The sequence below is a fragment of the Dipteris shenzhenensis genome, chromosome 11 (assembly GCF_047967505.1).
Source record: "Dipteris shenzhenensis isolate YYH24624 ecotype China chromosome 11, Dip_SZ_1.0, whole genome shotgun sequence".
Taxonomy (NCBI): Eukaryota; Viridiplantae; Streptophyta; class Polypodiopsida; order Gleicheniales; family Dipteridaceae; genus Dipteris; species Dipteris shenzhenensis.
The window spans coordinates 5,378,435-5,450,523 of record NC_141606.1 but is presented as its reverse complement, the minus strand read 5'-3'; the positions used below and the strand labels follow the sequence as shown (position 1 = coordinate 5,450,523).

The following is a 72,089-nucleotide window of genomic DNA, read 5'->3' as shown; positions in this document are numbered from 1 at the left end:
GAGAAATCATCCAAAAATACCTTCATGAAGGATGTGAGGTACTCTGCAAATACCTCTTGTATAAAAAGTAGGTGGGGCATTCTTCAGTCCAAAAGTCATCACATTTGATGCAAACACACCCCATTCTATGACAAAAGCAGTTTTATCTCTATCTTCTGGAGCCCTTCTGATTTGGTTGTACCCATTGAAACCATCCAAAAAGCTGTAAATTTCATGTCCAGCTACAGCATCAAGTAATGAATCACAAAATGGTAGTGGGAATGGATCAGTGATAGTTGCTGCATTTTAACTTTCAATAGTCTACATAGATTCTCAGTTTCCCATTTTTCTTTGAAATAATGACAATAGGAGATAACCATGTGAAATGTGTCAAAGGATATATGAAACCAACTCTTAATAGCTTGTCAATCTCCTCTTTGACCAGCTTGGCATAATTTGGATTCATCCTATATTTGCTTTGTATGATTGGTACTGCATCAGTCTTCAGATTGATTCTATGTTGACAGAATTGAGAACCCACCCCTTTCATATCAGTGTAGTGCCATGCAAAAATATCTTTGTACTGCATCAATAATTATTTGAGTGCCATTTTAAAAGGTGGAGAGAGACTTGAACTTACCATGATTGTTTGTGGGTTGTCATTGTTTCCCAAGTTCATTTCCTCTAAGTCATCCTGCCTGTGACCCTGGCACTTTTTTGCATATATGTTCTTCAAACTGTATTTCTGCCTCCATGATTGCTTGCTCTGTTGACTTAGAAGTGATGTCCTCTGGTGTATCATGTTTGTTTGCATCAGTGTCTTCTGTTGTATTTTTTTTGGTGAAAATTTGATCCGACTGGTTTTCGACTTTGTTATGTTCTGCAGCAATTGGATCTGTGTCAGAATGTGGTATCTGCTAATTTGAACCTGTATATCAATCAATAATTTTAATAACATCAATCTCAAAAATAGGGTAAATAGTGGGGTTCCTTTTGAGGAAAATTTCTTCTTCATCTTCATCAAAATATGGAATCATATTGATTCCCTTTGCTTGTAGTGGCTGTGTTTTTCTTGGAAAACACCTTCTAGAGGATAGGTTGATTTTAACTTTCTTTTTCCCTTTCCTGATAGTGATTCTCTCTGAGCCCCAGTCTTGCTACCTTGGCAGCTCTGGCCTACCCAATAGCATTGAGTAAACAGAATCTTTTTCCTCCATTTGGAGTACTACAAATGTGAATGTGAATGTGAGTCCCATGATTGTAATCTCTTGCCCTCTCAATATTCTAAGAGGTTAAATTATCCTTGGTCAGCCATCCTCACCTGGAATGGTGCTAGAACCAATTCATTGCAGCAAAATCTTCTGAGAGGATATTGACACCTGAGCCTCCATCAACCAATACTTATGGGATTCTCTGCCTTTTGTAGTCTACATTAATGAGTGGTACTTGGTAGTCGACATCTTCAACTGTTGATGAGTAAATATCGAGAATTTCCTCTTCATCATTACTTGGTTGTTGAGCTTGTGTTGGATGTGACTCTTCTAGATGCAATTTCTTGCAAATTTGATGTTTGAAAGCTGAAACCAAGTTCAAGAGTTGATCAAGATTAATTTGTACCTTGGAGTCCATTAACTCTTGGAAAAAGAGTGTGTTGTCCTCGTTTTCATGCTAGTGTCTTGCTGCATCTCTTGGGCTTTTATAGTAGTAGCCTTACTTGATTGGGCCTAGATCTTAGTCTGTGGTTCTATCTGTTCAGTTGTTAATTCTGGGAACTTCGGCGCTGTTCTGACTGGAAAGTTCAAGTTGGAACCAAGTTCAAGAGTTGATCAAGAGTAATTTGAAACTTAGAGTCCATTAACTCTTGGAAAAAGAGTGTGTTGTCCTCGTTTTGCATGCTAGTGTCTTGCTACATCTCTTGGGCTTTTGTAGTAGTAGCCTTACTTGATTTGGCCTAGATCTTAGTCCGTGGTTCTATCTGTTCAGTTGTATTCTTTAATTCTGGGAACTTCGGCGCTGTTCTAACTGGAAAGTTTGTTTTTTGTTGTGGAGTGGCATTTTGACTTGAGTAAGTATTTTGTGGATGTGGGATCTTCTCGGGAAACTGTCCTAATGGATTGCCACTGCATTGTAAATTTGTAGCATGATTGTTGCATTGTTGTTGGTGTGTAGGCGGACTGTTGTCAAATCTCTTGATACTGCATTATCACTTTGTTTTTGTTATTTCATTGTTCTTTTCTGATATCCTGTGATGCATTGTTATGTAGTACTTGTTGCAATGCTTTGTTTCTTGTCTTAGTTTGATTTGGCCAGTTCATTGGCTTGGTTGTTTCCCTTGGGGCATCTCCTAGCTTGGGTAGTAGCTTTGTATTCTTCAATCTTGTAACTGCCAAAGCCTGAACGTTTCTTTGATTGCATTGATTGTTGTGGTTGTACTCCGGATGGATGGGCTCTAGATAGACCATATGTACTCCTGGAGGAGGCTGTTGCTGATGATTTTGATTGTTTCTTCCGTTGTATTGAATAATGAGTATACGTCTCTCTTCCCTATGCTTGAACCAAAGCTCACATGGTGGGCCTTGCCTACGGCCATCCATACCATAGTAGGTGCAAGCTTGGTCTTGCATTTGCCTTTGCATGCTGCTGGTTCCCCCATGGTTGTTGATTTGGCCTTCTTGGAGCTGCATTTTGATATCTTTGTTGTGGTGGTCTTGCCACTGCTATTTGACTAGCAAGTATTGCTAGTGCTCGATTCTGTTGTTGTTGAATGTAAGGTGGTACTCTGCCTCTGTAATTGGGGTTGTACTAGCATCTTTCTTTGTTGTGATTGTCGTTTTTGCAAAATTTGCATGGAACTTTTTGTTGTTGCATCTTTGTAGCTGGTCTTTAATCATATTCTCCAACTTAGAGATTTTCTCTGTTGCCTTTTTTGATGTGGATTTTTCTTCCAACTTTTGCTTTTTTTCTTTCTTCTTTTTCTTTGAGTATTCCTCATCATCCTCACATGATCAACAATTACAGGTAGTGACCCTTCACAACAAACATCCCCTCCATGGCAAATTAGGGGTGGGTACTATCTCAATAGTGGTGTGGCCATCCCACTAGCTGGATGCATATTGTGGTGACTGAGATGCACATGCTCAATAGCCATAGTGGCCCAAATGACCTACAGGATAACATAGCTACACGTGGGAAAAAAAATCAAGACCCTAGATTAGTATGTCTTTCTAGTGATGAAGAACTTGACATGAGTCAAAGCAGATAGGCAAGAAAAATAATACACACCTACCGAATGGGAGAAAACAATGATAGAGAATTAGATCAAGACTCTAGAAAAAAATGAAAGAGAATTAGATCAAGACACTTGAAAAGTAACTAACTAATGTTTTTAGATTTATATAATACAAAGAAGAAGTGAGCAACAGAGAAGAGCAAGCACGCGACAAATTCCAAGGAAAAAGGTAAGCAATCTTTCTCTTTTTCTGTTTCTCTCTCTCTTTTATATATGAGGAGGGGGAGCTCCAAAAGACAAGGGAAGAGGAGATTTGAGGTAAGCAAGGTCCCTCTATCTCCAACTCTACCTTTCTCTCTTACATTCTCTTCTCCATCTTCTTTTTTCAGTTTTGCATGAGAAAATAAGAGTAGATAAGCATGAAAAGAGAAAGGAGAGGACTTGTTTGACTAGTTGCATGAAAAGCGAAAGGAAAGGGCTTGTAGTTGCATGAAAAGAGAAAGGAGAGGACTTGTTTGACTAGTTGCACGAAAATAGAAAAAGTGAGGAGATTGGAGAGGTAGGGGGCATGAAGAATTAGACATAACCTTCTCTACATTCTCCTTTGATAACAAACCATGGAAAACCTTCATAAAACTTAGAATAAATTAAAACCAAATCCCAAAATCTATTGAATGGGAAGCAGAAACTACTTCGTATTATAGATAGGATGATGATTTAACATACCTAGAATGGAAAAGTGAAGGGAAAAGGGGAATTTGGGTTTGAATCTCCTTCTTTGCCAAGCCCAAAGCTCCTTTCTCCTTTAAAGGGACATAAAAGATGGTAGAAAAGTGGAAGGGGGTAGGAAAGAGCAATGGGTGTGAAGGGAGGTAAATATTTCAAGCATGGGGAAAGATGAAGAAAGCAAGGGAGGGAGGAAATCTCTCAAAAGATGAAAAGCAAAACTAAAACACAAGCTTTTGGGTTTCAGATTCTCGCATTAAATTTTGTCAGTATTTCCACTGGGAATTCCCAATGATCTGTTGATATTTTTATTATTATATCCATTGAAAAAAACTTATGTACCAATGGATACACCCAACGAAAAAAGAGAATTTCCATGTTTTAAGGGGTAATTTCAAATGTTGACACATTTATGGCATTTTGGTAGATTGTGTCTAGATGGATAGACACAGTTCATCATCACTAGACATGAGAACTACTACATGTGAACTTAGGATGGGTTAATGAGAGGATTGCTGGCGGTTCATGACACAATGAAAGCTACAAGTTCAATGTGAGCCAAGGTTGTTTTGTCATGCAACACATCCAAGATTATGGGGAAGCTTCAAGGGATGCCTTGAAATTCTAGATGATGCTTTAGTGGTGAGTGAGTTTCAAATTTTCATCTACATGCACACCTATTTCCATCCTAACTTTAACATGATATATCTTATTCCTCGTTGTGTAGATCAACAAAGCTCAATAGGACCAAATATTGGCATTTGACATAGCCATACACTTAAATAGACTTAGGCACAAGCTTTTAGGGATGTTGGGTATGGAGGGAGATCACACTTGGAGCCAAATGACAGAGATTAAAATTTTGCGGACACACGTGATTATATTTTTTTAAATGTTAGAGATGAGAGGATGGAGGACATGATGTATGCATATACATGTCCTGTATAAGTGTGAGGCCATGATGAGCGAGCTGCAATCAACCCCCTTGTATGAAGTTGAAGCTACAAGCTTGTATTTTGATTCTAAATTTGCAAATGACTTATCGGTGGTCAAACACTAGTGTCTCATATTTACTAACATAAGGTTAGAGTTTGGAAGTTTAGAGTTTAGGACTTTGGGCTTAGGCTATAGGGTTTAGGGTTTTATCAACATTTATATCATGTACTAACATTGCATGAGATTATGATTTGGTACAAGATGCTCCAGAACAAATTGCAAGAACCAAATACCATGCATCCAACAAAAGATGAAGCAAAGAAGATGTTGATGAGTGTTGGCCTAGACTATAATACTATATGTGCTTGTCCTAATGATTGCATACTCTTTCAACATGATAATGGGAATTGCTTAGCTGGCCAAATTATGGAGCTCTTTGTTATTATGTGGATAGGACTTATAGGGACAAACATGTTTTGGAACTACTAGCTAGTTTTTGCATCTTCTTTTGTGCTATATACGATTTGCACTTCGGGAACAACCACTTCTATATCTACTTCTTCTGAAAGCCGTCGTATTCTTCATCATGGGATTAAAGATTTGGATACATAGTTACCTTCGTCCCAACTTAACCCATCCATACTAAAGAGTAATGTCGATAGGAAATGGTTGGGGGCCGATTCTCACATGTCGTGGAGGAATCCTATACATTATTTAGGGTAAAGGGACTAGTAAAGGGAAGGTCCCTTTCAAATGTCAATAACTCCCCTTTTTGCTCCATGGGAAGACCAATAAAGAGGCATGAAAAAGGGGGGAAATCCTTACGTGTCACGCTCCTATAACAAGTTGAGCAAGTCCACATGTGGCATAGTACTAGCCCACCAATACCTTTGGTACTAGATACTTTTGTTTTCCATCGTGCTATTTTTCTAGGATCAAACCCTTGCACACAAGTAAAAAGTTAGGGGTGCATAGTACTAGCCCCTTTACCCTAGGCTTATCTCCACAAATTCATTGGAAGGATGCCACTTACATTGGAAGAGTCATGTAAAGTACTTGGATGTGCGTTGCCAGTTGTAGTCGTTGTAAGCTTCAATACAATAGATTCAATCAATAGGCATTCACACTATGGACACTCAGTTCCTCCTCTAAATCCATACTTCTTAGTAGTCTCCTCCAACGTTCTTTCCCCTGGCCTCACCACTACTTGTACTGCAACCCTGGGGTGCGAGCTCAATACGTAATATGTTACTACCCTCATCCACAATCCAAGGTATGGGGGGACAAGGTCCATAGATAATATGTATGGATTTCCTTAAAAATTTTCAAATATGTAAGGGAAAAATATGAAAATTTCATGTCCCCCCTCCCACAAAATATAAGGTATATACCTTGAGAAATATGCAAGATTTTAAGATTTTGTACATATTTTTAATAATATGTGAGGCCCAAGGGGGGGGTTCTTTTGGATGAGGTGGGGGTAAAACAATAAATACACTAAAATGTGAACATCTCCTTTCAAAGTAATGTAACTTTTTCATGTGTTACCCAAATTTCAAGGTGTAAAGACATATTTAAAGCTCTTTTACTGTAAAACACAAGTATGCTAATTTGAATAATTTTTACTGATGTCATATTGTTAAACTTATCTCATACTCAAGATTTTAATAGGTTTTCTTACTCAAGGGAGTTGGCGCCCCAGGATTGCAACATAATTTTTGTGCACTATGGAAGATCTCTATAATTATTGTCAATGAAATTTTTGGGACTATTGGGTTTCTTTGACTACGTGTGATCATCTCTAACATCTTTGGTGCTAGAGTTTATACTCGCACAAACCAATAAAGAGCATGGGAGTGAGTCATAATTTGTCACGCTCCTCTTTCTAGAGTATTCAATGAATTGGCTTTTGCTTCAAATGGTTTAAGAGTTTGAAGGGCGAATTGCCATAACTACAAGTGATGCACGCACGCTTGCTCTGTGGGGTTTATCACATGCCCGTATAGCCAATGGCTTATAAATTGGACTATGTACCAGTAGTGTTTCCCATTTCTTTCATGAAGGTCTAATGAATATTATTCACCTTGTTTCCATAATCAATATCTTTGGAATGACTCTCGTAGGCCACCCTTGTCTATGTGGATGAGGTTGAGATCATGATATGTGTTCTCTAAGCTCCTTGTTTCCATAATCGACGTCTTTGGAGTGAGTCCCATAGGCCACCCTTGCTCATGTGGATGAGGTTGAGATCATGATGTGCGTTCTCTAAGCTCCCATCTCATGAATACACAAACTTCTGTAAGCGACTAATGTGTAGTCTCGTTTCACTTACCTACTTGATATTCATGTTCACCTATTTGCAGAGAGCAAGATCTAGATCTATTTATTGTGGTTCCCAAGCCTATTTGATATAGACTTCAAGATCTTGATTATCAGTCCAAGGCCCCGCTATGGGACATATTGTTTCAAATCCGGGATATACTTGATCTTGTTTATCCCAAATTCTATGATTTAGTTCATTCATTCATTTCAAGAACTTGCTTCTGGAGCTACTTGTTCTATGGGCAAGATCTATTTATTTCGTAATTCGGAGGGTCACTCACTCTAGGACTATGGATACATTCTTTCTACATTTCAGGGTCAATAATTCCACACTAAATTTAGTTACAAGTTTCAGATCCACAAATTTCAGGTATACTTCTATAGTCTAAACTTGTTGATACACTCACTTATGTCTTTGAGTATGCATTTGTTTCCTTTAGTGCTTGACATCAATAACACATGGAAAGGGTCGTAATGCTTGACATCAATAACACCTGGAAAGGGTCGACTCCTATCATACCCATATACATGGGTCTACCTATGACTTGTATTTCAAATGGAGTGTAGGAAACAAATCCTCTCCTTGGAACTTTGGAATCCAGTCCATACCATAAAAAATTCATCGACTTCTCACAATATCATAGGCTATTGATGACCTCAAGTTGAACTCTACACAACAATCAATTGTCTAACATTTCTCATTGAGCTACAGCCTACAATATGTCCCTTGACCCTAGTAAGGTATCTAATCTTCCATTTGGCATCTAGACTCAACCTAGTCAAAATTACAATATGCACTAGATGTGGTGCTATTGTAATAAGGAATGATTCTCTCGGATGCCTATGTATCATAGTGCCATCACTCCAATGAATGTCACCAAGTGTGATCTCCCTGATGACCCTACCATCCTTGAATTTACAAATGATCATATGCTGCTCTCTATGAACTCTCTAGAAACAATATTAGCGGTGCTAGCATTTGTGATGTGGTCATCAATCATTTGGTACCAAGCTCTATGGGTCTATTTTAGCCCTTTTATGGTGTGGTCATCTATCATTTGGTACAAAGATATATGGGTCTATTTTAGCTCATCTATTACCTAGCAAAGCATGCACACTATTTTCCTCCAAAGTCTCCTCATTGCCTCTTCTACTGGTGCCTCAGTCTTTTGACACTAAATCTTTTGTTTGATACATCATAAGAATCTCTAGTCTCATGCAAATGGGAACCTTCAGGTGGTTGCTAGGACATCTACCACTAATTGCAACTTTAGCCTCCTTGAAGATTATATCACGCATCGTAACCTTCTTGCACGTGGCATTGAATGCTCTAGAATGAAGTCACTTGTCGCGTGAGTGTCCTCACTCTCCATTCTCCAAAGGCCTAAGAACATTAGACCATGTAGTAGAACATGCTATTTTAAATCACCAATGAAAGTGAGCAAGAATACTAACATTGCTGTTACCTCAACACCACTATCAAGAATCTCTACAAGCAAGTACAAATTGATCATTCATTGAATCAGTAGTTGTCCTATGGAAAGCACCTCATCATTCTTAACTCCTGAACCTCAACTTGATCTAAAGGTATCGGATGTCCTTTGGCTCGTTGTCTATGCCACCTGTGACCTTCCTCACAACAAGATATTATGACTTTCTAGATCTCACTCAACTCACATGTGCACAAAGATGAATGTACAGAAGAGAATGAAACAAAATTAGATGTCAGACTATTGATCTTGCCCTAGCACAATAGCCTATTGAGAAGACAGCAAAACGGAAATTTCTTCTTCTGGGAAAAGATTAGAGCTAGAAGATATTACGACTCCCTTGTATCCTGCATGCCGAGTTGGGGGCTTGTGTGGGATGATGCCATGACAACAAAACATGCTCTATATAGGTGAGAGAGGGCAATTTGCCTTGCACCCCCTCTAGAACTAGCCAACTGGGATGCCTCCTAACTAGCCAGATTTTGAGTCTACCCATAGCTGAGCAAGTCTATAGATTGGCTAGCCCAGGTTAATTACATCCGCAATGATAGATCTGCCATGGCCATCAAGTATGCCTATATAAGGCCACCCAATAGATAGTCCTTCTAGCCCCTTGTGAGCTTAAATGTGATCCAGATCTAAGATTGAATCAAGTCCTCTATGGAGGTTGGCATGTCAAGCCCCTTAATGCCTATATAAGACTTTAGTATATTAGAGCCCTCCTATTAGCCCTAAACTAGGGCATAAACCAACCCATCTAAGGGCATGTCTACACAGCCCAATTTGGGAATGTGACTCCCCCACAAAAGCCCCTCACCGAGCCTTGCTACTCTCCTCACAGGGGGGGCTCACAGGTTAGGGCATTGACCCCCATATTTTGAATAGATGTGCTTTCTTTGTTAAAAATCTTCCTCTTCTTTTCCCCGAAAAAAGAGAGTTGTATTGAAAAACACCATACAAATCAGCTTCCGAGAGAGCTAAAGATGATAAGTACAAAGAGAATATTGACTATCAAAAAGAGACCAGCCTATTTCCGGAGAACCCAACTCATGGTCTAGGGAATTTCCAGAGCAAGGGCTAACAACCAAGGTGGTGGTCGATACATCCAACAAATAACTCTCGCAGAAAGGGTGTAAAAGGCTCCTAGAGGGCAAGCCTTGCAAAAACTCTAGCGCATTTCAGAATCACTCTCGAACCTAAAATATCGTCCTCCCAAGTGGTGCGCAAAGTAAAGATGATGTCCTTCCAAGATGCAACCAGGGTAGCTGTCAGAGGGACTTGCTTTTGACCCATCACTTGACTACACTAAGCAACCCAAACGTTTCAAGTTCCTCCTTCAAAGGAGTCCCAGTTGCTACCTGCTAAAGGCATTAGCCAATGTGAGTCATGTACGAGAAAAAGGGCACCTCCTCTACCCTGTCCAAGTGTCCTACTCGAGCTGGCCAGAACCACTCTCCTTGGTCCACTGAATATCACGAGGCCGACTGTCCCAAAGCCAAAGGTGCCAAACTGCTCCCTCCAAGACTGATAATACGTGTGTTTGGATCAATGTGCCAAGCCTCGCCCAAGTGGCCCACTATCTTGATCCGCTACTACTCTAAGCTGTCCAAGGCTTCTGTCTAAGGCTTCCTCATCCCTATCATCCCTCTCTGTCCCAACCTGCAAATGGCCTTCTGGCCCCCCTTGTAAAGTTGTGAGGAAGGGATGAGACTCCCAAAAAAACCAAACCCTAAGAAGAACCCATGTCTGCGAGAACTACCCAGACCAGCAATGAGGTGTGCAATGACTACGTAACCTCTTCTACTAGGAAGCAGCGATCACTGCGTCAATCTCCTCCATCTGGATGCCTCCCCCCTCAAGTGGGAGAGAGCTTGCATCTTGCCCTCTGCATCCCGAGATCTCGAAGGATCTGGCTAGGCAAAGGCCTCGCCTGTGTGCCCCCTAATGATCACCTGATTAGAGCTCCCAGCATAAAGAGCTGAGACCCCTCTGACCCACCTCTTTGAGAAGCCCAATCTCTACATGGTGTCCTCCAAGAAGGACCAGTCATACACCTTCTCAAAGTCCAACAGAAGGATAGCAAGAGACTGTGACTCCTCCCTAACCAAATCCATTGCCTCCCAAAAGATGAGGATAATGTCTAGAATATTGCATTCTTGAACAATACCTATCTTTGTGTCATGAATGATATCCGATAGGTGGTGCGTCAACCACAAGCTCAAGACCGTGACTAAGATCTGTAAACAGTATCAACTGAAGTGATTGGTCTCCGCTAACGAATATCCGATCTATCCCCCTCCTTCGGGATGAGGCAAACCCAGCCTCAACTCAAAGACTGCATGAGGGAGCCTGAGTCAAAAATAGCCTAGCAAGCCACCATGAGTGAAGTGAGAATATGCCGAAAGAAACTTGGGGTCAGGCCATCCTCCCTAGGGCACTTATGAGGAGAGAGAGCCTTTAGGGCCTCCGAGATCTCCTCCTACTGACTGTGGCCCAGTGTCTGGTCATTCTGTCCCTTTGTTGCATCCATCTTCGTGACCTGCAAATCGAGCCGTACACTCTCATATCAGTCACACTAAGCCTTGAATCCTGCTCTCTGAGTCTCTCTATGGACGTAGTGCTCTCTCCCGATCCTGAAGATCATGCCTCCGTCTCAAGGCTTGGGACTATAGCTCCTGGCTACTCCGCTGGGTTCCATCTGCTACACAAGACGCCCATCCCACACAGGATCCCCTCTCTGGCTGCCTCCAGATCTCAACTACTACCTATTGAACCTCCGCATCTTGAAGGAGATCATCTGGGATGCAGACCCCTTTTTGGGGTGGCCCAAGGCAGGGCTCCTCTAGATGAAAAGTACAAACGGAGAGTGGTTTGACATCATAGTTCTTCAAGTTCCACTTGCTTGGTTTCTTTTTCACCACTTTAGTTCACTTTCCCTTGGAGGGCTCCACCCCAAGAGTCTGGGACTCTTGTTGCTTCTACCTATAGAGCCGTAGGGTCCTATCTGCCTAGGGCTCCCTCCGCTATCTCTGTTTGTCTTGCGGAGGGGAGGTAGGGCCCAACTCTGACGAAGCATTCCCCCCTTGAGGGTCCAAGGAGAATCACTTCTGGTAGAACCTCTAACGAAGCATTCCCCCCTCGAGAATCACTTCTAGAAGAGACTTTGGACTCTCTACGGCCAGCCTAAACCGAGGGTCACTGTCATCTGCCACAGCTAAAGCTGTAAGCTCCCGAAGAAACTCCAAAATAGTACCAAACACCCATCAGATGGAAGAAAGAATGTCTCTATACTCCAACGAGAGCCTCGAGAATCAAAGCGTCACCAAGAAGCGAGGGCCATGTCCAATGTACTTTTTTTGGGCGAAATTTCACAAATTAGGCGAATTTTTGGCAACTCCAGGTGAAATTTAGGCCCCAAGATGAAAAAACATCACACAAAATATAATAAAAATGAGAATTTTGAGTCATTTTATCGCCTAAAAGTGCACTAGACTGCACTGTACTAGTCACCAAAATATGAAAAATAGTGTTAAACATCATGAAACATTTTACAATATATATACAATAGATTGCACTATAGTAGGCATAAGTATATGGAAAATAATGTTACACAAAGGTTACATATCATTACAATTTTTCAAAATATATGTGGGTTATCGCCAAACGTTTGACACTTTTTCAAGGGGAGGCCTTGAAAAAAAACACACTGGTCGTGTCCATGACACTGTGAAACCATGGTAAGGAGAATGGGGCTCTTCTCCACAAGTGCCAAGGTGGTGATAGGGGAGCTCAACTGGAGGAGGAAGACGCCTCTTCCATAGATACTGACCTCCTGAATGTGGTCCCTGACCTGAATCCAATCTCTCACTTGTCTCCTCGTGGATGTGAGGCCAACTATTCTACCCAATAATGTCTTGTTCTGAAGTGACTGAACTACATGCTTCGCCTGCTGTTGTCTGCTGGAGAAAGGAAAACCTTAACAGCTTGGGGATTCGAGGGTGCTGCCATGAGAGCCCCTCTAGCCATGCCAAAGGTCCCCACCAAGATTCTCTTTCTCCAAAACAAAGCAATAAACTAGCCGTTATTGCAAGGAAGGAAGGGGTGCTAAGGAGAAAATAAAAAGGCCAGCCACTGGTTTGTGGACTAGCGGAAACAAACAACAAAAAGGTAAGGGCAAAGGAGCCTGTGAGCCCTTTTCCAAAGGGCTTGAGAAGAGCTGTCCAGCCTCAGTAAAGGGCTCAAGATCTGTTGGCTGCACATTGGGGCAGCTAACAAATGCTTGACAAGCAGGCTGGTCCTTCAAAAAAACCTTTGCATGTTTTTCCTACCCTCACATGAGATCTAGAAATTTTTTGCGAACTCACACGATACTTGATACTCGTCTCAACATATCAGGCTCTATCAAAAGCTTTGTGTGATTTTGCCAAAAATTGTCCAGAATGCTAGCTGTACCGGTTCCGTGCTCCACTTTTTTGAAGGGATCACTCTCATCCATTTCCCATCTCACCAGCAATCAAGGACTATATTTCTATCATCCTTTCTCAGCAGTATATGTCATAGCCCTACAACAAAGATTACTTAGATCACCACGGTAAGAATGCACTATATTGTGTTATATTGTGTTGCATAAGGCTTCTCCTTATAAAAGTTAAAGCCCTTCTTTTGCCACCAAGATTGGAGAGGTTGTTTGTCCTTTGAGACATATTTCCAAGAATCAGTATCTTTCGTACCCTTCCACTTTCTTACAAGCTCTTTGACCAAACTTTGGCCTCAGATAGGGCATCCATGAAGGTTTATCTGCTGAATCAAAATTTGCAACAGAGACTTTCTCATACTACAACTCCAAAATACAGAATTGTAGAGAGAGGTAGGGGGAAGAGGGGAAAGGGGGGAGGAGAACAGGCATAAATAAGATAAGGGAGTGGCAGATGGGAACACTTAGGGAAAGAAGATCATGAAAACCAAGAAAGAGCAAGGGAGCTAGCTCCATGTCCCTGGAGGCTGTATTCGATTTCTTTTATATACACTGAATTTCAGAGTGATGCATCTATATTGATTCTTGAACAGCAGTAGAAATCACAGCAATAGACGATAATTTGAGCAATCTAACAAAAAAGCTGATTGAATAAGTAGGATAGTGGAGACTAACAGAATAATTGACTGCTTTGGTGTGTATCATTTGGGTCACTTTTCTTCAGATTATCTTTTGGCATAGCATGCAATGTCTTTTGCAAGTGAAAAAACATATATTTCAATTAATCATATATCTCATAAACTTTATGAATTCATTGTGCGAATACTGATAAATGTTTCAAGATTCATTATACATAACGATGGTCAGTAATAATAACATGCCAACAAACACGCAGTAATCAAAGATGATACACAGATTCCAAGATTATATAGGATATTCACACAGAAGCTTCATTGAGTGGTAGTACATAATTAAATAACCAACCCTCTGGTTGACAGTGAAGCATTGAAGAGGCAAAGCCCAAGCCCTGAAAATTCCAGTCCTTACACCACAAGATATAGCAGGTGCATGGGTATTAGATAAACATTGATAGCAAGCAACGCATCTAGCACTATAATAAAGTAGCCAATTAAGTTAACATGATTTTTTTAAAAAGCTCGTTCTCTTCCATGGAAGACATTGTGATATCATGGTGCAGGAAATACATGAAAGAGGACTCTTTTGTGATGTAGTAGAAGGTCTTGATCTAGCTACCTCTTTCTTTGATTCAAGTGACTCGTGTATCTCAGGTTTTGAGATTTGACCAACTTCCACATGTATTTTGAGTTCGTTGTCTTCACAAAGAGCAATATGCATTGATTGCTCCAGATCCTCAGAAACGTATCTCGGAGCTTTGCAATGCAGTGCTTGGTATTTAGCACTTAGTCGAACAGCAATGAAGATATGCAGATTGAACCTGGCGTTATTAGCTTCTTCCTTTGAAGAGTCTTTCATCCTAGATGTTGGTAACAAAATATTTGTAAAGATCGATGCAATCTGCTTGGTAGTAGCAAAGTCATTTACCACTAAGTAAATGGCATGATCTGTAAGGACATTCCAGAACTGTGCAGAATCTGCATCCTGGTATGCCACAAGAGGATCTTTTTCTTCCCATTCAATCGCATTTGTTTTGAGGGTGCTTGCTGCTAAGCAGTCCATTACAAACTTGTGGGGCAGCAAGTTCTCCGGTGGATATGCATGCATCAACTCACAAATTGCTTCACAGCAAACAAGCAACCGAGAGCATTTATCTTTGCTGCCCAAAAGCTCTCTAACCTCTTCATTTCCATCTCTTGCAGCTTCAATCGCAGAAAAAACTAAATGTGGGTTCCAAATTTGGCCATTTTTGCATGTCTGTAAGGTGTTTTCCCCCTGGAACATTGTGCTGTAAATATTAACCAAAATGGTTAACTTTTCCTTTGAAGGAAAAGTAGCAAGTGCTGCCCTTTTCTTCTTGATAACTGCCTTCTCTTCATCATAGAATTTGTCCTCTATGTCAAGAGCCTGTAAACATTCAGATGAGTTATTTAATGCCATACGATTGCATGCACTGTGTTAGTTTGAAGTAAATGAATTGTATGTAATAAGTGCATTGTTTAAAGCGTGTCTGTGTGAGAGAAAGAGTCTTAATTGAACCTACACCTTCCCCCCTCCCCTCCTCCTATGTCTTGCTTGCGGTCACGGTCGCTCCCACCATACATGCCAGACACGCTCGTGTTAACACGCCTTAGAATTAGGATAGATGACGTGTAATTTCCCAACCCAGTAAGTATTATCAATAATAAAACATATTAATGTGAATCTGGACAAATAAACAAAAAATCTAATATCATATGTTGTTAGTAACCCTTTGAACAAATGAACTAAAAGGACCTAAAATGACAAGGCCAAAGAGAATAGCATCATTTTATAACACATTCTTCTTAAAAATTTAAATCCTCTCTAAAATCACATTGGTATCAGCTCTAGGTCGCTTTGATTGAGTGTCAGAATTATGGAGAGGGCGTGGGCAGATCCTTCCAATGTACCAAGCTGCCAAGGTACCCATCTCCTTTTAGATTGTGTCAGCATTGTGGAGTGTCAAAAGCATGGAATGGAAGGCTGAATGTTCTGTGGCATAGCTCTTTGAAAATTTTAGAACAGCTTGAGAGAACAGTGTCTTATGATCACAGTAAAACAGTGGATTATTCTAGTTATAGAGAATGTGGGCTCTCTTCATCCTATGAAAAACAAACAAAAGACCTAGAAGGCACATTTTCTATTCAGATTAGATGCCTCTTTCTTCTGCAGAAGCAGCCTTGTTTTTGATGATTGCTCTTTCCACAATGTTTGCAAGGTTTGTGTTTTGCTCCCTTGAAAGAAGCTTTGGACTTCGTTACATAAGCTTACCCTGTACTAACTTGATGTCTCCTTTTGTCCTTCTTTCCTCCACTTGTAGGGAGTTGATGATTCCCTCTAAGGTATAATTTGAAAGATTCTTTAAGGTAGTTACCAAATTGTCGTATTCTTCTGACATGCTTACTGACATAGCATCACCTTCATCACTGGAGACTTGAGGCATAAGACTCCTCATCTGATTAGTATAGGAAGCGAAAGATTCTTCTGTCTTTAACTGTAGCTCAAAGAAACATATTTTTAGAGATACCTTAGAGTATCTAGTTCTAGCTCCAAAGAGCATGTCAAGTTTGATCCACGCTTCAACTAGTGACTATATATTAGAGTTGTGGTGGACACAATCATCCCCAAGTCCAGGAGCAATGATGGCATATGCTCTTTCTTCTCTATCAACGTCTCTATCACTATCCTGTTGGTCCCTTTCCCTTTCCTTTAGATGCTCCCTCATGAGTTGAAGTGGAAGAAGTGGATGCCTCATTTTTAACTTATGCACACAAATTCTCTCATCAAATGAAATTTGATTTTCATTTGCCATGTGTGGAATCCTTTGCTGATAAAATTTTCAATGTGCATATGTGAAGACATGCCACTTCATCTGTTATTATTCAAGGGCAGTGTCTTGTTCTCTTACAAAGGTTCTAGCCATAGAGATGCATGTAGTTACAAAGAAACAAAAAATCCCATTTTTGCATGGCTGTAATAGTAACTCTTAGGCTTGACTTGTGACTGGACTTACCTTTAAAGCTCTTTGTCACCCTCACAGTCAAGTGCTTAATGTTGGATGAATAACTAGAGCTTGGCATTGTGGCATTTACTAGAGAACTCACTTTATCACAATGCCATCTAAATAAATACTTAATCTTTCCACCTCATAAAAATGGGATAGTCGTCAAAAGCTGCCCATGACAAAAATCGATAGAAAGACATAGAACACCGCTTCCTCCTCAAGGTCAGCTCATGTTGAATCAGATAGCTGGACAGAAGTACTGTTGACGTGAAGATTGGCAATCAGTGCAGCATCCTCCATAAAGAGAATGGAGCGGCAGTCAGAATTATAGCGCAGTCTTCCAAGCAAGGTCAACCTGATACCAAATGATGAAAACAGAGACATACATTGGCTCACAGTGAAGTATGACTGAGGTAGGAGACTACGACTGAATGCAATGATAATTTTTTTTCATTAGAACTGAGTCATAAGTAGGCAAAGACTACAGATTGTTGACACCTCAATAAGTGCATCGAGGAGCATCTCTAGATCCTATAATCACTCCATGAATCTTTCCATCACACACATCATCACACCTCACAGCTTACATCAGACTCATACACATCACATATCATATTACACAAAACACACATACACTCAATGCAAGCAATACTTTTAGAGGGACATATTCTATTACCAAACATGTTGCAGATCCCAACACTTTTGAGTCACAGATTTGATAAAAATTAAGATTTGTATTTGATTGAGAATTGGATTGACATTCATGGGAAGAAGACTGGCTCATGATTGAAATGGCAGGTCTATGTGCTCATGATCTTGATGCATGGAGCTGGTCGAACTGATTGAATTTGAGACATCTTAAGAGCATATGTGTGCCATTTAGGGCTGGTCCATCAACCTGACCATGGCAAACAGGATGGAGAATAGAAGATAGCTATTTGTGAGTTCTTTCTTTGCATATAGATACATGCAAGTGTCTTCCTTGGTTCGTATGCATGTACTAGAGTAGTCCTGATAACTTTTGGGTTGCGTGCACAACCTTTTTTGGATGTGCACGAGGGCATGCATGGTTGCATGTCTACTTCACTTTACCAAAATTTAGTAGGGGTTAGTTCTAAGCCCACGTTTTAACTTTAACCCTTTAGTTTTGTAGACATGCAAAGGGGGCAATTCATTAGTCCTGATGTGACTTGCATAGAGCACTTTGTGAATACAAAAGTTGCCATAAGGCCTTTGTATAAGGCCCACTTAAGGGTTGTGTGTGTGGGAAAGCATTGTATGCTGGTTTCTGGCCAACTCTAGCTTTTTGCTAGCCTTTGCTAATCATACACTGTCAGCCTGCTCGCGCTCCCTTAGGGCTCCTGCATTTAAACTTTTGAGGTGGCTATCTACACTTTCTAGAGGTCACTCCATCAGCCTTGCTCGCTTTTGTGAGAACACATGTAGTTTCACCATGGCCTCTTCTTCTGATACTCCTCAAGAGCCTACGGAGGGAGCGCAGCATGACAAATCACATCCTCCACAGCCACATCCACCCTTCTCTCTTGAACCTTTTGCAAGGGATAAGATGAAGAAGCCAGAGTATCTGCAGTCCTAGCCTTAACTGTTGGGATGCACATTTCTCTTAGTAGTGAAGTATCCAGAAGGTCATCATGTGACTATTATGAAGGCCTACTGGTGTGATAATGCAAGTAATTGGTTCCAAGAACGTAAGTTTGAAGTACCCCTTCATTGGGATGAGTTTAAAGTGAACTTCACTAAGTACTTGGTGTACAAATGCATACTAAAAGTGAGCATTGCATCACTAGATAGAACAATGACAGAAGCTTGTCAGAGTTTTGGACTGTGTCGAGTGACTTTGGTAGGTGTGTCCCTCCTCTCCTTTCCTTTTCCAACACCTAGCTCAATGCAAATAAGTACATAAGCTCTCTCTTACCCTATGTCCTGGTGTTGTGTCTTGAATTCTTATTGTCACAGGGCATACAGAAATTTATGCTTAATCTGAAAAAAAGTACATGCAAAATAAAGTCAATATTCTAGCCTCAGCTTTTAGTCCTAAAACATATTCCATTTTCCTAATTGATACATCCAAAGAGAACTTTTTTGCAAAAAAAACAAATAGCAGTTCTGATGTTTGTATTTTAGAAGACATTCCCTTTTTCTTTTGAAACCAGAAACAATTGCTCAAGTTAAATAATAATAAACAAAGATGCACTCCAACATTTCAATCTTAATTTTGAATGGACAATGTTGAGTTGTTACCAAAAATCTAAATGACTCCCTTGTGTCTTTAAAAGATGCTGTAGCACTTTCTACAAGTCTGTCAAGAGTAAGAGTATTCTCTTGATTATTCCTTTCTTCTCCTTTCTTGAGACACAATGACAGAGGTCGTGTGAGATGCTGGTTTATCTGCTGTCCAGTACTATCAACATGACCCTCTCCATTCTCTTCTATGTCTTTACAATTGTCTTTTATGGTATGTACAGATATGCCATCTGATGCCCACCCAGGCTTGATGGTCTTTCCTAAGGAAATGTGATGCTGTTTAGCTTTTGCTGAGCACGAATCTCTGTCAATAGTATCCTCAAAAAAATCTGTACATATCATGCCTTTACTATGCAAAATATTTGGCTGCAGAGCTCTATCATTCATTTCTGACAAGTAAAGCTGGGTAAGATTCTGATGAATATGCATTGTTCTGATATTTTTTTCCATCACATCTTCATTTTGTCTGTTTTTGGTCTCGAGAGCATCATTTGTATCTGCTTTTGTACTTCTTCCAGAGTTTGAGGTGACTCCCAATAAATCAGCACGACAGCTATCCAAACATCTGGAGCTAGACTCTAATTCTTGCAGCTTTACGAAAGATGTGGAACATGTTTGTTGCACCTTCATAGCATCTGTATCACCGATAGAGGGGTTACTGGTCACTAGATTCCATTGTACGCACAAACTTTTTTATGGAATATAACCCTTTTAGAGCATAAACTAAGGAGTCTGATGTCAGTTCAGAATTGTAAATCTGCATGGGGCAAAAAACGCACTCAGTTTCCAATCCTAGAGCCTATATTTTGTTGATCTAAATGATCTGGCCTTGAGGTGTTCTCTGATCACAATATCATTGAATCGTCTCTCAAGGAAGAGGATACAATTACTCACAAAAGAACCAGCATAAAAGGTTCATATTTCAAAGACCAAGATAATTCCATATCCATAGATTCCCATTAATAGTATCACAAGGTCCTGGCCTTTATAACGTCTCCAATTGTTTTTGGCATATCCTTTGCTAAGAGAGTTTCCTTTAGATATAGAGAGATTTTTGTGATGCATTTTGTGCAAATATTGGTTCTTCCATCCATTCATGAATATTAGAAAACCATTTATTATGACTAGAAAACCCGGACAGCGGAATAAACTTGCAAAGGGAGGATGATATAGAATCAACACACTACATTTACAAAAGCAGAAAATAAAGAAAGCAAGAGGCTGAAACAATTACTCTTTTATCATAGTAACAAGGCTAAGTTAACAGATCAAACATGTAAAGCACAGACAAAAAGTCTCTAACTGGTGACCAGAGGCGGAGAAGAAATCAACAATTGCAACAGTGATTGTTAAAGCACATACATTGTAGTTATGCATCAAGCACGAAGGCAAGTATCAGCAGACTGAAGCTGATCCTAAACCTCTGAATTAAGAAACCTAGGAATTTGATATGCTACTCAATGTTTGAACTCTAACCTCTCCCAGGATGGTCCTGCCGTTGCATATCAAGGAGGAGAGAACATACCTTTCTTACAGGCTGGACCAAATTGGTTTGCAACGTCCAGTGTGGCTTCTTTTCCAGGGTCTGGAAGATCTCTCCTCGAGTGTAGTGAGAGAGGAATAGTGTCTACCGTTGCTATTGTTAATGATGAAGGACTTTCTTTACAAGCCTTAACCATAACTGTAGTCTTCTCACCAAGTGCATGGGCTGAGTGCTCCAGGGAATAATTGTTGACTATGCTGTCTTGTTCTCTGCCAATCAATAGAAAATGCAACAGAAGACACACTAAGATATCTTGAGTGTGTCTACATTAAGAAAGCAAGCTGTAAGACGGAGACAAAATAACAGATGCCAAGATTACAAGAAGCATACTGATTAGAAATATGAGATCCCCTAGTCATCAAAATCCACAATTAATTTCTGGACATATTTTGTATGAACATGTCAAGGTCTGTTTGATAAAACTCCAGTTTGCGCCCAATTGCAGCCTGACTATATGCACATACGAACATGGTTCTACAATCGGCATGAAGCAGTACAAATGGATGAAGCTATGTAACTCCATATGGCAAAACCCCCTTCTGTAAGCTGGATCGATTCTGAAATTATTGAGATATGTTCTCAACAACTTTCACTAGTATTTGCACTCTTCTTTGCCTTGTGATTCAGTGATAAAAGTTAGACAAGAATAGTATGAAATCATTCTCTTCCTTTTCTTGTTTTACTCATCGATGTGTTAAGAAGATATGAACATAGATTTTGTGTATAGAAGCATGTTCTAGGACACCAAGGATACAGAGGACACAGATATATAGTGCATAGGGAAGCTACAATTGTAGCACCAGTTTCTCCTCTTCTATCTCTTTTCATACACTTCCATATATTCCTATTTGTTACATCCCTAGCTAGCCCTGGTTAGCTAGTGACTCCTTTATCTACACCAAACACCACATGGCCCTAAACTTATCGCCCCTTTCGGTATTTCTTTATCATTTATTCAGAAGGCATCCAAATACAAGAAAAGCATTGTCGTGCGTCAGCCCAAAATCAGCCAACTGAATAATCTGTTCACAGGCACTTACGTCCTGTTATGCATCAGTTTCAGTCTCAAAAAGGCATCCCAGTCCAATGCGATATCCCATGGCAGCCTTTGTTCCGATTCTAGTTGATAGTTCTAACCTGGCAGCTCTGATACCTTTCAAGGGAGTCCTGGCAGAAGAGACATCAGCCAAGTCTATCCTAGCAGCTCTGATACCATTCACAAGAGTCCTGGCAAGACGAAGACCAGCAAAACAACCAACCCTGGCTGTTCCTGGCACATAGAAAGGATAGCTGCAACAAGGTAATAGGATCTAAAGATTCTGAGGCAGAAGGAGAGCTTCTGGGAAGCAATCGACTGATTTGAAGGTTCTAGGAACCATGAAACATCAACAAGCAAAAAGGCGAGTCTGTCTGGAGCAGTTCTCAAGCACTTTGGCAGGCAAAATCAGCACGAGCATCCCTTGAAGAGGTGAAAACAGTAAAAACAATTTCCTTCTGGCACCCTTCGGCCCTTGGCAATCCAATCCTGGTAGGTGAAATGGATGTGGTACCGATATAGCCTGTTTGGTGACCCTGGAGTGGATCTGAATCAGCAAAATCAGGTTTGGCAGCCTTGGAAATCCTCTGGTAGGTGCGACTCCGCAAATCCTCCCGCCTGAAAGTAAATCGAGTTGCTTGGAAGCTCAAAACTGCCTGGAAAAGTGCGATTTCGATAAGTGCTTGGCAAATCGAGTTGCTTGGAAGCTTGAAACTGCTTGGAAAAGTGCGATTTTGATAAGCGCCTCACTTGGAAGGCTCCTGGAAGAAGCGCGAATCAGATTTGGGCCTTTGGGAAGGCATGAATAGTAGGCATGCAATAAAAACAAACTGATCTGGAGGCTCCTAGCACAAAACAAATTTTGTTTTTGAGCTTCTGGCACAGACTGCCCTAGTAGTTAACAATCAGCAAGTTGATGTGATAGAATAGCCCTAGAACACTTTCCTAGCCTGTGACTTGCCTCTCCCTCTTCTTCTGTGGTCCAAAAAACCGTCTCAAAGCCAATTTCGTCCTTTTTTCTTGCTCCTCAAGCCATCTTGCTAAACGTGCCCCCCCTTAGCTATTTTTTGCAATACGATTTTTACCCCTCTCTAACCTTCAGTCCCTTGCCTTCGCCCATTGAAGTGTCCTTTGAACTATTTTGATCAGTTGGAGGCTAGGGCAATCACCATAAATTTCTAAAGCTTAGAAATTCACGTCCCCGTGACAAACTCCCCTCTTGAAACATTGCAAGTCCCGTTTGCACCCAACTTTTGGCTTTGTTCCATCAAAACCTGCAACAAAAGTTTGAAACCAAGTGGAAGCTTACAACCTTGGTTAGTCAAGAACACAACCAAGCATCATTCCACAAACAACAGACATACATGCTCCGACATACAAGATGCTCCATATGGCCATCCCGTAGGACCCACATAGATGATTTATCCTCTCAGGGACATCCCATAGGACCCATAGCATGAGGTACATCAAGAGAATATGCAAGCACTCAATGCATGCAAACATACAATCCATGTGCACCTTCTTCTTTTTTTCATATGGCCATCCTGCAGGACCCATATATGTTCCTCTCGATGTACTACCCACTTTCATATGGCCATCCCTCAGGACCCACAACTAGTGGTACATCATGGCTCGGCCATGCTCAAAGAGCTTTGCACACTAAGTTGTATACCTCTAGAGCCTTTTAGCTCACTTAGTCGTACATTTACTTTTGCAATGATCACATTCTTTGTGACTACCTGGCACTGCTCAGTCCAAGCATCAGTGGATGACATAGTTGGTGAGAACATGCACATTATGATTCACAACTAGTGCAAATCTTTGGAAGTAGTGAATGAATCCCACCAACAGGCACGCCTGGTGCTTGGTCAACATGGCAAAGGTTGTCTATGCCCTCACCACATTCTAGTGTCCCACCTTGATCACCCAATGCTGATGACCGCTCTCCCACCCAGTGCCCTCGTGCATGTGCAACTTCACACCCCGAACCAATAATTTGTGAGACAACGTTTATCTGTACAGGATGGGGAAGGGAAAGTCAACTCTAGATGAAATCTCAATATAGTTGCTCAAGAAATGAGACATAGAATGCCACAGGATTGCAAATTATCATTGTATTAAGTGGGCAATCAATAGCCCGTATAGAGGGTTACAAAGAAACTTCTTGCGCGTGTGTGAGTATGATCTATGGCAACATTTAATTTGCGTGCGAAAGATCAAGAAAAGAGCATCCAACAGTCTAGTCTCTATCACGGGCAAGGACATGAATTTCTAAGCTTTATAGCCTCCATCTGATTAAAATAGTTCAAAGGACACTTCAGTGCAATTAATTCCATGGGCCACGGCAAAGGACTGAAGGTTAGAGAGGGGTAAAAATCCCACTGCTAAAATAGCTCATGGGGGCCACGTTTAGCAAACTGGCTTGAGGAGCAAGACAAAAGGACGAAATCAATTTTGAGGCAGTTTTCTGGACACAGAAGAAGAGGGAGAGGAAAGTCACAGGCTGGAAAAGTGCTCCAAGGCTATTCTATCACATCGACTTGCTGATTTTTGACTACCAAGGCAGTATTGGTGGGCTGCCAGAAGCTCAAAAACGAGATTCGTTTTGGCCCAAATCTGTTTCGCACTTCTTCCAGGAGCCTTCTAGGCTAGGCACCTATCAAAATCACACTTTTCCAGGCAGTTTCGAGCTTCGCAAAAACTTGATTTGCTGGAATTCCAGGCGGGAGGATTTGTGAAGTTGCACTTGCCAGAGGATTTCCAAGGCTGCCAAACCTGATTTTGCTATTTCAGATCCACTCCAGGGTCACCAAATAGGCTTCTGAGGTGCCAAATTGGTACCAGATCCATTTCGCCTACCAAGATTGGACTGCCAGGGGGCTGAAGGGTGCCAGAAGGATATCATTTTTGCTGTTTTTCACCTCTTCTAGGGCTGCTCCTGCTGATTTTGCTTGCCAAAGTGCTTGAGAACTGCTCCAGACAAACTTGCCTTTTTTGCTTGTTGCTGTTTCAGGGTTCCCAGAGCCTCTAAATCAGTCGATTACTTCCCAAAATCTCTCTTACTACCTCAGAATCTTCAGATCCTATTACCTTGTTGCAGCTAGCCTTTCTGTGTGCCAGAAACAGCCAGGGTTGGTTGTTTTGCTGGTCTTCGTCTTGCCAAGACTCCCGTGAAGGGTATCACAGCTGCCAGGTTAGAACTATCACGGGTCAGCTACTCACGGATCTCCAAGGCTGAGGTCTCTCAGAGCTGCCAGGTTAGAACTATCAACTAGAATCGGAACAAAGGCTGCCACGGGATATTGCACTGGACTAGGATGCCTTTTTGAGACTGAAACTGATGCATAACAGGAAGGAAGTGCTTGTGAACAGATTATTCACTTGGCTGATTTTGGGCTGATGCATGACAGTGCTTTTCTTGTATTTGGATGCCTTCTGAATAAATGATAGAGAAATTACTGGAAGGGGTGCTCAGTTTAGGGCCAATCTGGTGTCTAGTACATGATAAGGGCAATCTAGCTCCTGATTTTGGTTTCTATTATTTATTTGGTTGGCTGTAATAATTCTCTAAGTGGCTGTAATCATATTTTTTGGTGGTTAATAATCATTCACTGCCCTTTGAAGATCCCGAAGGTCAGTTTCAGTGGTTCCATTGCCAGGATATCACCAACTTTCTTAAAGGGGTGAGACCTGTGCTTGTTCTGGATGATGCTGGGATCAAGGATATCACCATCTCACCTGTGCTTGTTCTAGATGATGCTGGGATCACGGATATCACCATCTCTCTCAAGAGGTGAGGCCTGTGGTTGCAGAGAATTCAGCCAAGACGTTGTTCAGTGAAAGCACAGGATCTGCCAAAGTGTATACATTGGTAGAGTTTCCTCGTTGCTATTTAGATGTGATGTGGATGGAGAAGGGTGAACTGGCAAATTCACCTCTGTTGATGCAACTCTACTTTTCAGTTTGAGCCGACTTCGGTTGGGGCTCATTCAGGCTAAGCAGAGCGTGTGTTTGGAGCATTGCCTGATGTTTAAGAGGGGGGTAGCACCTCCACTCCCTTGGTTCAGACCGCTCCTGATATCTAGAGGTTGCTTGGTGATACTGTATGTCTCACCCGAGGTACTGCTTGCTAGCGGTATATCTGCTGCGGGGCTTTTAGATCAGTGTACTAGTCACTGTCAGACTATCTGTACATGGCATATGAGTGCAACTCTACCAAATCATATATTGCATGTATATTTTGTTTATCTTGTAATATTGAATATACAAGTACATGTAAGAAAATGGTAGAGTCTGCCAAATCTGTTGAGATAGTCGTTTGTTTGGATATGGTTTGCTATCCCAGGCTCTGCAAATCATATATACATGCAATACCAATTGTGCGGTGCAAGTTAAAGCACTGTTTATGATGCCAGTGTTACTTGTATTTTTGAGAAAGGATAGCATATTGTGGTCAATGCTATCGTCGAGAAGCTACCTGCTAGAACAAAAGCAAGCCGTGGTAAACGGCAGTCACTGCCACATAATTCTTATGGCACTTGATGCCAAACTAGTTGGCTCACTTTCTATGATATTCTCGTGAATATGTGTGGTTTGGATTGTGAAATTGTGTGATATGTTCCTGATATACCACGGATTATGGACTGTTTCTTTCTTGCCAGGACTCTTTTAGAGCTGCCAAGATAGATTTGAACAGTCCACCCATAAGATGAAGTGGGTAAATAATTGAAACGAACATGTGTGAAAAGTATGCATGTGATGTTTGTCTGCATGCATGAAGTGCTTTTGTGTGTACTAGCAATGGAGAACCAAGAGCAAGAACAACTTCAGGAACCTAGCATAGGAAACTCCAGAACCAACCTAGAGGAACTGACAATGGCATAGATTCGAGCACACTACAAGGCCGTGTTCAGGAGATTGATCACTACCTGGACAGTGATTCCTACTAGAGGCATGGCTGTACCTGATAAACTACAGGGCATCCTTGTGGAAGGGGCATCCTGGTATGGGACACAAAAACTGACCTAGAGTTGGTCCGTGTATGAAAGATTTGCATAAACCTAAGTGGAGCTTTATGGAAGACAAATTACTAAAAAGAGACTATAAGCTCCAGTAGATTGCACTCTCATAGAAGTGAGCAGATAGAAGCTCTGCGTGATAGGTGTTATCAAAATATAGGACTTCATACTGTTAGGCTGTGATTGTGAAAGGTATGGCTGTTACTTCCTTGCTCCTCGCCTCGTTTGTTGGGTAAAATCACTTTTACCACGATCCTTACCAATCATGAGAGAGCATCAATAATTGGCTTGTAAGGTTAATCTGTCTGCAATCCCGGTAGACAAACTGTTGACAGCAGCTCCGAGCATAGGCTTTTTAAACCCAGCAGATCCATCTGTGAGCCATGTCAAAGTTTGGGGACCAGATTGTAAAGATATTTTGGCCTGTTTAGAAAGCATGACTGCGCGCACAAGGACAAGGTAGCAATGTAGGAGGGTTTTCTCAGAAGTCACACAATTGGCCCATGGTTTAGAATAGCCTGCACAACAGGGCCATCTGAAGGACTAGCCCACCGTTCAGAACAACTTGCACAGAGTAGAGTGAGCGGCTCCTAGCCCGTGTGGGATTCAGTGCTGCTGACACGCTAATTTCGAGGTCTTTTTTGCATAACTACAGATCCACACGTGCAGGTACATGTCTCATGAGTCAAAGAAACAGTCCAACGTGGTTGCTAGAGTGTAGTTGGATTCAAGGTGAACCTTGATGGGGCTCGAGGTTGCACATTGGAGGACTTTGAACTGCTTGAGACAATGTAGAGATCGTTGTGATCTACAATATGCGGGTTTTAAAATCCATATACAGAGGTAAGTTTAAGTGCCTTCTCTATTGATTTCAAAAACTTTATAAGTCTACAGCATGCAGTCATGTACAACAACAACAGGCCAGGGCAGAACAGGTCAGCAGAGGCCAGACCAAGTCGGCAGTAGGATAGACCACGTTGGCCTGTCAAGCATGTTAGCTGGTCTGTAGGACCTGGTTGACCATCTCAAGGAGAACCGTGTGCTATGAAGTTCCCCCTTGGGGGACATTCAGCAATTGTCTGCTAGTGTTTTGTACCTTCCATGGGCCACACAAGGGGGAAGATCTACCTCCTTCTAGAAGGGCCTGTTGTGGTGCACAAGAGGGTGAGCAAGAGGTATCTCTTGCGCCCATCCTTCAATTCAGAGTCAAGAAAGGTTACAAGCTTCAATGATCCTTGAGGACAATTGTAACAATGCCAAGATGAAAGAGCTGCTAAATACTTTAATAAAAAGCTATTCACGGCAAACCCTCACTTGTACATGAAGACAAGGCACAAGCATGTGTGATAACACATATCGTGACTAGTCATTCCTTATATGCATCATAGAATGGCAAGGAAGTTCACTAGCCATAAAATCTAGAAGTTTTAGCCCTCTTGCCTGTGTCCAACGAGGGAGATGCCTGCCTTAATCTGACACTTTTGGGATCTCATTGGATAGGATGCGGCCTTGACCTTACACAGTATTTTTGACACAAGGACAATGTCACTAGAGCTTTCAATGGACCTGTTCCTAAAGGGATGGCTAGCCACCATACCTTCCTACAAGAGTGGAGGGTGAACATGTTGAAGATAACTTGAAATATGCTACATGCAATATGAAGTAAACTCAGAAACTCAACTCAACAAAAATAGAAAGAGTTGCCATCTCATAGGAAACTAAAATTGCAATTGTATTGAGAGAGAAACTTACGGACGTGACCATGCCTCCTCATCCCTACGGGGCTTGTTTGAGAGCAAGAGAGCTACATGACCAAAAGACACTCAGATGTCTACAACGAGCCATTACAAGAGAGTACATAGATATACCAGCCCAAGCCTGTCACGGGTAGACAGAGAGCATGATACGCAGATGATCAAGGAGGAGACGTCACCATAGAAGCTGAACTCACAAATCACCAAGTGACTTACCTACCAAAGGCGCCAATCTCCAAATGCTTGGTGTTCCTGCATGTATTACACAGACTTTTCAAACAAAGAAACATTACCCGACAAATGATGAAAACTCACAACAAAGAGTTCCACCTTACAAAGTCGGAATACTTTACCATAAGCAAGAGCCTTTCAAAAAAAATTACCTTGACAAAACAAGAGAAGGAATCCCAAGCAAGAAGACTTAAGCTTAACAATTAAAGTCCGACTACCACAAGATTAAGAGCTTACTAGGGAACTTATGTTGGAATAGGGTTTGTCACCTCCCCTCCTGTGAGCCCCCATATGAGGAGTGCATCGGGGGGGTGGACCATAGAATAGGATTAGGGATAGGGCTGCCACATGGGCAGCACATGGGCAGCAAAGAGAGAGAGGAGATACCTGGCAGATCAGTGACACCATCGTGGGCAGAAGTGGTGCAGGAGTGCCATAGGGCTGTCCATGGATGGAAATGGCAAGCATGTGCAGGGAAACGTCAGTACAGACTGGTTGGAAGCTTTCCAGGGCCTAGAACAGGGCTGAACAAAGACAGAACAGATGCAGCAAGTTTTGGAGGGCCTATGGGCCTAGAAATAAGGATGGATATGGGCAGGCCTGCCTGGGGCCAGTGACAGCCTGCCATGTGGCCGGGCAGGGCCAGCAAAAGAGCTGCAAGTGTGCCCCTAGGGGGGGTTTTATAGGCTGCACAAAAGGAGTTGGCTGAAGGGTCTGTTTCAGTCGGCTATTTTGGGGGGGCAACCAGCCCCTATAAAAGGGGGCATTTGGGCCCCCATTAATCATCACTTGGAGCAGCCAGTTCAGGAGCAGGAAAGCCTACATCCAGGAGGTGAAGGAGACCGAAGTGCTGCAGACTTAGCTCAGAGTGGCAGCCCACCTAGGCTGGCTTTCCGGACAGCAAGGTAGAAGGGATCTTTGGATAGAGAGCCTTAATCTCAGAGGAGCATACGGGCTCAGAGATCTAGAGGTGCCAGATTTTGGTATGTATTGTGTCCAGTTTGTGGACGGACGGAAATATATAGGTATTGCTTCTATATTGGTCTTGATGCACAGTCTATTTGCTGGCTTGCACACACATGAATGGTTGTGAAGTACACACATGTTTATGAATAGTGAAACACTTTCGCGTGTAATTTCCGGGGTCATCTATTAGTCTTCCGTTGCGGGATACCCTTTGGTGGGATTTCATTTTCTAAAAATTTGTTGATTCAACTATCAAACCTAAACTACTAAAAGAACGCACAATCCTGCATACTCATCAACAACAGTATTCGCAGCTTCCTTGTTTTGGCCAGCTTCTTTGTTCTTCATGTTTCTTATAGCAATACTCTTCTCTGTGACCCTGCTCACCACAATACCCACATTCGAACGATCATATTGGAGTTCTTTATACGGGGTCCAAATAGTGTATTGATGATAGTCCAGATTTCACTCTCGACACAACTTGAAGGTAAAGCAGTTCTTTATACAAATCAACTTCACTCCTAGCCCATGAAGGAACATAGTGGTAGTAGGGAGAGAAGCAAGCTAACACTAGGAACAAAAAGGAAAGATAGCAAACATAATGAAATGGAAATAAAATGGAAAGGAAATGAAAGCAATGAATAAGTACTCACATGTAGACCAAAGTAGCTTGTACTTGAATGAGTTAAGTGATATGACAAGTGACAAGTACAATGCCTTTATAGGATAGGCACACACACACTAAGTATGGGATAACTCCCAATATGACACGTGGCACTCCTAGATACCTAATACTATAAAACTCACACTAGGACTCACTAGAACACACCAAAACTGACTCAACTTGACTCCATTCCTAACACCCTCCCATGGAGGAAAGGTGAGGGACTACTAGGAATGGAACCCAAAACAAGATCTATGATGGTCATCGGACTGTGCAATGTCAGAACTAGACATGGCTCCCATGGAATCTCAGAGGCTAAAGTATGAGCATGGTTTAGAGGTTGGACTGAGCACTCTCATGGCTTTGCATCCCAAACATGACTTAGCGGCTCATGTCTTAGCATGGATGCATGACCAACTCAAAGGTCTAGGAAACCAAAGCACCAACATCCTGGAACTCACATGCCACGCCTGATAGATAGACCCATCTGAGACCAATACATAGTACGCTTCCTTAATACATCCTCCCTTGGCTCCAAAGATTAATGAGGGACATGGAGCCACACACAAGAAAATAAACAAATGAATACATCATTTTAGGAGGACTATCCAAGGCAGAGAACCTTTATTGACTCGAGAAAACCATAATTGCATTCATTTTGGGAGATTACCCAAGGCAGAGTACCCTTGACTCAAACATATAAAAAATAGGAAATATGTCATTCATTTTATGCATAGCAAGGGCAGAGAACTTGTAAAACATCTCCAAGTGGCTGCCAGCACTAATGTGCACATCCCTAGTCGATGAAGTATGTCGATGAAGATTGTGGCGAGAATGCCTCGAATGATATGTCGATGTCAGCCATGGGAGCAACTACAAGGACCAATCACATGATGACTCTCAAAATGTCGCGATGTGAGTCACCAAGATCGGAGTAGTCTCAAATTTGAATGCCCAAAAGGAGGCAAATACCCAAATGAATGTACAAAATAGTAATGAAATTACATGAATTTTGAGAAATCCCCAAAAATTTTACATGTCAGAGGCTTCAATTATGCCAAAGGACTGCCAAAGTTAAAAAAGCCCTAAATTCTGGAAATTAGGGTTTCTACAGATATTAAGGTTTCTATAAAAAATTAGGGTTTGGCAAAAAAATTGGTTGAAATGTGCATAGTTGTAAACCCAAGTGCAGCTTAGGCCAAAAATCCCAAAAGCCCCAAAACTTTCTGATATATTGGACATAAATTTGAAAAATCGAAATTAAGACAGTTTGGGCAGGCAGATCTTCAAATACTAATATCTTTCCGTAGAGATGTTGGATTGACAAGCTGTAAAAAACAAAAATGTAGCTCTCAACAATATCTACATTTTAACTCTTCTGGCTCGACTTCAAATTCGATGCCGTTTGGCCTGTAGAGACATCGTAAAGGTTGCGACCCTTCTTTGACGATTTTGGCACGGGCAGCTTCATTAGTGACGAGGAGACTGATGGCGGCAATGGCGGGCTGGAAAACCACTCTCTGCTGGTCACTGCAGCAAGAAAATCTCACGAGCAGCTCACAAGCAGCACGAAACCAGCTCACGGGCTGTTATGAAGATCCAAGCAGGCTGTCTGCAGGTTGCGTGGGCAAAGGGGCTGCTGAAACTGTTCATGGTCAGCTGCCCTGACGCTTCTTCAGTCATGGATAGTGAGGCGGCCAGCTGAGGGATGTCGGGCTGTAGCACAGTCAGTCGCCGCCCAGCAAGCAGCTCAAAGAACAGCTCCAGCTCGAACATGTGCAGTAGCAAGTCGCAGATCAGTTCCAGCTCAAAGTTGAAGATGAGCAGCTCAAGGCGAGGCTAAAGGAGTAGAAGAGAGCTCAAGAGAGAAGAGGGCCTTCCAAGGAGGAAGAGGCTCGGTAGCTTCATTGGCCTCCCTCACCTCAACCTCTTGGAAAGGGAAGGAGAGACAAGGCTAGGAACATGGCTCTGATACCATATGAAGGAACATAGTGGTAGGGAGAGAAGCAAGCTAACACTAAGAACGAAAAGCAAAGATAGCAAACATAATGAAATGGAAATAAAATGGAAAGGAAATGAAATGAGCAAGTACTCACATGTAGACCAAAGTAGCTTGTACTTGAATGAGTTGAGTGATATGACAAGTGACAAGTAAAATGCCTTTATAGGATAGGCACACACACACTAAGTACCAAATGTATATGGGATAACTCCCAATATGACACGTGGCACTCCTAGACATCTAGTACTATAAACTCACACTAGGACTCACTGAAACTGACTCAACTTGACTCCATTTCCTAACAGCCCTACATAATTTCTTGAGTTAAGCAGAATTTCATACCGTAATCCTATAAATGGGATGTTCTGGTCTTCCTTAACACCAGCATGGGATGTGTTTGCCATCTGCACCTGCACATGATCCCACTTGACTTTTTAATTGTACCCACTTTATATCCACAATTAACAATTTTGATCGAAAGTGATGTAGTCTCTAAAAGGTGAATAGCTTCTTGGATTCTGCTCAGCACCAAGAGAAACAAAAGTATATATGGACATCATAAATTTCACTAAAAGTTGTACATATTAACAAATGCCATTTCTGTAGAATCTTGGAGCACACAGAGATGAAGTATAGTAATTTTGTAGGCACATCGAAAAAATCCCCTTAATTTTGTACTCTCATTCACTTCCTTAATGCTAATTTCCTTCAATAAACCAATATTTATATATATATGGGTATGCTGGGGAACGAAAGGCATACCGCTGCAATCATCCCTTTGCCAGCCACCGTGTTGATGCATTCTTTTTCCCAATTTTCTCCCTCTGCTCACCTCTCTCCTCCTGCCCTCCCTGCCACTACCTTCTACTAGGCTTTCACTGCCTGCCTTACTCCTCTTCCTCCATTCAGGGAAGCTTCCTCTTGTTCAACGTGCCAGGCCCAGGAGTGAGCCAACCATATATATTCCCTGTTTCGCCCCCTCAAAATTTGTTTTGCCACAGCCTTATCTTTCCTTATCCATCCTGCAAATATTCCCTTTTTTGTTATCTCACTCCCCTTTGCTGTCAAGTTCTGTATTTTTGTTTGTTTCACCTCTTTTCTTCATCTCCGACCCTTCACTTCAGTTTCTGTTCCCCTGCACTATCATGCTATTGTAGAGGTTCCCTGGGCAGAAATGGCAGACCGGAACAGTGGACAAAGACAGAAGGCCAAAATGCCGGACACAAATGGTAGACGAAAACAGTAGAACAAAACAGTGATTGGGAAAACAGAAGCAACCAGGAGCAACAATGTACGGGGGAGTACCCAGGGCCTCATGCGGGTTGCACTCCCATGAAAGCCCCAAACCATGTGAGCATTCACTATCTCAGCCCTACAGGGGCTGCTACCAGGGCCGACCCACCTCTACCTTATAAAGGGCCTGGTAGCAGCCCTACAGGGCCTGCTCAGGGCCGACCCCCTAGGTGCCTCCATAGCCGACAGCCCCACCTCCATACAGCACTAGAAAAAGGGCTCAAGGTCAGCCCTAAGGGAGAGCCTCTCCTCCTGCCCCTAAGCACTGATCAGGCTGCCACTGTCTGCAGCCCTAGAGCACACCCACAACACAGGCCCTCACTCTCTACACTACCCTCACTCACTGGGAGGGCACACCCACAAGCAAGGCCCTCCAACACTTACCCCCCTTCAACATGTGCCCCCTCAGTGAGTTGTTCTTGTGCCTCTCCCGGGCTGCTTCCTCCCCTTGCCCTCTCTCTTATTTCCAATTTCTCCTCCCTAGCATTGCTTCCAAGCCCCTTCACACAGCCTTTTGGCCCTAGCCCTCTTGTGCCCTCCCTCTCAAGCTGGCCCATATCCTTCTCCGTTTCCTTCCTCATTCGTTCCTTGAGAACTAGCTATGAAGCTTTGCCCTTTGGAAATTGAGCTTCAATGTTGAACTTGTATATGGCCAGAGCAGCTCACATGATGGTTCCATGGACTCTCACGGGCATCAAGGTTCCATGCTCTCTTCAAACCAAGCAAAAAGCCAAGAGCACAATATAGAAACTGCATAGTAGTAATGTCAGCCTTAGTCCCACCCATAGGCAAGCACAATTGGAGTCTGGAGCGATCCCCATATAGGAGGTCACCATCTATCGAGGACACACGTCTTCCTCCTACAGCTCACTTTTGTGCACACCACATAGCACTTTACCTAGGTTCCCATCACTCTTTATGCTTCCACAGTATCAAGCATATGGACCATGTGAAATCGGCTTCCTTGGTGGACATTTTGGTTTGGTACTAGAGCTACCCTCAGCGTTAGCCTCCAACCTGATGGAAATGGAGTACCAAAGGTGGTTCAAGACCCCAACATCCTTCCTACAAAGATCAATTTGGTTACATTGAGTGGCATAGAGGTTAGCCGATAAACTTGCCCGTGCTGCCAAGTTAGTGCCTCAATGCAAAAGATTGTCACTAGATGAATTCTGCCCACAGTCAATAGTTTGTGCTCCTTCTAGTCATGAGCGTAATAAGAAGTGGTAGTGCCCAAGCCCCAACTGCTCCCATCCTTGCAGACCAAGACCACATGAATAGTCCACATTTGATAGATGGAGGAAAATGAATGGCAAAAACAAGGGAAGCATGTGATAGGAACACTCCTCGCAAGGTAAGGAAGAATGTTGCAAGACAAACAACAAACAGAGGGCCAACAAAAGCCTCCGTAGCTCCAGTCAACTTGGTCTGTGAAGCTTCCTTCTCCTCTAAACCCCAAACCTCTTCTTCTCTCCTCATGCCTCTTGAGTGCCTCCCTGTCGTTTCCTCCTCTATTATTGCAAAGCCAATTCCACGCCTACTAATTTGGCTGCTCCTCCACAAGCTCATACCGTCTTGTCCCTTTCCTCTCTCGACCTTCTCCATGCTATCCTTATGCCCTCTCTACCTTCTCCTAACTACCTTGCTTAGGACTCCCCACAGATAACCCTCACATCAACTAAAGGTCAAGATTATTATCTTCAATTGAGTAAGAAAGGAAAGGAGAAGCCGGTTGGCCATTAAAAGTGTTTATTCAGTACCTTCTACTTTGCAAATTCTAGAGCAAAGAAGTGAACACATCTCTTTTTAACACTATAATGTCTAGCAAGGGCATGAGTCATGTTAACACCTAGCTTAACCAACAAGGCCCACTTAAAGCTCAAAGCTCTTAGATCATTTGACCGCTTTGTGGCTCCACCTTTGTAGTTGTCTAGTTTTTTAAGTCTCCTAGACCCTTCGGTCTTTCCAAGACTTCCATAAACTCTCTCTCCCTCTCTCTCTCTCCCTCTCTCTCTCTCTCTCTCTCTCTCCAGTTTATCTCTGCCAAATATAAAAATTAGGAGTGCTATGTAATAATCTTGGAGGAGCTTCATGCCCCACCGAGGTCTATAGGACCTCAGAGTAAATAGCTGGAGCCACAAATAGGGCCTCTACACCCAAGACAAATACAAACACAAACATGAATACTTAAAAGATTGTATTTTATATAAATTATATATCAAACATGTGTGTGTGTGTGTGTGTGTGTGTGTGTGTGTGTGTGTGAGAAAAGAGCTATAAAAACACATACACACTGAGCACTCTCAAAAGAGTCAAGATACGGTAACAATCTGTACTAGGGCGTTTTGCCCTTTCGGCGAAACATTTTGCCTAGAAAAGTCTCTACACGTGTCGCCTGAGCGAAACGCGTTTTTTCGTGACACTAATCGACACGCTAGTCAGGTTTGTCATGTCTCTCGCGCAAGGTCCCATCATGCCATCTCCTTGCGGCGAATTATGGGCTTGTGCTCTCTCATTGGAAGATCACGCTCTACATGGAGTCTAGCTAAGTCCCCTGATCTCATCTATATGTCCTAAGCAATGGGTCTCTGTGTCGTACAACCTCATGAATGAAGATAACTAAAGACGAATGAGCCAAGAGGCTGGAGACGGGTCCAATCCATCTCTAAAAGACAGTGGTGACGACCTCGGATCTCATAGTACACAGCGCATCTAAAGGCAAAGTGCTCCTTTGACTCAATCTCCTATAGATCACATAGGGTGCACGCGCAGCCCTCTCTAGGTATGCCCTCAGTCCGTCTATGTTATGCTCAAGTCGAGGTAACATGACCTCGGAAGGGTCAGTCGACATTTTCCTTTAAAGGATCAATGTTTGTATTATATTTGTTTGGGCTTCATGTAAATGATTAAAAAGGAATAAAGGTAAAGGTCCTTGGTGAGGGTGACATGGCACTAGACTAGGTGGATCTAAGGCTAAGGAACCTAAATGCATGAAATGTGCCTAGGGGCAAATGGTTTCAATGATATCCCAAGAGAGGGGTAAATGATGCATTAAGGAGGGACCCTAGAATGAAGACATGTGGCATACTAGATCCATCTAGGGAATTTTGGGGCTTGGTGGAGATTTAGTAAGCAAGAGCTTGAACGAAAATTTTTGGAGTGAGAAAGCTTACGACCACTGAGATCGGCTGGGAGGATAACGGATGTGTCAACGCCCGTGATTCGACGTAACAAGCTAGGAGCAAACAGATTTTCACGTATCATTTGGTATCAGAGCGCAGATTTGGGATCTCGTTGAGTTTGGAAGGCTAACGATGAATTAAGGATTTCCAGCGATTTCCAGTCAAGATCAGAGAAAAAGACTACCGGTAGTTCATTGTTTTGATTGGAAAATAACAGAGACGTACCAGATACGTGTATCATTTGGTATCGCGAGAGGTCTGGGACTAGCTGGACATTTGACGACGAACAATACAGAGCCCAAATTCTACACAAATCATAATTTGGCAATTCGTCAGTCTGGGTAGCATTGATGAGCAGCGCACGACGAGAGCTACTGTGTGGTCACGGAATTAGCTGTCGCAGGATTTGGTAAGGAAGGCAATTCGGCTTTGGGCTGAGGTCATGAAAGTATCTCGGGAGCGGGGCGACCGTCTGAGCGTTGGTATTGCTACGTGCACGTATTGCTTACAGGTTTGCCTTGAGATATCCTGTCACCCGCATGGACATGTGTTCAAACAACATCTACGAGATCTAAGAGGCCGAGTTCACGTAAAGCTATTTGACGAATTGAAGGTGAGGTAGCCAGTAGAGTTACGCACGTTACTGTGAACAGCTATCAAACGAGACACAAGGTCTATTAAAGGGGCGTCGTGATTACCTGGCGGAGATTGGTTAACATCAAAGGCTGAAGCGTGACATTGGCTGTGAATCAACTACTCTGCAAAGCTCAGGCGTTATAACAGTATAAAGGGCTTATTAGCGACTATGGGGCCTGGTAGCCCGCAGAGTTAGACCTTTATTGGCTGAATTTAGTCGCGGAACACAAGTAGGCACTGCGCTTGGTCGTGAGCTCGTGGGAAGGGGTAGATAGTACCGCATGTTCGTGGTCACAAGACAGCCTATAAATGCTTGGAACAACCTTACAGGGACAAGTTAATCTCTTCATGCAGCAGAAATATGACAGGGCGCTTTCTATGCCTTCTAAGTTTTATTGGAGTATATGCTCGTTTACTTGCCTCCGTGTTTGAGTTATTTCAGATTGCAGGAGTTTCCCCTAGTATAGGGAAAAGTGGTTTTTGGTTGCAGTGTGGCCTATGTCTGGTTAGCTGAAAATTTGGAGTTGGACTTTCGATTTGTAGATACAGTTTTAAGCGGTGTTTTATTTATTTTAAAAGAAAAAAAAAACCCCATCGGCCTAAATGGAAGTAGAAGAAGAAGCTTCTAGGGTGGATCCCGTAGAGTCAGGAGTCTGGCCGACCCCGCAGGTGTCACGCCCAGTAGGTCATACACTATTTGGCAGAATTGCAATGTTAGAGGATGCCTTACAACAGATTTTAGCACAGCAGTTACAAGCAAATGTAGGGCAATCTGAGCTCAGGAAAATGGTACATAGTATGTCTGCTAGGCCATCCCATGAAGAGAAAGGTAAATCTCCAATGGAACCGGAGTCCAGTATTCATACGGTCAAGCCTAGGAGGGTTAAGGTGCCTAATATTGCCAATTATAGGCCAGATAAGTATTCTGGTCGGATGTCTGACCGTAGTTCCGATATCATTGAGACTTGGTTACACAAATGGGACGAGACCTTCGCCATTTGTGAAATCAAGAATGATATGAAGAAAATCCGCGAGGCCACCCATATGTTTAATGAGGCAGCGGATAGGTAGTGGATAAAACAATAGAAAGATGGAGTGGCATCCACTACTTGGGAGGGGTTTAAAAAGGAATTTAGAAAACACTTCTTATCTCCTGATGAAGCATCCTGAGCTTGGGATTAGTATCGAAACCTTCGTCAGAGAAATTTATCAGTGGCGGAATACACTTATAAGTTCAGAGAAAGTGTAATGAAGGTTGATGAACCCCTACCTCAGTCAATCCAAGTAAAAGATTTTATCTTTGGATTGAATGATCGGATAAAGATGGAAGTTCGGAAGAGACGGAGGTGCAAAGACAACTGGAAGAATACCTCAAGTTGGGGCAAATTCAACCAAGTTTTTCACCTTTTGCTTCGTCAGTGACATTAAAGAAGAAGAAAGATGATACTTTTCGTCTCTGTATAGATTACAGAGCATTGAATAATATCACTATTAAGCACAGGTATCCGATGGCTCGGATCGATGATTTGCTAGATGCATTACATGGGACCGTAATTTTCAGTAAGATAGATCTTAAATGTGGCTACCATCAGATCCGTATTAGAGCCGAGGATGTGCATAAAACCACTTTTAGAAGCAGGTTTGGACATTATGAGTTTTTGGCAATGCCCTTTGGACTTACGAATGCTCTAGCTACATTCGTCATGCTTATGAACGATTTACTACGTCCGTATATCGGAAAGTTTGTAGTACACTTTATTTGACGATATTCTTAAATTCAGCAAAAGTATTGCTGAGCATTACGAACACTTACGAATAGTGTTCAATACTTTGAGGAAAGCCAGTCTTTATGTAAATAAAAAGAAAACTATACTGTGTATGGTAAGACTTGAATATTTAGGATTCATAATTACTCCTGAGGGGGTAGAAATGGATCCAAAGAAAGTGGCTGCGATACTGACTGTAGGCCATCTTCTGGTGGTTCTAGTGATGCCCTATAGGCCATGGTATGTGCCTTGTAGGCATAAGTGTAGGCACTTGTAGTGTTAGTGCCTTTAAGGCCACATAGGACCTTAGTCCTATGTGACACCTAGGACACTTAGTCCTAGGTCTAGGTACAAGTACCTTGTACTTGTATCTTTTTATTATCTAAGTTTGACGTGACAGCTGAACTATCGTGCGACTCTTTTGCTACCTGCACTCTCTCTCTCTCTCTTTGCCTATCGATCCTACAGTGGTATCATAGCTTGGTTGACTCGTCTCCTGCTCATCGGGTTTATACTAGCCGTACAGTCGTACCTCCGTACATATTTGTGCCACCGTACGTTGGATCCTGTACACAGTACATGTTACGTACCTGCGTTGTACGTCTGTACTGTACGTCTGTACTGCGCCGTACTGTGCTCCATTGCGCTGCACTTTCCGTACAGCTGTGCATTGTGTTCTGTACTTCGCCGTACTGCATTCCGTACTTGCGCCGATGTACAGACGTACACTCAGCTCCGTACCTGAACCATCGTACAACTGCGTACCTGCGTTCCGTACTTCACCGTACTGCATTCCGTACATGCGCTGCCGTACAACCGTACATTGTACGCTGCATTCGTACATCCGTACACTGTACCTGCATCCGTGCATTGTACTTGCATCCGTACATTGTACCAGATCCGCATGATTATACGTACACCGTACATTGTAACAGATCCGTACAACTACACCGTACCTGTTCCATACAGCTCGTACTTGTCCCGAGAGTTCCGTACAGGTTTGGCACATGTGAAGTCTTTTGCAGGACATTGGCAAATTTGGGGCTTTCAATACCTTTCATCTCCTCTAGTTGCAACTTCTTGCAAGAACACTAGAGATTCGGGATTTGGTCTGCAATTTCTTTTTGATTGCAGTACATTGAGTCACATTTGCAAGACATTGAGCCAGATTTTCAGACATTGAGTCACTTTTGCAGGACATTGAGTCATATTTGCATACATTGGGTCACATTTGCAAAAATTTTAGCAAAATTTGGGGCTTTTCTGCATTTGCCCTCTTTTTGGCCTATTTGCCCTCATTAAATTTGGGGCTTTTGCCAGATTTGCTGTTTTTGCAGTGAACATTGCCTGTCACAGTCACATTTGGGTCAGATCTGCAATTGCCCTTTGATTTGGGTCAGAAATTTGCATATATTTGCTGTCATTTTGGACAGCCAGCTTTTTGTAGTGATAGCCTTGAGGCTTTTGGGTTTTCAGGTCTTTTTCAAGGTATCACATTTGCTATGGCTGGGAACAATCAAGATTTATTTGGAGTTCTTCGTGAAGATGATAAGTTGGATGGCACCAACTATCCAATGTGATCTTATCTCATGAAACATTCTTGTTGCAAAGCATTTGTGGAATATTGTTTCTGGGGCTGATCTGAGGCCAGCCAATGCTACAGTGGTTGCCTCTACTGCTGGTTCTTCTGCAGGGGGTACTCCTCCTAATGCCTCTTCCTCTAGCACTCATGCCGCTGCTCTTCCAACTCAAGAACAGTCAAGATGGGATGCAAGAGATGCAAATGCACATTCATGCATTGCTTTATCATGCAAGAGAATCATTATTCCACACATCCGGTCTTGCAGGACAGCAAAGGATGCTTGGGATAAATTGGCTTCTCTCTATCAGATTCGCAATGAAGCTCGTGTTGCATATTTGAGAAGGCAATTACAAGAAGTCAGTATGAATGAAGGTGACTCTATGGATGCATACCTAACAAAGGTCAAGGACCTCATGGAACAGCTTGCCAACATTGATGAGGTGGTGCCAAATTTACAGCTTGTCAGTACCACATTCAATGGACTGCCAGACACATATCAAGGGTTTGCTACAACCCTTCGATTAGTGGCCATGGGTAATCCAGACCACTATTCTTTTGATCAGCTAGTTACTTTGCTTTTGCAGGAAGAGCAAAGTAGAGCTAATAGGCAAGCCATTATTCCTGATCATGCATTTGCTTCACAGCAGACAGGAAGAGGCAAAACTTCCAAGCCTATGGGCAAGCCAAAATCTGCGCATAGCAGCTGCAATTCCTCCCATGCATCTAAAAATACAGCAGATAAGGCGAAGAAGAAAAGATGCAACTATTGTCACAAGCCTGGACATAACATTTCAGAATGCAGGAAGCGCATTGCTTCAGAGAAAAAGAAAGCAGGATTGACAGTTAATGCCTCTCATGCTATTGAATCCCATGAGCCAGAAGATGCTTCACATGCACATGCTCTTCAGGATGATTGGGCATGGGCTGTCCATTGCTCATTTGATCCATCCAAAGCTGATGCATTCTTTACTGCTAATGATGCTCAGTCCTGGTACTTTGATAGTGGTGCTTCCAAGCATGTCACTTCTTGCAGACAGTTGTTTCATTCTTTAGCTGATGCACCTCGATTGGGGACTATTAAATGTGCTAATAGTGCTTCATATGCTGTAAAAGAAGTTGGAGATGTGCAGCTCACATCCATTTCAAGCCATCCTATCACTCTGACAAATGTTCTTTTTGTGCCTGGCATTGAAGTCAACTTGATTTCAATTTCAGCAATTGCTACTTCAGGTTTCAGAGTAATTTTTGATGGCTACAGATACCTAGTTTATGATCTTCGTGATGACAATGCCATAGTTCTCACTGGCACTTTGCAAAAAGGGCTTTATCACCTTGATCATCATTCAGCTGCACTTTCTATTGAAGCATTGGCTATTTCAGATTCACAGCTTGCTGAAAGTCATCTTTGGCATGAGAGAATGGCGAGCTGTTGCAAAGCTACATTCACAACAGATGGCAAATGATGTACCTCAGACTCACACAGTTTGCAAACATGTGTGTGAGGGTTGTCTTTTGGGTAAGATGCATCGATTTCCTTTTCAAAAGAATTGTCCAAAACTCTCACAAAGGAAATTGCAGCTAGTACACAATGATGTCTGCGGCCCAATGAGGACAAATGCCATTGGGGGGTATAAGTATTTCATGACTCTCATTGATGATTTGACAAGATATTGCTGGGTATATCCTTTAAAGGCCAAATCTGAAGTTTTCTTATGCTTTCAGAGATAGCTGAATATGGTTGAGAATGAATCTGGATGCAAGCTTGTCACCCTCAACACAGATAGGGGAGGAGAGTATATGTCAAAGGAGTTTGATGCATTTCTGTCTTCACTCATGCACTACTCCTTACACCCCTCAGCAGAATCCTATTTCTGAAAGGAAAAACAAGTCCACAATGGAGATGGCCAGATGCATGCTTAAGGCCAAGTCTTTGCCCAATAAATTTTGGCTTGATGCAGTAATGTGTGCCAACTATGTGCTGAATAGATCACCTACACGGGCATTGAAGACTATTACACCTTATGAAGCATGGAAAGGTAGGAAGCCTTCACTTTCACACATGAGAGTTTTTGGGTCTCTTGCATATGTTCATGTACCATCTCAGCTGAGACATAAGCTTGATGACAAGGCAATCAAATGTGAGTTTCACGGTATCAGAGAGTGCTCTAATGACCGAGATTAGAGAAACTCAAAAGGTGGACGAGTTAGTCCAGAGCCTTTGGCCTAAGGCTCATGTGTTCAAACCCGGGGAAAAGGATGACCTGGCATCCAGAAAAGGCCAAACTTATGCAAGATATGCCATAAGGGATGGTATGCTGAAAAGAAATGGCAAGGTAGTAGTACCTAATCAGAATGCCCTCCACAGTGCTCTCCAGCAGGGTACTGGTCCGCAAGCTGGAGTGTGCAGGAGATGCTCAGGACTGGGCATACAACCCTTGAAGCTGGCCGACCTGCTGCAGACTGGCTGACCAGTCTGTCAGCCAACCAACTGCCCACAGACCAGCCCACGAGGTTTGTGGGTCTGCCGACTGGTCTGTGGCAGATTGCCAACCCAGACTGGTCCCCCCTGCCTATATCAGGCTCTGCTTACCAGGCGCCTATGTTTGAGGTCCTCTGCAAGTCCCAGATGATGGCTGTTGCTGCTGTACGACACTAGTACTTGCTGTTGTACCTGTTGTACAGCCAAAGTTGTTGCTGGTGCTGCACACTGATGCAGACTGTGTGTACCTGTTGTCCGTGCTGCTGCACCAGCCGAGGTACCTTGATAGGAGGGAGATGCGGAAAGACAATGGGATACAAGGCTCTTGAGAGAGTGGCAGTCCTTTTTAGATCACACCTGAGACCTTTCATATCTGCGATGCGGAAGGAGGGGCACGCACGCCACATGTGGATGCAAGTTCAGCCGCCTGACACACGATCGATCTTCATTGCAATATGTTGCTTCCCCCCGCACATCATCATATGTGCATGAGGTCACCACAAAGGGCCATGGCTCATATATGAGACAAGTTTTGATGATATCTCGGAGTTCTCCAGGAAGGGAGAGATCCTCCTCCCAGGTGATTTGGAGCAGATAGGTGGGTTGACTTGACTTCGGGGCTGACCCCCTCAAAGTACCAGAGATAAAGCTTGGGATAGCTAGGCACTCAGAGGATGCACCACACGAGATATGGCCGACTCCTGCTAGGTATAGGAGCAGTGCATGATTTGATTATATACAACGATCTTCTCAAATGGCCGTTATCGGGAGGGCTCACCTGCTTCCTACGTGGGGGGAGCACACTAGATTACCTTTTGGGATCCCCAGCTTTTGTGTCACATATACATGAACCCCCCCCCCCTAAGACGCTGACCACTACTATTTGACTTTCAACGTCTTGAAGTCCATGCAAACCATAGAACGGGACCCGCCAGTACACCTCGCCCAACCAGCTTCCCACAACAGCTTACTCCCTGCAAGGAAGCGAGGGAAGACAAGCTGAAACCAGAACTTAAGGGACGCATTTGGAAGCTCACTCCGTGCAAGCAAGCAAGGGAAGACAGAACCTCAGTCTGAGAGGCCTTAAACGAGGAAGCAATGTTTCTGGGTAATCAGCAGTAAGGCGTACGTTTGCCGCTGGGTAGAAGTGAGCACAGCAACTTCCGAGCACTCACTCCATGGACCTAATGGACGCATGCACCATCTCTCCCTTCTTCAAGTGCAAAAAAATTCCTCCAAAAGCTCATTGAGTGCCATGAGATCTAGCATTTCTTCAAACGTCTCCAATCTGAGAGGCCTTCTAATCTGATTCGAAAAGAGAAGTAATGTTTCTGCTAATCAATAGTCAGGCGTTCGTTTGTCAGTTGCATATATTTCTGGTGAACAGAGCATGTCTTACTAAGATGTTTATATATAAATCATAGCAAAGGCTGCAACAATATACCCTTCATGAAAGGCGCGTTCACACCTGCGTTTTCATTATCATGTCGTCGGCCACCTGGAGCAATTTGAGCTTCTCTTCCTTCACGAGTTGAATATCTGTTCGATTCTGCTTCAGTTGCAAAATGATTTTTCTAAATCCTGGAGGTTGCGCTGTCACCTTTCTGAGCTTTTGCCTGTGCTCAACCAACTCCAGGGACTGCCGTCTGATTGAAGTTCAAAATTTGGTTTTCAAAATTATATGTTAGAACCACGACATTAGCTGTGTTCTGATTACAAGCATTTGCATTTCTAAGGTAAGTTCCAGTGAAGTATCACAAGAGGGTCATTGACAGATAGGCAAACGTCAAGTGTGGAGAGTTTGAGGGCTTACATGAGAGCCAAACGCTGCTGAAAAAGGTCGCTATGTCGAAGGTAGTGCACGTCTCGCTCCATGTTCAACGCACGCCAACAGCCAGCTTAAATTCGAGGCAGTTATTAACATCTACGCATAGCCGGATTTCAAAATTTTGAAGCTTTTGCTTTTTTTTTCCCAACCACAATTTAGCACATTTTACAAATTTTAGAAAATATTTTTTACAGGTGAACATGAAAATGTTGCACGTTCATTGTATATAGTTTGCGGGTATTTTAATGAACATTGTGCATAGTTGTTGGAGGACTCGGTTGTTCGAAGGATGTGTTACTCTTGGTGGGTGTAATGTACTCTAGATGCCTAATTGTTTGGTTCATTCGAGAGGTTCGTCTTGTGATTGACTAAGAGATTTAATGGACGTTGGCAGCCCATGCAGTCGGTAAGTGCATGCTAAACACTTGGCGAAAGCTCCTGTATAATTCAGTATGGAAAAGATGTTCGTGAAAACCCAACTACTACAAAGTTCGTGAAGGGCGATGATTTTGGTCCTTTTGTCTAATCTTTCTCACTCCAATGAGAGTCAGTCATTGATGTATTTCTTATGGCAATTGATAGTAGAATCATTTATGTCCATACGGTTCTTAATGCAAGCTTTATTACGAGTGCTGATGTCTTTTGTCAAGTCCGATCAGTCTGGAGTCACACCTTTATTTACACTCTGATGAATTACTGGGCCAAAATGTTTATTTAGTGTGAAGGAAATTCAAGTTCTTTCATTTTATGTGATTTGAGAGAGTCTAACTTATCAATTTGCATCACGAGGTGTAAGAGAGAGAACCTTGTATTGTATGTGTGAAATCTGAGTGTGTATAAACCATCTCTAATTCCACGAATAGCGTCTAGTTTACACTTAATGAGAGGGATGTCTTGCCAACCTTACTTGGAGCCCCTTCCCACTACAACTACTTTTTTTTTGCAGATAAAGGAACAATCTATTAATGCTTGAAAAACTTCATACAAACACCCCGGAAGGTGCTGACTATGGAAAAAACGGATAAAGGTTGAAAGAAGAAACCAGGCTGTTCTAGAGAGAACCCAGCCCACTACCTAGGGAATCTCTGGTATAGGGGCTAACAGCCAGATAAGACAACTATACGACTAGCGAATCCCTCACAGAGTGAATAAGTAGAAAACTCCTACAGACCAAGCCTTGCAGAAATGTGCACGCTTAGCGATAGCTACCCTAGAGCCTGGGGTCCCACACTCCTAGGTACATCGCAAGGTGTAGATGATATCCTGCCAGATGGCGACCAAGGTAGCCAAGGGTGGAAAAGGATGCTCACCCATCACCAGACTATAGCAAGCAACCCAAATGTTTCACACTATGAAACTGGCTACTACCTCCCACACGCTATCCTCTGGAGGAGAATGAGGATCCGGGCTATTAGGAGGGACCGCCTCATGGAGCTCTATCCTATGAATGCTTTGACCTTGTAATTGGTAAGAGAGCTCCTATGAATGCTTTGACCTTGTAATTGGTAAGCCGAAGAAACCTCATCAATCTAAAATCATGACCTCCCTCAATCAACCAGGCCACCACCCCCTAGGTGTAGTGCCTCTGAAGGCTCTATATGTGGGTCATAATCCTAAGGGCTCCCATCCAAATCCTCACTGCGCTATAAAAGCTCCAAAGGCAATGAGGGATCGTTTCCAGAACTCCTGCAAAGTAGCAGTGACACTGCCCCTCCACCCACATCTGCTCCAACCACGGGCCTATGGGAAGCCTCCGTGGGCGGCTAGCCAGAAGAAGCACGAGATCTTCCTCGACCGCAAACGGACCAAAGGCGCATCCAAAACCTAGAACCTCTTGGGCCACGCAATGCCTCTCCCTCAAAGTGGTCCATGTCAAAGAGTCCATCTAAAACCTTTAGATTGGCGAGTCGTATAGGAAAAGAAGGGCACCTCGTCCACCTGCTCGGTGAGGCCGATCTTGCAAGCCCAAAACCACTCTCTCGGATCCCACTGGACCTCTCTTAGGGGCCTAACTTACCAAAGCCAAAGGCACCGTTTGGTGGGACATCCTACTTTGGGATGTAGGAGGATCAATGTGTCACTCCTTCCCCAATCGGCCCACAACTCTAATCATCTAACACCCAGTGAATCCCATCCAAAACTCCCGTCCATCTTTGCGTCTCTCTCAGTGAGTGCCTGAAGTAGGCATCGAGGCCCTACACGAAAGAAATCATGCTGCTTGTAGTGCTGCCTCGCTGAATCATCATCCTCAAGGGGACCCCAGCCCACGAAAATTGACACAACCATATGTTATCCATCCACATGCGAAGTCCCTCCCACCAAGACTCTGGGATGGCTAGGTCAATCTCCCTCATCCGTTGTTGTCCCTCTCATATGCACTATGGCTCCAAGCCTCGCCTCTACCTCCATGGGTAATTTGCTCCATCTGCCAAAGGAGTAGGCTAGGCCATTGTCCCACTGTGCCCATTCAATGTGAGTCCATTGTCCGAGCATACATCCAACCTGATCCATGATCTCCAGGTGCCAAATGAGGGGTTGGTGCTCGAGTTCCTCTCTATAGTGGGGTTGAGCACGAATGAGGCCCCCTGCTAATCTCTACCAGACCTAATGGAGGCTCTTCATCATGGGGGAACCCTTCCCTATAAGCGGGGCCTCTAAGAAGATCCATCTGTGTGAGTGCTGTAGCTTCCCCCAGTGTGCGAGGTGTTCCTGAGAAGCCCTCACTATAAGAGGAGCTTCCAAGGCTCTACACCAGGGGTGAGGCCACGTACAACCAACTTGCCCAAGAGGGCTATGCTCTGCATCTTCGAATCAATGATACCCTGCCTGTGACATGATCACCATTTGCCAAGCGACCTGGGCTTTAATGTTCCTCATGCCATCTGATCTTGCCCAAAAGAAATTCAGAATCAAACGTCGCACTACAACCATTAGCCTCTTTTTTGACAACTTTGTTCATCAATGCTTTTTAGTTTAGAAACAACGTCTGTCGATATAAGCACAGAGAAAATCTTACGTCAAAATTTCCATTGCTATAAGCGTCTATATTTTCGTCCATATAAGTGTAAAGTTCTGGAAGAAGCATCGATAAAAGCATTGATAACATAGCATCGATAAAAGCGTCGATAACCCACTCAGCACATTAACATGGTGAATTTAACCCAACACCTTCCGATAATGAAATCCATTGACAAATAAAAATATATTGTATCGGTTTTTCTCTTTGTCATTTAATCAATCGAAGCCACACTGGAATCTTCATCGTGATAACAATTCTCATCCTCTTGATCATTTGTGGCCAAATCTCGCATATCTTCAGCATGTAGATCGAGGTCCCCAAAATCAGTGTTTGAGAAACCCTCTAAGGAACTCAAGCTATCTTCTCGTTCCAAAACTTCAATAGAAGGGTTATCATAAGTGCTAGCTTCCAACCCATCTATTTCTTGATCTTCCATTTCATTCTCTATTTCCACATCTTGAAAGACATGTTGGTTTCTAGGTGCAACTTGAATCACAAACCACCACTTGTTGTCCACTCAACCAAGTTGAAAGACCACCTACGACAAAAATCCATGATATGTTCATGCAAGCTTTAATGAAGTGGAAGGACAAATGATATCCATATAAGTAAAATGTTTACTTGCTCATAGTGCATGGGTAGCACGAATGTGTCAATAAGGTCATCCCAAATTTTTGTTGAGTCAATGGCAAAAAACACACTTGGATCCTTTCTAACTGTAGCTTGAGCACCTCTATAGATGACTTTGAACCATTTCACATCAAATATAATGCTTGAAATTTTCTAGAATTCATTTGTAAAATATATTGTATGATTCCAACATAATCCGTTTCACCTGCGATAAGATTTCTATCCCTTGCACTAGCTCTACTGCCTTGTGAAAAGTTAGCCATGACTCCTCGATCAAATGTCTTGCGCTTTACATCAATTTTCTCTACTCTGTAATGATTACCATACGCCCATATTGCATTGAATGAATGGTACTGTAAAGGTAATGGATTCTCCTTAGCAATACATAAAAAAAGGTTATGAACAAATGTAAATAAAATCAACATGCTTACCTTTAGATTACAACCTTATGCAAGTTCCTCCTCCATATCTGTCACAATCTCCCCTCTTCGACTAGCATCTTCAAGAGTGTCTTCTAACCAATCAATGGTGCATTTAGTAGGCATTTTTGCTAACTCTGGGGCATACTTCTTACCTCTATTAGCCCTTTGCCATGCTTTTCTATTCTCCTCTCTGTCTTCTTCATATCATTTGATCCATTTCTCCATTTCCCCACAATTGTAAAGACAAAAGGTGTTCGCTTTGAGTCGCAAGGAGAACTCATTTTCTTTTGCTTTCCCTTCCCTTGACCGATTAATCTCTCCTACAACCCATGGGTGCACCATCCATCCTTCTGCCATGCTTCCCTCTAGTCTAGCTTTTTGTCTTACATACCCTTTTAACACCTTCATAAACCGTTCGAAGAAAAACATCCATCAGATATGTAAAGTGCATGCATATGCCACTTCATCGGCCAAGTGCACAAGTAGATGCAATTGGATGTCCATGATACTTGTTGGAAATGCCTTTTCCATCAAACATATGGCTTTAATGGCGATAATTCTCAATTCTGAAATGGATGAATTATTTATTTCTTTTGATGATATCATCCTGCATTTATCCATTGGTAAGCAACTAACTTTTGCAATGAGAAGGGAAATCAGACATGCTCTAGCAAACCCTTTGACATACCTCACAAATACACTGAGCTTGTTGATGGCATTTGACGCATCTTTAGTATTGCATCCCCACAAAGCAATTGGAAGTACATACTATAGTAACAATTATGTGTTAGCAAAATTGAAACAAGAGTTCTTTTTTTTTTTGCAAATTAAGTGCATGGAAATAAGGTTACCTATATCATTTTGTGCCAATCATGCAACTTTAGCCTACTTAGTTTTCAAAGGCACCCTTTAAGTTATGCATGTACCCGGTTGGGGTTTTCATACCCGCGATAACACTCTTCACCCAAGCTGCCTCTTCTGCTTTTGTCAACACCCATGGTGCCTTTGGTAAAATCACCTTGCTGGAATAGGTTTGTTTTGGCTGAAAGGGTCTTTTGGTTTTCACCAATTTCAAGTCCTCTCGTGCTTTTGGACTATCTCTATCCCCAATCATATCTTTCACAAACTTTTTTACACATTTTTTAATATATGCATTGGGTCCAGCAAATACGTCAAATTATGATACCTCCAATAAGGAAGAGTGTAAAATATCGAAAGACATTACATGCTAGGTGGAGGTATTTTGACTTCTAGATCATGCCAAAGTCGCTCCCAATCACCAGATCTCATGACTAGAGGAATATGAGCTAGTTCAACCTCCGCAAAAGATGGATCGACTCGATATGGATGGCCCATAGGAAGAAACCGCGTGTGCTTCTCATATACTGTCTTTGTTAGATTTTTTGAGTACCAGTTGCACAAACTATCTCCACAAAAGGGGACATGCATAGTATCTGGACACTTGGAGACCTATTAAAATTATGAGACAAAAGAAAATAGTATTGAGAAGTGAAAGAAGAACACAATCAATCACAAATCAATTTTGGTGAGTTGAGAGGAATACAAATTTCATACTTGAGCAATCATGCAATCCAGGATAATCATGCATGGTCCACATCAGAATGCCTTTTACTTCAAAATGCCGTTGGCCCAAAGGCTGTGAAATGTCATAAACTTGCATGCCATTCTATTAAATTTGCAACTCGTCTACCAAGGGGGCTAGATACACATCCATGTTATTCACCTTGTGCTTGCCTGGCATAATGAGTGCCAATATCAAATTCCCTTTCTTTATGGTCAGCCAAGGAGGAATGTTGTAGATTGTGACTACTACTGGCCACATTGACCATGATGTGGATTGATGTCCAAATGGATTAACACCATTCAATCCAAGACGCAAATGCTGAGGCTTAAGCCCAAACTCTGGCCACTTCTTGTCTACGTGCCTCCAAGCCTTTCCATCCACAGGGATCCTTAAGGTTCCATCCGTGAAGTGGTTATGAGAATGCCAATCCATATGTCCAGCTAATGATCCACAATGGAATAGATGTGAGATGCGTGTTAAGATGGGCATGTGTCAAAGAACCTTTCCCTGAATATTTTGTCCTTGTGTGTCTTGCTGATATCGAGATGCACCACATTGGGGACAAGTTGTAGATTTCTTGTATGTTCCTTTGTAAAGGATGCAATCATTGGGACATGCATGAATTGACTTGTAATCCATTCCTAATGATGTAAGCATTTTCTTTGCTTCCTTTCTTGATGTGTTTCCTTTTGGAAGTAGTGTCTGAAGTCACCTAAGACATCGATCCATTCAATGAATTCAAAACACGAAATTGGAAGTACATGCAGTGAAATTCTACCTGAAGTACATCAAAACTCTTACCAAAATAGGGACGAGCTACTAGTGTCCAACCATCCATAGGTTGCTTATAAATTGAATATTAGAAGAATTATTACAAGACGAGATTTTCTTGCCCCTTCATATAACATGATGCTTGCTTCATGTCGTAAGCTTTCCTCTTTAAGACTCATTTATGCTCCCTGATCTCTTCGACATCTTCATCTCTTTCATCTTGGGGTGAAGGAGCATCAAAGTAAGTGTTTATCATTTCTTGCATAATTTCATCGTCATTCGGTGCATCCCCCTCTTCAATGCTTGTATTTTATTTCTCTTCTGTCTCCTGATCCTCCATTAGGGTGCTTTGATATCCTTGGTTCAACATTGTCTCATGAGGACAATTATGCAATGCATGTACTCTCAAACTTCCTTCCATCAATTCATCTCCCTACATGGACAAAATTTAGAGAATTAGTTGGAAAAGTTCACCAAACTATAGTACATGAAAAGAAAAATTAGATAGTTTGGCAAACTAGCCAATAAAGAAAGTTGTACCTCATCAACCACATGTAAAGGTTGGAAGCGACCAAATCTCTTTATGTGTGTGATTGATATGGTGCGTAGTCTCCTTATTTGTCCTTTGCATCATGCACAATCATACAATAACTATTCATAAATACTTGCTCTACTAGCCTCTTCTTCGGATTCCGATGAGCTTGAAGACATCTATAGAGAGAACAACATCTCTATGTCATTACATAATACATGAATGATGACAAAAAATTCAAAAGAGGCATGCAAAATCGAGAATATCTTTCAAATGCTTTGTTCCGTCGATACACTGTCTAGAGAATGTCTTAGAATTGATATAAGCATCGATAAAAGCATCAATATTAACCTTGAAAAATGTAAGACTGGCAGAACAATTAGCTTGCTTGATGATCAAAGGAATGTTAAGCTACCTCAAGAAATTGATAGATGCAACATAAACTTTGTACTAATAGAGTTTTATGTGGATCGAAAACCATTTGATGCGAATCAAAAGCTGAAGGTGCTTCACCAAGGGAAGTAGATCATGCTGCAAACTTGGATGGTCTTGCGCTACCATCTACTAGAATCAGAATCAGAGTGTAAAAGGTGTGTGAAAAAGATGCCTTCTTTAGGACATCTCGGATGTACAAAACTTTGAAAAGAGTCTGTGATGGGGTCTGTAGCCATGGCCACAAAATTCTTATGCAAGCCACACACAAGCACGGGAACAGGAGGCATCATCATCCACTCCCTTGTCAAAGGATTGCACACCATGAATCCGTTGCAGGGATCGTTGGCCAAATTGCATACTAAACACAAATGCCCTCTTGATGCTGCACACATAAATCCCTTCCATGGCATACCTTCAAAGAAGAGAGGGAACTGAGACCAACTTCTCTTTCCAGGACCAAATGCACACAAGCAATCCAAATGTGGCACCAAGAGCCAAAGGTTTTTGAGATTGCAGGGGGGTTGTTGGGGCTATAATAGAGACATAGCAACGAGGAACTTGTGGATGATACCTTGGCCCTCTTGTGCTTGCAAACATGTCAAAGCAGATAGAGGCAGGTAGGAGAGAATGCAATCGATCACCTCCTCTGGTAACCGCTTCTTGCTACTCCTGCTACTACCAATTTCTTCTATACACAGAGGCCAAGTTGATTCTTCCTTCTTTGGCACAGGTACTATTGCTACATCTGGATTCTCTTCCTCCTCATGTAGCCATGGAGGCCTCATGTGCTTCTTCTTCTCTTGAAACCACTTAGACGATTTGTATCACTCCCGCCACAACTTCTCACGATAATAATTGCAATGCTTAAACCTCCATGAAACCAAAACCTTCTTCTTCTTCTTCTTCTTCTTCTTCTTCTTCTTCTTCTTCTTCTTCTTCTTCCTCTTCTTCTTCTTCCTCTTCTTCTCCTGTGCGCCGGTTGTCATCTCTATAAATCGAGATGGACTCCTTGTATGATGCCTCGTTTTACACCTAAAATCTGTAACAAAGTCTGATCAAGAGGGAACTCTAAGTGGAGCTTTGTGGTGGTAGAACTGTAGTGACAACTAGTTACTAGAAGTGTGCATGGCCATTCCTTAAGACAAAGGCAGGATCTGTAAAAGGTGGGGATGTATTTAGACTAAAGATGCCCATAGTAAGGGGCCAAAAATGACCATTCCTTCAGACAAAGGCAGGATCTGTAAAACGTGAGGATCCTTAAAACCACCTATATTGAGGCCCATGCAAAGTATCATGGCAATCGCACCCTATTTGCATGCCTAAAAGACCTTCGAGGCCATTTTTTGTACCATTGTTAAGGATGCATGGGCAAAAACATGAAAATGTTCATTTTTTACCATGAAAATGAGATGCGATGGCCATGATACTTTGCACAGGCCTTAAATATAGCTATTTTGAGGCCCGTGAAAAGTATCATGGCCATCGTGTCCCATTTTCATGGCAAGAACGCATTCGAGGCCCTTTTTTGTACTATTGTAGAGGATGCATAGGCAAAAACATGGAAATGTTCATTCTTGACCATGCAAATGGGACCTAATGGCCATGATACTTTCCATGGGCCTTACAATCACCTAGTTTGAGGCCGATACAAAGGATCTTGGCCATCAGGTCCCATTTGCATGGTCAAGAATGAACATTTCCTTGTTTTTGTATCATTTTTAGAGGATGCATCAGCAAAAACATAGAAATGTTCATTCTTGACCATGCAAATGGGACCCAATGGCCATGATACTTTGCACAAGACTTAAACTCACATATTTGCCATTTGCATGGTCAAGAATGAACATTTCCATGTTTTTGTATCATTGTAGAGGGTGGATGGGCAAAAACATGGAAATGCTCATTTTGGACAATGCAAATGGGACCGATGGCCATGACCCTTTGCATGGGCCTTAAAGTCACATATTTTGAGGCCCATGCAAAGTATCATGGCCATCGCATCTCATTTGCATGCCTAGAAAACCTTCAAGGCCATTTTTAATACTATTGTAGAGGATGCATGGGCAAAAACATGAAAATGTTTATTCTTGACCATGCAAATGGGACCCGATGGCCATGATACTTTGCACAGGCCTTGAAATCACCTAGTTTGAGGTTTGTGCAAAGGGTTGTGGCCATCGGGTCCCCTTTGCATGGTCAAGAATGAACATTTCCATGTTTTTGTACCATTGTAGAGGATGGATGGGCAAAAACATGAAAATGTTCATCCTTGACATCCGAATGGGACCCGAGGGCCATGAGCCTTTGTACGGGCCTTAAAATCACCTAGTTTGAGGCCTGTATAAAGTGTCATGGCCATCGCATCTCATTTGCATTCCTAGAAGACCTTCCCATTCGAGGGCCATGAGCCTTTGTACGGGCCTTAAAATCACCTAGTTTGAGGCCCGTATAAAGTGTCATGGCCATCGCATCTCATTTGCATTCCTAGAAGACCTTCGAGGCCATTTTTTGTACCATTGAAAAGGATGCATGGGCAAAAACATGGAAATGTTCATTCTTGACCATGCAAATGGGACCCGTTGGCCATGATACTTGGAACAGTCCTTAAACTCACCTAGTTTGAGGCCGGTGCAAAGGTTTGTGGCCATCAGGTCCTATTTGCATGGTCAACAATCAACATTTCCTTATTTTTGTACAATTGTAGCCTTTGCTCCGGCCTCAAACTACTCAAACTAGGTATCAACATTTAAGGCCCATGCAACATTATTTGCCCTTTTGCAAAGCCCACCTTCTTGTTTTTTGATGCTCATGCATGACGCACTTGCAAAAACAAGGGATTGGGCTTTGCAAATGGGGAAAATGATGTAAGATGGCTATGATACTTTTTGCAATTTATTTAAGGCCTCTACAAATTATCATAGCTATACAACATCATTTGCCCCATTTTCAAACCCTTGCCCTTTGTGCAATATTAACACCAATACACACCCTAAAAGAAGGAATCACGATAATCCAAATGGCATAACACCTTGCTATAATATTTTCACCATCACTATGTAAAGTCTTGTTAAGTTTGGTCCCATTACAACTGTTGGTGTCCATAAATAATGTTTTAGATTCATTCAAGGTGCGATTAAAAAATAGGACAACCATATTCGAAGACCCCTAGGTCCCAAAATTACATTGACCCAAGTTTGATTATCACTTCTACAACTTTCTCATGAACTTCAACTGAATCAAACACAGATAATTAAAAAAAAAAAGGTTTGTATACATAAATCTCATGAACTTCAACTCAATCAAACACAGATAATTAAAAAAAAAAAGGTTTGTAAACATAAATTAAAAAAAAACATAATGTATTTTTTGATGCTGTCTCAAGACCCAAAAAATGCCTAGTCCCCTATTCTACATCACTTTTTACGCTCTTCCATCCAGCATCCCTCACTCTCTCTCCCCTTCAGAGACTTTGCAACCACGTCCCCCCCACTTCTTACATCAAAGGCACTACAAGAGGACTACAAGCAACAAGGAGAAAGCCAAGACACTCTTCTAAGAAGCTGCATTTCAAGTTCCAAGTATGGATCTTCCTATTTTCCCTCCTCCTTTCAAAGCTTGTTCTGTGGGTTTTTTTCTTGTTTTCTACATGCAATAGGGAAGAGGGGGAGGGGTAAAGGCATAGGGAAGATATGGGCTTGGGATAGAAAATGAAATTCCCTCCCTTTCCCCTTCCAAGCTCTTTTCTCTCCCTCACTCCCTTTTCCTCTCTCCTCTTTCCTCCCTCTTTCCCCTTCCTCTCTCCCCTTTCCTCCCCTCTCTCCCTTTTCTTTCCCTCTCTCCCCTTTCCTCCCTCTTTCCCCTTCCTCTCTTCCCCTTTCTTCTCTCCCCCCTTTCCTCCCTTTCCTCTCTTTCTCTACGTCTCCCCTTTCCTTCTCTATCCCGTTTCCTCCCTCCCCCCCCTTTCCTTCTCTCTCCCCTTTCCTCCCTTACCTCTTATGTTGAATGATGTGTAGGCTTACTTTTTTTACAAGAGAGAACCACCTCATAGCCAGCACTTTACATTTTGAGGTAAGTTCCTCTATCTCTCATCTCTCTTGCATGAATTTGATCTTTCAAATTGGCCACTTGAAATCCCCTAAGTGTTCGAAAGTGAGTGGGCATAGGACCCTTCTCCCCTCCCCCCTCTTCTATTTTCCCCTCAATTGCTTTATGCGCATGCTCTTCATGAATAATCGTAAGCCTTATTCTTATACATAAAGCTTACACTCATGTGTAAGCTTTATGCACAACATAAAATTTATTTCCTTTTTCTCTCATCCATTGTTTTCATTACATATTTTGTGGGAGGTGACATTTTCTAGGGAACACAATTTGAAGTGGGCGAAGCCTTCACCATTGCTTTCCCTGAAATCCTCACCCTACCAAAAAACATGCCTGTTGAAATCTTCATGCATTCTAAAATTTAAATAAAATATATTCTCTTTTATCGTTTTCCTTCTCCTTTCTCTCTCTCTCTCTCTCTCTCTCTCTCTCTCATTTAAATAAACTCTCTTCTAACTCCGTGAAGGATGGCAAGTGGAGGATCTAGTGGAGGGGGTAGAAAGAGACCCTCAAATTATACAACCACTAGTAGTAGTGCAGAGAAGCCGCGTAAACTACTCGCATGCCTTGATCTGGAGGAGAGGAATAGAATCCTTCATGAGTTTGAAGAGAAGAGGCAGCAAGCATCGGGTCCATCAGCCTCTTTTGAGATCTCCCAAGGCACCACTCAGGGAGGACCTTTGGAGAGAGAGAGAGCGAGAGGCGTCAATGCAGACACTCAGGCTCTAGTACATTGAGTGCCACAGAGGGTTCTCAAGTCAACTCCCAAACATCACTAACCTCCCCTATTCAATGAATAGGGATTATGAAATAATTATGGATGAGAGAGGTCAGCAGATAATTAACTACATGCAGTGCCTTTGCCATTCCAAATTCAAGAGGGTGGTGATGGATTTTCAAAGGCAGCCCCCCAAAAAAGAAGATTATATTTTGAAGTCATTGAGGAAGGACTTCACAATGCCTAGTGAGAACCTGGAGTTTGACTCCAGGTGGATGTTGAACAAGATGGCTCCCATACTGAAATCACGAAAAGACCAAATTCATAGAAAATCAAAGGGAGGGGATTCGAATCCTTCATGGGTCCATGATGATGACTGGAAGATTATAAAGAAAAAACTCAAGACTCCACAGAAGTACGAGCCAGCAGAAGGAGGCGGTCACTGCAAGGAAGAGTAAAGTGGGCCAATCCTTCTTGGGCTTGAGCAGGAAGGGTCGATTTTATCATTTTTTTGTAATAAGTACCTATTCTTTCACTTCTTTCTACATGTAATTTGAGAATTCTTGGGGTAAATCATGAAATTAATATGCATGCTTATAATGTTAGGAAATGAAAAGGGCAGACAGTGCACGGAGGAGTATTTATATGCATAGGACAATGGTATGCAAGCCTTGTTCGACTTACTTGAAGAGAGTGGGGAATTTGTTCTGTTTTTTAATGTAAGCACTTACTATACCCATTTTTCTTCAAATTCTTAAATTGAATAATTATTGGATATACTAACCTTTGACCCGTGTGCTCCTAGAACACGATGATGGAGATGAGTCCTTGCAACAAGCTCGCCAAGAGGATGTCAAAGCTAGAGAGGCAAGAGGAGGAGGGGACAATGACGAGGAGGGTGGGAGTGATGAGGAGGGTGGGAGCAACGATGAAGATAGTAGTAGTGAGACTAGAGTAGTCAAATATAGGAAGTGCAAGAGAATATAATTTTTTACTCTTGAAACTTGAGATTTTGTACTCGATTTTGAAAGAGAATATAGAAACTTTTATACTCAAATTGAATGTAAACATATAAAATGGCCAGTACGTTGTAATACAAACCTTTTATAAAAGGGTAGATTAGGGCTTATTGGTAGATTAGGGCTAAATAAGCCCTAATTTGCCCTTAAAAAAATTTGCCCCCAAATCTATAGCATCGGTATTTTTGTCGATATAGCTTTGGGTTTCACTGACAACGTCAATATTTTTGTCCATATAAGCATCGAGAATTGGTTCCTAAAGTTGATATTTTCGTCCATATTAGCATCAAAATTTGATTTATTGATGGATATAGCAACATTTTTTTAAACTGTAATATCGACATTTTCATTATGACATTAATATGGAGCTAATATCGACACTTAGGAGTTAAAAGGGAAAAAAAAGTACTTTGCATCCAAAAAGCATTGAAAATGGAATCAATGGTTGTAGTGTCGGACTGTCCAATGCATCCTCTATGAAAGCACAAAGAGGAGGCAATTTACCAAGCCATGGCAAGAAGGACCTGGTTTGCTATGAAGGCACGGCCCTCTAGGGAGAGTTTGGCAGAACTCCAGTAGAGAAGCTTGCATCGAACACTCTTGAGAATCGAGGCAACCTACTGCTCTACTGTAATATCAATACCACCTGGCACCCGAGGTATATCACTATTTGGCCCTGTGGTATCTAGCAGAAGCCAAAGGCACTCCTCCACTCCTGAATCTCTTGTATCTCATAGCCTATGAAGAAATCAATGGATTTTATCCAGTTGATCCATACACCCGAGGCCTCATAATAAATAGCCAAGGCTCCTTGGGCTCTCTCCAAGCTCACTGTGGTGCCCTCTACATACAAGGCTGTGTCATCTACAAACTCAGAATCGAACAGCTCCTCCTCTTGTCTGATTGGGAGCCTCAATCCTATAAGGCCCGCCACCTGCAATCTCAAGTGGTAGCCCAATGCCTTAGCCACAAAAGGAAAAGAAAGGGAGCTACGGGACCTTGTAGCAAGTTGAGTGTTGCAGCAGCCTGGCTGTAGGCCTTCACCACCCTATCAGGATTTGGGACCCTAGAGCTTTCAGTGAAGGCATCTCTGTTGACGTTGTCAACGACCTCCTACTATGAATACGAGTGACCTGCCAGGCATCTCCAAGGCAACTATTGAATCCACAAGATGCCCATGGCTTGTATGCATGCCGCCACAGACAAAGATCTCCTCCTCCCTGCAACACCATATCAGGTCTATCCAGAAGCCCAAGGCTTTAGCCTTAGGCCATGTGGAAATGCCACATTGTAGATAGGTGTAGTCAAGATAAGGTTGGGTTAGGTGAAGAGTTGACCATTGGTTGGTCCACTTGGTTAGGTTTGCCATGTGGTAGATAAGACCTGACTCTAGTAAGGTCAAACATAGCCATGGTTAGGTTATGGGGTTAGTCAAAAGTGCCACATCACCAAGTGCCACCTAAGCACAACTTCTTGTTGAGCACAGTGTGAGTGCAGCATGTGAATTGCTCTGCTACATCATCAAAGGCCTCTTCTTCACAAAAAATTCAACAAGCCCTAACTTACAATCCAAAAAGAATTAGCACGTGCTCCAAAAAAGAAAAGTGATCGTCTTTTTAAGCTCTACATGCTATTAAGTCAAAATCATTGTTAGCAAATTAGACGCTGCCATTTAAGCAAAACAAAGCTCATGGTAAGAACTTTGCAACAAATGCTAAAGCAACACATGAACACAAAAAGCATGCCGGAAGCACAAGTGCATGAGATGATCATAGCACAGAACATGGCATCCACACATAAATCATTAAGGCACATGGAAGAACAAAGCATGATGCAATAAGCTACATCAAGCAAAGAAGAGAATGCCATTGACAACATGTATTGAGAAGCAAAAACCTTGCCACCTTTAGCCTATATTCTTGTAATCAAACCTGACTACCTAAGAGTAGCTATGAAAGCACCGAGGGGAGGTATTGACATGTCAAATACACACTTGACCACCTTATGTAGCAAGGTATGCACTAAGGGGAGATGATGGAATGTAAACTCACATCTGACCATCTTGCGGTAGCCAATGGATCATGGCACCAAGGGGAGGTGTTGAGATATGGTGCAATGAGCACATATTAGAGGCTAAGTTATGGTATAGGAATGTATTAAAGTAGCCACCCTAGGATGTGGATTACATGATGTGGAGATGTGGATCAAGGATATCCCAGAAGGAGAGATGCGGATGAGAGGATCCCACATGTGTTGACTATTCTAAAGGCTCTCTCTATATAAGAAGCCTATCATGTATTGTTGAATACACATTGCAAGAGATAAACATTTTCTATCTCCATCTCATGTCTTATGTAGTGTGCTTTGAGCCTCCTTAGTTTTTCCACTGATCTTGTGTGCACTAGGCTTAGTAGCGATTATATATTGGATCTTTCTCACCACCAATAAGCATTTGACTAGAGCTCCCCGCATGGAGTGCAGAGACTCCTCTAATCCATATGTCTGAGAAACCCAACCTCTGCATAGTGCCCTCCAGGAAAGACCACTCCACCATGTTGTAAGCGAATGTGAAAATGTTGTCTAGGATTTGCGCTCCTATACAAAGCCAGTCTATGTATCATGGATGATGTTGGTGAGATGAGGACCACAAACTCAAGACCTCAGCAAGGATCTTGTATGCGGTGTCTAGTAGAGTGATTCGTCTCCATTGCATGATGTCTGTCCTATCTCCCCCTTTTGGGATCAAACAAATCCACCCCCTTCTCAGGGACTGAGAAAGGGAACCCGTGCCGAAGATCTCCTCGTGGGCTAAGTGGAATGATCTCCTAAAAGTAATGAAAGAAGGCCGAAGTCAAGCCATCTTTGCTCGGACACTTTTGGGTTATAAGAGGCTTGAGGGCTTCTCCTACACAACTCCCTTGAGACTATTGTTGAAACCTGATCCCAAACTAACTCTCGGGCCACAAGGCAAGTTGGAGTCACCCTCTTCACCTGAAAGAGTTGGCTGTAGAAATCTGTGGTTAGCTCTAGAATCTCCTGTGGATCAATGTGCAAGATGCCCTTCAGATACCATGATCGCTATAGCTGCCGTGTTCGTCGATCGAGGTCCAGTGGCCTGAAAAAATTATTTTGTCATCCTATCCCCTTGTTGAACCCAGCGAGCCTGGGTGGAGTGGTAGAAATAACTCAATCTCCCCAACCTCAGTATCCTAGAGCTCAAGGCACACACTCTCATATCTATCACTAAGCCAATGGGATCCTAGGTCCTATTCCCTAAGCCTCTCTATGGAGGCAAGGTCTCATCGCAATGCACACTTGCGCTTCTAAAGAGCCCTCCTCCATCTAAGGGCGTGAGATTGCAACTCCTCACTACTCCTCTGAATTGCATCTGCCACCCATGAGGCCTAGCCTTTGTAGGGTATTGGCTCTAGCTACTACCAAATCTGTGTAATAACCAGCTGAATCTCCTCATCCATTAGTAGGTCCTCTAGAATATGGAACTCCTTTTGGGAAAGTCCACAATGAGGCTGCTCTAGGTACAATATTGTTGGGGAGTGGTCTGACATCGTTATTCCTGCTAGAATCCCTGTAGAGCCACCTCTGTGGGCTACCCAGTCCCTGATGTAGAAGCGATCCAACCTCTCAAGCAATCCATCATGTTGCCTTTGGCCGAATGATAAGGGAAGGCTGCCAGGGATCTTGTGGAACTCTGGCTCTCTCCACGTGTCTCTGCCACCACTGATCATCATGAAGATGAACTGCTCCCATGTGCTCTGCTTTGTTGATGGAATCTTAGAAAATGAGGCACCCCCCTGCTTGTTCTCCCCAAAATATAGGTTGTTGAAGTCTCCTGTAACGATCCAAGAGTCAACATCTGGCAGACATTCTATCAGCCTCCTCCAAAAAGCTAGACAATGTTGTTTGCATGTTGGGGCATATACATTCAGGATCCCAACTTGGACTCTCCCATCCTAATTCCCATCCAAACTGCCCGCCCTGAGCTCTCACCTTGATCATAGAACTCTAGGGCCACTACGTGGGAGACTGAGATGTAGACCCCTCCGCTCCGTCCTATGGTAGGAGACACACCTCTGGACCTCTCCCTAGAAGAAGGTGATGTCGCCCCGTCAGATGTTTGATGTTGAGAACATGTGCTCTTATTTCAAAAGGAAGTCCATTGCTTGCACTACCATTGCCCTCTACAACTCCTGTCGAAGGATCAGGTACTGTGGTGGTGGCTAACTACATGCATGGTCGTGGTGGAGCACGTGCACGTTCCAACTCACTATGGTCCAACTCATGAGGATGGGGAAGCAAGAAACATGGCTGTCCTGTGGGTGGGTGCCTGTTCTAGAAAATTTGCCTTTGGAGACTTTGAGGGGGGTTTGGAGGGCAAGTAGTCACTGTCCATGTGACGGTGTATGTTTAGGTGCTTAGCTTATTTTTTCAAACTTTAAAATCATGAATGATGATAGCTTCACTTTATACTAGGGTGGACTTTAGCTCTATGCCAATCTTTCGTGGCCATTGCAACAGGAAGGAGACATCCACTCCGAACATCTCAACACCTTTTGGAGTGGCCAGTAGTATGCCAAATCAATCCTTGCCTTAGGCGGCAATCCAATAACCCCTACTGTCAATCCATACTTCGGCTTCTCTCACCTAAAGCTCAACTAGAAATTCACTTCAGCACCATGGCCTTGCCAAAGATCATTCCCTATGGACCCATCCAATTGTCCATCATGTGTGAGATGTGATTCCTTGTGGACCCATCCAATTGTTCGTCATGCGTGAGATCTGATCCCCCATCATAGCAACAAATACCCCTGGGGTCCACTTTTTCAATTGTGTGGAGGTGAACTAGAATCACCAAATTAGATGTGTGTGGGAGCCTAGTACACTGATCAAACCCCCTTTTTGAGGTTGCAAGATCATGAGCATCACCTCCAGTGGGCAGAGGCTAATAGTCCAAGACATCTTGATTATTCCACGACTCCAATCTCCCAAATTCCCTCAGCAGGGTGTGCCCAGGCTGAAGTTTGGGAGTTGGTGATCGGGAGGATGAGCCCCATTCCTCTGATTCCCACCCAAAATGGGAGGGCTGAGAAGGGGTAGGTGATAGGATGCTGAGATGAGGAAGCAGAGGGGGACACAGTCGTGTGCTTGCCTTCTGGCCGAGGAACTAAGGTAGGTCCGATAGGGCAACGGAGTGGGGGGAGGCTCAAGAAGTTGCTATGGAGGGGGAGGGAGCGGGGCAAGGGGGGGAGGTGGGAGAAGGTAGACTGGTGGTGAGGATGACCATAGTAGGAGTGGAGAGGGGGGGAGGAGGGGGTGGGATGAGAGCTTGGGAGGAGGGGGCAGGATTGGAGAGGGAGAGGAGTCCAGATGGGAAGCGGGGCTAGAGGGAATAGGGAGCAAGCCCACCCTACTGATCAAGCACACTTGGGCTCTGGATCCTTTCTCCTCAATTGCTATCAAATTACCCTTTGTAGCTTTTTCCATCGCAATGTCAGGAGCTCTTGAGGCATGCTGCTAACATAAGGGTGACCGTGGTCTCTGGACCTCCATTAAGAGAGGATTATTTGGCTGAACTATGACCCTTGCCGCCACTAGGGGTGAGGGGACTCCAACCAAGGGCTCCTACAAACTACTGCGGGTGCCTCTCGATATGCTCTCTCTCTCTCTCTCTCTCTCTCTCTCTCTCTCTCTCTCTCCGCTGTACCTAGCTCGTTGCTTGTGGTACCTTTGACCCAATTTGCTTCATTGCTTTTTCTTTTTGCCCACTTGGGTCCATTCTCCCTCTAAAGGTGTTACCGAAGGGATTTGAGATTCTTGCTACTCTTGTCTGAGGGGGTGTTGGATGGGGCCTTAGCTTGTGGACACTACTTGTCTTACGGGGGTGGTGGGGGAGGAGTCCATCCCTGGTCACGAGGGCAGTTTTGGCTATATGGCCCATCTGGCTACAACAAAGGCATTGGCTTGGTAAGCCAGATATCTCCACTCTCTGACAAAGTGTACCCTACTCAAGGGTCTCAAGGAGGATCAACTTTGGGAGGGACTCTCTCAACCACCAATCTGATCCTGGGGACCTTGTCGTCTACTATCACTAATGTTGACAAATCTAGTGGGGACTCTAGCACTGTGCCAAATGCTCTACCAATTGAGGAAAGGATGGCTATGTATTCCTTTGGAAGCCCTAAGAAGTGAAGCGTCATAAAAAATCGGGAAACATGGTGTGTGTCCTCCACTGTAAAAGCCATGGTACCAAGGGCAAAGTATACCAGATGTGGGCCAAGGAGGATGGGGCTTTGCTCCAGAAGTGTCAAGGTGGTAGCAAGAGAGCTCATTTGTATGAGGAAGACACCTCTTCCGTAGATGGTGACCTCTTGGACGTGGTCTCCTTCTAGTGCCAAGCTTGTGTGGATCCAGTCTCTCACCTGTTTCCTTATGGGAGTGAGACCCACAATTTTACCCATAATTGCCTTGTCCTGAAGTGACTGGACTACAAGCTGCACTTGTTGCTTGTCAGTTGGAGAAAGGATAAACTTAACGGTTGTGGGATTCAAGGGTGTTGCCATAGAGCCCCTCTTGCTCGACCAAAGGTCACCACCAAGATATTCTTTCTCCGAACAAGCACAAAAACTCCCACTATGCGAGGAAGGAAAAAGAAAACAAAGAGCCACCTAAATGGGGTAGGGAAGCTGCCTCCACCCAAGAGAGGCAAGGGAGATCCCTTGAAAAAGAGGCACCTCGAAGAAGCCCTTGCTACCCAAACTCGAAGACGCCCAAGGCTCGAGGGTGAGAGGAAAGAGGGTTGAAGGGCTGCAAAGGGGGCCTTTGAAAAGGAAGCGGAATAGAGAGAAGAAGAGAATGAGAGAGAGGAGGGTGGGGAGGGAGGCGGAGAAGGAGCACAAGATGGAGGCAGGGGCGAGGGGAGGAAGGGAAGGGAAGGAGGTGGAGGGTGAGTAGGGAAGGAGGCAAAGGAGGGAAGAGATGACGCGGTAGAGGAGGTGGAGAAGGAGGCGAAGGGGGAGACGGAGAAGGTAGCAGGGGAGGTGAGAAGGGAGGTGGAGGAGGCAACGGGTTGGAGGCAGAAGGGAGGCAAAGTAGAGGCAGAGGAGGAGGCGAAGTGGGGTCGAGACTAGTGATGAGAGATGGTGGGAGGAGGAGGACGAGTTTGCATGACATGCCAAAGGCTAGTCTTGCAAACCCTTACCATGGCCACTATTCACATGTATGTTTTTGTGTGCATGTATACATATGTGTATGTGTTTGCATACATGTATGCATATGTGTATGTGTGTGGAAGTACAAGAGCTTCTAGTAGTTCATGAGTTTCTAAGAGTCCAAGGGTGGTAATCCGAGAGGTAGTAAGGTAGTCTAAGAGTCAGTGGTAGTTTAAGGGTGGTAGTCAAGCTTGTGGTAGTAGTCCAAGGGTAGTAGTCTAGTTTGTGGTAGTTTAAGGGTAGTAGTCCAGCGTAGTAGTCCAGCCTGTGGTAGTCTAGAGTCCAAGGGTGGTAGTCCAAGAGCTTGTGCTGGTTTATGAGTCGATAAAAATCCAAGAGTCCAAGGGTGTTAATCCAAAGGTAGTGATAATTCAAGAGTCCAAGGGTGACATGTGGGAATATTCACTGATCTCTTCTCCTCCAAAGTGCCATGTGTCAAAAACCCATCCTTGTTTATTTTTTGTTCATGGGTTATAGGTAGAATAAATGAAATGGAGGAAGGGAAAGGCCCTTTATGTTTGAGTACCGATCAAAATATTGGGAGAGAGTTACAAGGGTTCTAGTATTGTATTGGATGATGACACAAATTTCCAATACAGTGTGTAGGCCATTGAGAATAAGTCTCAATGGACTTCCTCCACTATTATCAACAAAAATATGGTTTGATATTTTTATTATGTTACTTATTGATATTCGCTAGAAACAATCAAATTAATAATGCTTATAGGTCTCCAAGGCATGTGCCCTTTCACTTGCCTTTATGATTTACCCATTAAATTCACTATAAACGACTCTAAAAGAAATGGTTAACATGTGTGTTACCATGGATCCCTATATGGTTATAAAGGGAGCCAATGAGGGTAAATATGAGCTTGTACCATGGTACCCATGTGAAAAACCCTCAATTTTACATTTCTCAAATGCACTAAGATGTGGTGCCATGAATATCGAAATCAAAGTAGTCTTTGAGTCTTAGAGATGCCTTCAATACTATATAACTTCCTCAACATCTTAGAGGCATCTTAGAACCCATGCATTATGCAAATGAGGTATACCCCTTCATTTTCTTTAGCCGAATTCATGTAAGCTAGGTGTTTTGACAAAATGGTAAGAGATGATAAATGCATCTCAACAATGAATAAAAACAAAAAAGAAGATACCATTTCATAATCAAATGTTGTGCAAATACATAGGGTACAATGCACCATAATATTATCATGTGAGTAGTGTGACCATAATAAAGGTAAATATGTCTTGCTTCAATCTCAGTGTCATGGTAATATGCCTATGAATGCATAAACTACAAAAACATGCAAACCTTTTCCTAGACATAGGAATCCAAGAGACACTTAAGCATTAAAAGGACAAGCTCCACTAGCATTGTAATGGATCGAGGAAGCACCTTGTGATATTATACTTCTGAAGCACCTTATGGGACCATGACTAAATAGTTGTTTTTGTGGAAAAATAAGCATTTCAATATGTCTTGATTTGTGCTCTTAGATTGAGAATTTTACTTTATATCAAATGTATTTTTTTTGGCATTTGTACTTGTTTTTCATTTTTGTGCATAAGAATAGCACTTCTTAAGGCATGATTTTTGAAGCATGATGAGATTGCATAGATCTAGTAAAATTACCAAAGGCCTATCAATATAATCTTTGAGTTCATGCTTCATAAATTTGAAATTTGGATTATCATTAGTGATGTGTTATGCCATGTTGGTATTAACACCAACTATGACAATTATCAAAACAAGGGAGCTAAAGTTTGAATCTAATTTTTCATATTCATTGTACGTCTGCTCTACCAAGAAAAAAGGATGCCAAGATGATTCGACGTAAAGTTTACAGTGATTCGACGTAAAGTTTACAGTTAATAAAGTAATAGTTTGCATGATTTTCTATAGCACATTAAGGATGTGGACACAAAGTGTCCACTATTTAGTATGGCACATTAGGAGGATTTCTTGTAGTAATTAACCGACAGTTTTGACACAGTTGCCAGGAGGAGCGGAATAAAGAGATGTGTTAAGCCTGCAAGAAGGGGCTTTTTCCTGATCTAATCCTGAGCATTTCACATCTGGTGGAGACGCCGGGTTCCGATGGAGCCAACACCAGAGCACATGGTGGGCGTTCATGAGACACGCACCCAATCTCAAATTGGAGGCGAACACATACTTGCACTGATGAATCAATTGTCGCATACGAACCGTGCTGATGGCTTTGCTTGGCCCTTTCCACAATCCCTCGTCCCAGTAGCAGTGCACAGATCACCGCATTTGACCCGAGTCTTTCCACGGCCTCTCGACTGAGGATGTTATGGTCTGAATCGACCATTTTGAGAATATAGCTGACTACCACGCATGGTCTGACGACAGAAGGACACTCAAATGGAGGAGGGTTTTTGAGGGGATTGCCGCCACTTGGTTTGTCCAGCAGCATGAGTCTATGAAACAGCATTGGCCAAGCCTTCGCCATCATCTGATGCAAAATTTTGCACATGCAAATGTTGCCTGGATGGCACTCCAAAAATTACAGGACATTGAACAGACGCTTGAAGAACCTGTAGCCTAGTTTGTGGTCAGGTTGAATCAATTGTTGCTGAGAGCTTATTCAACTATGTCGGAGGAAATGAAGCTTTTCTTCTTGTGGCCACATCTAAGGCATGATATATCACGGAGAACTAGAGATCAGGGATGAGAAAAATTAGTGTAGACTATCTTGAAAGGAGAAGCCTCATATGGTAGCTAAAGTCCACACATTGTATCTCAAAAAGTCAACATCTAGTATTCTATATAGTCTCTCCATTAACCTTACTATCCCATGATCCCCTATCTCTATCTCTAGTTATGAGCAAAGTACTATAGTGCATACAAGCTTGAGAGGAAATATCCTCTATAGAAGGAAGGAGAAACCTCATATGGTAGCTACACTCCACTCATCGCATCTCCAAAAGTTAACATCTAGTACTCTATGTAGTCTCTCCATTAACCTTACACTCGTCATTGACTTGCCAACTAAAGCCCAACATTTGCAAGATCTCTTACCTTGTCTCAATCCTGTGGCAAAGGCTGACACTAACATAGACAAGTTTTTCAATGATGGTTGCCACTTGTGGCAAGTGGAAGTTAAATGCTATCTTTTGGAGAAAGTCTTTGGCCGTATGTCGGGGGAATGAAGAAACAAACCTGCTAAAGGTGAAGAGGTGGAAGACAATGAAAGAGCTCAATGAATCAACATGCGATATCTTCAAAAGAGCCTCATCTACCATGTAAATGAGCTCAAACCACAAAATCCAAGTGGAATGAGCTAGAGAAGATGTATGGTGCACGTGGTAAGTATTCAAGAATATCTTAAAAAGTGATTTTTTGGCTTGGACCATAAAAATAAAGAAGATCTAGAAAAAAATTTCATTTCCAAGATGAAAGGGCCATAAAAATAAAGAAGATCTAGAAACAAATTTCATTTCCAAGATGAAAGGGCCTATGGGACAATTATCATCAATTAATGCAAGGTGAAGAATACTTCACTCCATATTACTTAAGGCTATTTAAGAAATTTATTCTACCTTGGTGATGATGCTAATTTTTTTTCCCCAATCCTTCATTTGAGAATGTGATTTCTTTGGTATTAGATGAGGAAAACAGGATAAAAAAGGGGAGCATCAACCTTGCCCACAAGCTTAGCCTTGATTGCTATAAAAATTCTTAAGTGCACCATTTGTAAAAGGAAAGAACACATTGAATAATAGTGCTAAATCAAGAATCGAAAGTAGAAGCGCTGAGGCAAGTGTGGGGAAGTGGGTCACTTATCCTATGACTATGGTTTGGTAAGATAGAATAAGTAATGTGGTACCCATACTACCATTGAGTGATAATGTTCTTAGCCATCATACAACCATGCTTGTAAAAATCCTACCGTGTACATGCTTAAGATATAAAGGCATATTCTTTGTAATCTAGGTTATCATCATTCCATGTGTACCCATTGTAAGCCTCACCTAGTATCAGATTGTGCATGGGGCTATTAAGAATCATGGTCATAGTAACAGTCCCTCACAAGATTAAAGGTGAGCAAAGGCACAAGCTTCTCATGGAAGGATGCATATGGGTCATGACTATTGTATTTTGTGGTAGTGGATGTAAAGAAGTACATGAATCCTCACCCACAAGGGTGGAACTCTTGGCCTATATGAAATGCATAAGAGAATCTTTTATTATATGAACTAAAATACAAGAGACTTTACTTTTGTTAGTTGAAAGTCCAATGTGTCATCTACATCTTCTATTACACTCTCCTTACTTACTTGTAGGTCTCACTTAAGATTCTCCATGCTCCTACACACTCTCACACAATGAGCACACAATCTCATGCTTCCTTAGTGCAACACTAACTCCCAATGCTAGGAAATTTCTCAAAGAGAAGCAATTGCCTAATTAGCAATCATACGCAAAATGGAGCACAAAGCATTGAGTGAGAGTTTGGGGTTGATTTGAGGTAGGTACATGTGGGAGGAGAGTCAAGCATGGGGTTACGAGAGTGGGACGATGGTTTGGTGTCCCCAATGTAAGAAGAATATTCAATAGGTGCTGGTTGCCTGACTACCCATCCTCCACCTGAACATGGCATTGCCCTATAGAAAGAAGCACTCAAATATTGGTACACCTCAAATCCCTCACTAATACTAATTGGAGGCCCTTTTGAGATTCCATTTCTCCCCTAATGTTAAGAATATCTATGAAGCACTTTAGGAATTCATGCAATTCTTTAGGGACCTAAGAAAATAATGATAGATTACTTTCCAAAGCATGTCAAATTATACATAATTATATAGCTAAAAAAACAAAATCCTCAAAATGCAACTAGCCATCAAATCTCTTTTTTTATTGAATTTTAAACTACTTTGGGTCATCAAGGGCAAGCTCCATGTTTAAAATTCGATTTATTAGTGTTAAGTTGACTCTTTCTAAATTTAGACTCTTGACCACCTCAAGTTTTAAGACAATCTTCAATTTTCAATTGCATTCTTCCATAGGCATGTTATAAAACTTGACCATGGCTTACAATATTCTTTGTACTCATTTTCTCCCTCTTTCCATCAAGAAGTTTTACTCTTATTGTACTACAAACATGCTGAGGGTCACCAACTAGTTCAATAACTCCAAAATTGAGAGCATGTGAACTTTATCAACATCTATTGGCTTTGGTAGTGGGACCTTTACTTTTGTCCCAATTTAAATGCATGCTATTTTAAATTCTTAAATATTAGCCCAATATTAGCCATTATGCCAGCATGCACCCATTAGAGTATCTTTTGTGTATAGTATTTTCCTTTGTAACCTCCTAATGTAAAGCTTTATTTTGCATCTAAAGTGAAAGGCTTTCTATAGTACTCTTTACCATGTGAGCATTCAATATTTCAATGTGGGCCTTGCAATGAGTTTGCAATTATGGATCTCTTTCCGAAGACTAGCATTCCCTCTTTCCTTCTCAATCATCAAAATATTTAGATCATGTATAGTTGACATGCAATGCTAATTCCAAGTCTCTAGGATTTTAATCCTTGCATCTCTTTCAAAAACAAAATATTGAGTGGCTATTATTCATAAAATTGATCAACCCTAGAGTCCTGGAGCTTGGGAAGGGACTCGATCTAAAGGATATATCTTTTCATGAATCTATATGTCTGAATGTTTTCTCCCTTAATGAAGATTGAATTTGGCGAGAGAAAACTCCAAAGATGTGACGCAAAGGTCCATACAAAGATAAGGGACAAAGAAAGTAGGTTCCCACTCAAAAGAAAGAAGAGATTTGAAATCAGGATTTAGAGAGGAGGAGGTGAAAGGACCCCCAAAACCAAGGGAGAGGGCAAGGGAAATCTGGGAGATCCATGGAAGGAAGGCAATAGTAGAGTTTGATTTCAAAAGATTTGATTCAAGTTTGGTCGAGAAATATGGTTTGCAATTTTTTTACACTTTAAAAACTTGATATGAAAAGCGAGGGCACAATTGGAGGAGTTGCATCTAGACTTGGTCATTTGAATTAAAGAATGGGAGAATTATGGCCTCCACAAGCCAATTTCATATTCAAATTTATTCACTCTATCTTGCCATAACTCCATACAAGAAGGGCTCTCTTGTAGGGCTCCAAATTTTTTGTATAATTTTGCATATCTACTTTATTAGTAAAGTGTAAAATGCAATAATGAAAAAAGTTTGGTCTCTTGTGTCAAGATATTTTAATTCATATGAACAGAAGACACTTTCCATCATGGGATCTTGTTTTGCTATTCTTCATATGACCATCACGTTTCATATGAGCACTTATTCCTATAGTGAGACACTCATATATGTTGCTCACAATAAGGTTTTTCCACATCAATTTGCTTTTACGTCACACTCCATTTAAAGGGTGAGAGAACACAATTATCATCACCTAGTGCAACATGCTTTCAAATTAGTGATCTTCCTTCATAAAAAGAATGAAAAACTTGATCCTTGAAATGGACAAGCCCCTAAGAGAATCCTTAATAATTTTCTTTGACCATGAATCTTATTCCTAGCCACA

At 42.5% G+C, this 72,089-nt stretch overlaps 1 protein-coding gene across 3 annotated transcripts; it reads right to left on the bottom strand.

Moving 5' to 3' along the window:
- Window positions 1-14,221: 14,221 nt before the first annotated feature.
- Window positions 14,222-45,120, bottom strand: LOC147896530 (uncharacterized). 3 transcript variants are annotated; one of them, XM_087381652.1, is made up of 6 exons: window positions 45,048-45,120; window positions 44,703-44,880; window positions 32,639-32,706; window positions 20,608-20,834; window positions 19,080-19,717; window positions 14,222-15,199 (listed from the first exon to the last, which is right to left on the bottom strand). In XM_087381652.1, the coding sequence occupies exons 1-6, from the start codon at window positions 45,107-45,109 to the stop codon at window positions 14,291-14,293; spliced, it is 2,082 nt and encodes a 693-aa protein (XP_087237778.1). In that variant the 5' UTR covers window positions 45,110-45,120; the 3' UTR covers window positions 14,222-14,290. The 3 variants fall into 3 exon arrangements, with proteins under 3 accessions (XP_087237778.1, XP_087237779.1, XP_087237780.1); XM_087381653.1 differs by lacking the exon at window positions 45,048-45,120 and having other exon boundaries at window positions 44,679-44,753; XM_087381654.1 differs by lacking the exons at window positions 32,639-32,706; window positions 44,703-44,880; window positions 45,048-45,120 and adding an exon at window positions 22,831-22,934.
- Window positions 45,121-72,089: the final 26,969 nt, after the last annotated feature.

What these genes read in the sequence shown, in the direction of transcription:
- LOC147896530 (XM_087381652.1), bottom strand. Translation starts at nt 45,109, where the DNA reads ATGGAGCGAGACGTGCACTACCTTCGACATAGCGACCTTTTTCAGCAG. An exon ending in ACATGATAATGAAAACGCAG is followed by an intron (nt 32,707 to 44,702) that starts GTGTGAACGCGC and finishes GATCATGTGCAG; the next exon opens with GTGCAGATGGCAAACACATC. An exon ending in ATCCCATTTATAGGATTACG is followed by an intron (nt 20,835 to 32,638) that starts GTATGAAATTCT and finishes ATTGATTGGCAG; the next exon opens with AGAACAAGACAGCATAGTCA.